The sequence below is a fragment of the Ylistrum balloti genome, unplaced genomic scaffold (assembly GCF_031769215.1).
Source record: "Ylistrum balloti isolate Yb309-2 unplaced genomic scaffold, AGI_CSIRO_Ybal_v1 Utg369564, whole genome shotgun sequence".
Classification (NCBI taxonomy): domain Eukaryota; kingdom Metazoa; phylum Mollusca; class Bivalvia; order Pectinida; family Pectinidae; genus Ylistrum; species Ylistrum balloti.
This window is the reverse complement of record NW_026781863.1, coordinates 114,642-186,730: the sequence shown is the minus strand read 5'-3', so window position 1 is coordinate 186,730 and position 72,089 is coordinate 114,642. Positions and strand designations below refer to the sequence as shown.

The window sequence follows — 72,089 nt, the reverse complement described above, 5'->3', positions numbered from 1 at the left end:
AGTTTAAAACCTGTAGCGTGCACCAATTACTGTAGTTCAAGTTGCATTCACGAGCAATTTACTTTCGGGAACTCTTTAATTGAAACAAATTCGCGAATATTAATCGTCGTAAACTTTGTGATATTAGAAATCACGAAAGTAAGTAAGCAAAAAAGAAACCGAGGTACCTACCGTGAATGCCTTTTCATGTAACAATTATAAAACTTTTCAGGGGCTCGGGATAAATTTGACATTCATGACAGGTTTCAAAAAGTGCACGTGAACTCGAAACGAATTTAAGATTCTATTTATCATATAATTTCGATACTTTAGCACACATTCTTGAAAACAGCATTTTATTAGACAGATTAAAAACCCAAAATATATATCTCTTTTATTGCGTCACAAGGTATATGACGGCATGAAAGTATGACATCAAAGCTTGTACAATAGTACCCTTCAGCCAATCAAAACATCGTTAAGTCATGTTAGGCGTGTTACAAAAAGTTACTGTTGTTATATCACTAATATAGCGAATACATGGTCAGTATCGTACAATACAAGGTTTATTTTTGACGAGGGTTAGAAAAGACTGAGATAGGCTCGCCATCTCAGTCTTTTCGTTCCGAGTCAAAAATAAACCTTGTATTGTACGATACTGACCATGTATTCTGTTTATCCTGCAACCATTTTTCAACAATGTTTACATAAAACGAATACAGCGCAATATTGTTTACCTTTGCTTGTACTGAAGCGGCGCCCTCACTTCGTCGCGTAAGAAGATTTCCATTCATAAAAAGCGCATTTACCCCTTTTGAAAATATCAATGCGCAATGAAATATAGTTCTGTTCGTTGTTATGACCTCAAATCATATTAAAACCCATTTGTGTATGAAAACATCACACAAATACAATTCATTTTCTGTAATTAACCGTTTAATACCATAACAGATATAATGAATCAATCAATAAAAAAGTTCAAATTTTTCAAAAATTACACACGTATGTAACAGTAACATGTCACCGAAGACATGTGTAACTTGACAGCCGTAGGAAATGTTAGATTCACGGGAACTGGATAATCGTCACAGATTCTGAGATGTTTATTCACATTGGATTACTGTTGTTTGTGTAAATGTTCAATTGGTTTATGTGGAGAGTTGCACCGTAAAAGATGGAATTCAATTGCGAGTTTTCTTGTGTAACAAAGTTCAGGTCAACTTGAAAATAGTCCGGTGAAAATTGGAACAACTTCACGTGAATCGTAATGACGGATAAAGCACTTTGTACTGACGGATAAAGGTACTGGTTTATCTGGCAGTAGTTATCGGCTGATACACGAAGCGGTTGCAGGATAAAACAAGGTACATACGTGAATAGTTTGATGTACATGATACAAGTAGTAATATCTGCTGTACTCGAGTTAGTCTGTCGTGGCCCTCGGACAAGTTTGTTTTAATGTGAACTGCCCTAGTTTCATCGAATTTTAATTTCAATTAAGATTCTGTTGACAAGACGGCTTTGTGTTTTTTTCATTTTTCATAAAATGGTACCAACATAGACATGACACGCGTAAGCGCCTTTTCTATTGAAAGACTCTATTCACAGGACTTTCTCGTTTGTTCATATATATATATATCCTAGTTTTTCATAATCTAAGTTTGTTGATATGTAGTTCTTTCCTTTGTTTAGCTCGGTTGCTGTGGAGCCACGGGTTACATGGACTTGAACACCATGGACCAATGGAACAGAACAGTAGTTATAGGATCACATCACAACATCACCCTACAGACCACTACACCATTGTTTTGCTGTAAAGGTCTTAAAAATTTTTCCTATCCGGAACCACCTAATGGCGACAACATCTGGCGCTGCGCGACAAATCCAGACGAGGAAAACTCAAACTCCCTCACGGTCTGTATATCTGTATCAGAAAGATAGGGTGGGGTTGAAGGGATGGGGTGGGGGGTGGGGGGGGATACCGAAATTTCATAAAAATCTTTAAAATGGAAAAAAAGTCAAAATGATCTGTAAAAATAAAAGAACAGAGAATTTATCCTATGTTCCGAAAAAAAATAATTGCCTTGTGTAAATACGTGTCATTCTTAGTAATATAACAACACAACCAACACGCTCCCTAATTCTTTCCTAAAGTTCAACACGTATTCGGTCGGTATCAATGGAGAGTCCTTGATAAGGAAATCATTGTGTGATGCAGCTTAATTAATTGTTTGGTTCTGTTGTATCTAACCCTGTCTTATTAACAGGTGCTATTTACCTGTGTGTTTTAGTACAATGTTTAATTAATTTGTTTGGTTCTGTTGTGTCTAACCCTGTCTTATTAACAGGTGCTATTTACCTGTGTGTTTTAGTACAATGTTTAATTAATTTGTTTGGTTCTGTTGTATCTAACCCTGTCTTATTAACAGGTGCTATTTAACTGTGTGTTTTAGTACAATGTTTAATTAATTTGTTTGTTTCTGTTGTGTCTAACCCTGTCTTATTAACAGGTGCTATTTACCTGTGTGTTTTAGTACAATGTTTGATTAATTGTTTGTTTCTGTTGTGTCTAACCCTGTCTTATTAACAGGTGCTATTTACCTGTGTGTTTTAGTACAATGTTTAATTAATTAGTTGTCCTTATTTTGTCCCTGATTTAGATTAGTGTTTTATTCACCTATCTATGTTATGTACACTTCCTTCGTTCCTTAACATACAGTATGTTATATAGATAGATATGCAAGATTAATCAGGAGTCATTTTACCGTTAATCTGACTTCTCAAAACTTCTTCATTTCACGTGTTTTTTATCTTGTATTTGTAAACAACTATTGCATAGTAACACCCCGCAAAATACATTTCATGAAAATATCATAAAACGATAAGAATAGTTATTTGATTTCACAAATACTTTATCAAATCAAATTGATGAGACAAATAAAATACACGATTCCTCTCCCTACGATTATATATTTTTTTCTTTCTTTCAGGGATGTGCAACAGAGCTCAGTCAAAAAATAAAAGATTTTTCAGCGACGCTTTTTGTCCTGGGAGGCATCTACACACTAGTAATGGTAATAGGTTTTTTGTATTACGTTTGATGTAATTACTTTCCGTAATGGCCTCTTTCTGGTTTATTGCCAAAATAAAACTAATTGTCGATGTACCGAATGGTGATACAAAAAGAAAAGTAGACTTTTTTATCCGATTTTTTTTTCATTTATGTGCAATGCACTTACACTCCGACTGTCATATCAGAAGTTTGTCGTCGTCTTGGTAACTGTATATTTGTACATATCTCGTGATCAGATTACACTTGTCCTTTCAACATTATGTTGCAGTTGTGTTGTGCCGTTTCATCTATACTCCTGTTCATAGTTATGGGCCGAAACACGCGCGAGGATATAGACCCGGGTGGCTGTACAGAAACGTAGAACTTCCGAACATCTCGGTAAACTCCGGAGGTAGTGGAAATCAGTGCGAAGATTGCCGATTATTCCCGAGAGAATATGCAAATGATGATATGAAATGTTATTATTCTGTTGTTAAAATACTCTATTTGTGATTTAATTTCTGTGTGATTTTATATGTCTTTATGCCGTTTAAGGTATTGTATACATTCTTAGATTAACAATGTTTTACAGCAACAATTTTTCTGACACGTAGGGTAACATTCAATGACCACATACAAACACGTACGGTTTTTGTGTTAGAAAGCCCGTTTAACGGGGTGTCAGTTTTGTACCGCAAATACGTATACATGTATACTGCTACATGTAATTGTAATAGTATTTTTTTATTTTTCTTTTCTGTAAAACTCATAAATAGCAATAACGTGTGTTCTTGTCCTCTCTGATTCTAAATATCAAAAGTACGAATAGTCTTATTATACGTCGTCTCTCACGATATGCCCTGGATACTAATTGCCAAAACCTATTGCTTTCCAACATAAGATTGAGTTACTGTTACCAGTATCCAGTATCCCCATGTCTTTAGAGACTGGAGCACAGTGTACCCCTAACAATATAGTTATATAGCATGTACAAGTCTTGAATTTTACCAACTTGGAATATTTTGTACATTCATTCGGGTCATTGGGGATGACTATCATTACTGCATTTGATCTCATCTGATTTAAACAAAATTCATTGAAACTAGGTTAATGACTTTTTAACGTTATTAACTATATTCCAAACTGGCCAATGTCCTATTACGCCCGAGACACGTGTACTTGTTTATGTCCATTAGTAATTGAAAACATCGCACTCTGATACATGACTTATCTGCAGGTAATTTCTTAATAACTTTTGTGTAACAGTGGAAATATTAATAAGTCTTTAAAAGTCTTATTCTAATATACTGTATTTGTCAGGTTTATATAAGTAAATATACTTTATCTAATTCAATAGAACTGATAGGAGAGGACAGCTATAATGATTGCTGATGTTTTTATGCTGTTTGGTTTTAATCAAATGTAGAAGAAGGATTGTTATTGCTATGAAATATGATCTTTGTCATGACCTGGACGGAGAGAAAAAAAATATATTTGAAGACAATAGAAAAATAATCTGGAATTTTTCTGGAATATTTGTTTTTAGTGACCTTATAACTTGATATGCAGTCAATAATTGTGATAAAAAGCTGATGATATAGCCATATTGTGATATCATTGTTGTCTTAGCATTTCACTTATGACGTCATCAATGTTATATATATATATTATTCCACATGTTCTGACATCACAAGGGAAAATTTGGCAAACTTTGAACAAAAGTAATAGACACCAAGTATTTACAAAGTGAATGTCATGGTGTTTTTTTTTAGTTCGCTAAACTTAAATTATTACATTTTGATTCTACGATGAATGTTTTCAAATTAATGAAGTGAGAAAATCATGATTGTCTACAACCGTCGATATGGAAAACTTACATATTATATTGTGCATTAATTATTCCCATCTCTGGTACATTTATATGACACACGTCAATCATAACAGTTTAGTTACGGAAACTTTTTAAATCTTCATTGTAATGAAGAACAGTTTAATGTGATATTTAATGTGTATGTGAAGAAAGCATTTGATAACGAATCTCTGGGCGAACTATGTACAAGAAAGACTATTAACAAGGGAGATAACAACAGACACGCTTGGTCGCTCATTGTTTCTGTTTACTGTTGACTTCGGCCTAAACAATGTTATATACAAGTGAATGTTATAAATACAGAATATATTGTTTATGTACTTCTCTCTTTATGCAAAATAAAAGCTCAACTATCGATATAAATCCTATTGTATTCCCTGCTTTTGCTCTAGTACATGCAGACGGCCAGAAGAGTGAATTAAATTCTTAATATCATCAATTATAATATATCGTGCCGCTGATTTCAAAATGCTTGCATGCTGTGTAAGTTGTAACGTCTTGTCTATTCAATATTCAATGTTTGTTTTTCGTTGTGTTATTCAGAGCTACGCCATTTGAAAATCATTCATAGCATTTATAAAGTTTTCTATTAAGATATGAGAAAAATAACCAAAGTCGATTGCCACTAAACCCTGAATAAGTAACATATAAGGCGAGAAAATAGTATAGCAATTTCCTACTTGAAGCGTTTACCCTTCATTTGTGTGAAAGAGTGTATGTGTGACCCGGATGTCGTATGCGTTGTCAACACAACAGATGTCTATATTTCAAACAGTTTTCTTGTAGGTAATATTCAGAAACGTGCTCTTTTTAAATAAACTGTGATTTTATCATGTTTTTTTTACAAGTTGTACAATATTGACAGACAATATGTCACGGCGTTGTGACGTCATAATCAAAAGACAGTTCAAAATTACTACGTCACAACATCGAATGAAATTGCATAAATCAATTTGATCTCGTTTAAAATGATAATAAGCTTTACAGTGCAGATAGTTACATTGTCGATACAATATCATCTCTTGAGAATCAGTCGAGCGTTTTTTCACCATCTTTGTGAATGTATATGGTAGATATAGCCGGTGAACTATTGTCCCCGAGGTTACAAGTCACTTTTTAATCTATTTAATAGTGGCACAGTTAGTATATTTTGTTAGAAATCTGAAAATAAACGTTAGGTTCTTAGATGCATTATGTATCCACCAGATATTGATTAAGCAGACTTACGACGTTTTAAATCTGATATATGATATACATATAACTTGTATCGATAAACAATGCTAACACTGCTGACATGTTAACAGAGTCTTATTTCAAAAACAAAGTCGACAAAACTAGGGCAACATAGGAACACAAAAGTCGAAAATATTCTCCATCGCATTAATAGCTCTAGATAATTTACGATTGTTTCGAGTTTAGTTTTGTATCAAGCTTGTGGCGACAGTTTGAATATTTTAACCAATCACTTTTAAGATCTAATGATGACTTAGACAACTGGAGAAAAGGAGAGCGAATTCAAATATTTAGTCTGTATTGTAGTATTACTATTGTTGAAATGGCGTTTGTCTGAACAGAGAGGAGTTGAAAAAAATATTGAAATCTATGTTTTCTACGTTATTATATCAGCTGTCTTGACTTTGCTCAATAATCTTTATGAGAAAAAAATCTGCAATTAAAAATACACTCGCATATTTTCAGTGTAACTGGATTTTTGTCATCTGTGTGAATATTGTCTCATATTTTGTTGCAGTATCCAATGCATATACGATATATACCTATACTAAGCACGTGCTTCCTACGGTCTTCATCGAGTACCTTGTCTGAACTCTTGCCTGTTTGATTCATGTGGAGGTGCGAATAGTGTATAGTATATCAAATCAGCGATTTCAATGTCAAACAAATGTTGACATCGGCTTCTATTATCATAATGTTATCAGATGGTTTGCATATTTCATTGTGATGAATTAAAACAAGTGTTATAGATTTATGGATTGGTTATGTCGTTTAAACGTGACCATGTTACAGTTTATATACCGTAATGTTTGTTATTTTCGGTAGTTTCAATTTGTCACTTGTCAAGGATAGAACTAGATAGCGAAAGATAGAAATATTGATAATTATACTGTGAACTGACTAATTTTCGTGTGGGGTTTATTTTCATAGATTCAACGGGTACTCTCGATCCATGAATGAATTTGTTCACAAGCTATGAAAATAAGTATATATAACTTTATTTGACTGTACACGAAATCAAGTACCCACGAAACAGTGATTTTTGGAAAAACCACGAAAATTGAATCCTACGAAAATATATTATCCTTCCATATTCCATAACTTCCGTGAAAAAGAAATCATCCTTCGTGCTTCAAGCTTTTGGTACAAGTGTGAAAATGTGCTTCAGAAATAGCAGCTTCCGTGTACAGTTTTTCCTTCAGTCGTGAAAGTTGAAAAAATAAATATACTATTTACAATCGATGTAAATGTACTGAGATGTTTTAACATTGCATTAAAACTGGTCTAACTTTTTCAAACAGCCTAAATTATCATATGACCTCTCTATTTTGTGTACTTGATTCATAATTCTAGTAACAAGCCAAATTTCATTTTGCTATGTACAAGTTCATTCCAAAACAGCATGTTTATTTCTTATCGTCAAATGGGTGTATCTTTATACACAGAAATATATTTGTATGTATACAGAGAAACCTTGAACTGTAACAGGTTGGTGAACTTGGAAAGGTGCTTCGTGGGTTTGTTTTGATTTGTTATGTAGATGTTTTTATAATAATATTGATTGATGCTTTGTACTTAATTTTTTATTGTCGAGTCAATTTTCTCTAATGTTGATTTATTCTGCAATTCCATAAAATTATTAAAACAAGAGCAAATACAGTTCTCACTAATTGAAAACGCTCGTGATCTCTAAAGGTGTCACCGATTTGATTTAAACACGTGTTATAAGCAAATCGATTTAAACACGTGTTATAACCAAATCGATTTAAACACGTGTTATAACCAAATCGATTTAAACACGTGTTATAACCAAATCGATTTAAACACGTGTTATAACCAAATCGATTTAAACACGTGTTATAACAAAATCGATTTAAACACGTGTTGTAACCAAATCGATTTAAACACGTGTTATAACCAAATCGATTTAAACACGTGTTATAACAAAATCGATTTAAACACGTGTTGTAACCAAATCGATTTAAACACGTGTTATAACCAAATCGATTTAAACACGTGTTATAACCAAATCGATTTAAACACGTGTTATAACAAAATATTTTCATGTACTAAGTCACGACAGATCCAGGAAATATTTATCGAGTGATTTATATTTGGTATAATTTGATTTAATAAATTCGACGAATTGCAGAATAAACAGACCTGACTGTTATTGTACATAGATACTGCGAGAAGGTGTGTGTCAGAATAGACTGGACGATCCGTCTAATTGTAAACTCTCTCTACTAAGCCATATTCTTTTGAAGCGAAGCTTATCAAGAAGTTGAGAATTATTACGGACAATCCAGTCTATATGGACAGCATCACCTGGTATACTATTCCTGTTATTATTATTGTATTTAAGGGCACGAACTTTGTATCCTTAACAGATATGATCTTTCCTACTTACACTTTTTCATACTACTTTTTCTGAATAAAGAAAACAATACAATACAACATGCTATTGTTTTACACTCCCCCCCCCATTGTATTGTGAGACGTGTCGTTTGAGGTGGAAGGCTTTGTGAATTTCCTGATTTGATTATCAATCACACACCTTTGAGAACACGTGACATTACTTATTTGGGGTGACCAAGATTTTCATGGCTTATGTCGTCGAAGAAGCAGAAGTCGCTGACTCTTTCGGAATACATGGTCTGAATAATCTTTTTATCGAATCTGAGTTTGAATGAAGGTTGTGCTGACATTTATATGTTCCGTGTTGTTATTTCAATAACACCACAATGGTATAACCTCTCTATGATACAGGATACTGAATATTTGTATTCATCGGGTTTCCTTAAGAGTTGATCTAGTGATGTTTGTTATATTTTTATCAAGTCACAAAATCTGTGGTACAGTACTGTTGTAGTTTCTTATGAACAATGAATAATGATATGTTGACAGAAGCTTCTGTTCTGGAGATTTACTGGCAAGGAGATCAGTGTAAGGGAGACAACCCTGCAAAGGCGTTGTGGTATGTTACACTTCAAAAACAAAATACAGAGAATTATGCAATCTAAATTCCATTGTATATTTATATTTTCTTAATAATTGTATAATAAAATGAAAGAAAGTTAAAAACAGGTTCAAACAATAACAATGGATTGGCTCGCCAAAGTTAGGGTTTATAAGGGTATGTATATACTTCAATGAAATTTACAGCTTGTCCACAATCTCTACAGTGATAATGTCTACTTCTTGAATAAGTAACAATCCTATATAAATTAAGGCTTCTCAGAATTAAGTATAATGGATTAGGCATCCGATAGATTGACCTGCTGTGTAAGCGATAGGATTTCACACACAATTAGATACGCTTAGATATAAAAAAACTACTGAATGACACAAGCATGAAATAAGTCATACGAGCACTTTCAAACTGACGACAAGGGTTTCGAGGGTTGCGGGTTGATGAAAGTTACGGATAAGTTTTACGGTCGCCATGGTGATCAAATTAAGAAATATTCTATTTATTTTTGCGGTACGAAGCTAGACATGTTTGATGCTCAACAATTTGCTTTTTGGCTCCGTTTTTGTATATCTTGTTCACATTTGAGAACGCAACATTACCTACTTGGATTGACCAAGGTTTACATAGCGTGTGTCGTCCGTGAAGCAGAAGACGCTCTCTTTTCCAGAGCGTATGATCTTATTCTCATTGTACTTGTTCGGGAGTCTCCGTGTAAATATTTCTTTTGTTCATATTTTGCCCTAGTTTTATCGAATTTGAATCTGGGAAATGATTCTGTCGATATGTTTGTATTTTCTATGTTGTTTTCAATACGTAACCACAGGAACCAATCTTTCAAATTCTTTTAACCACCCGACCTGAGACAGTGTCATGGTGACACATAAAACCGTGACGAGATGTTATCACTCGGACCCGAATATGTGTTAGAGTTCTAAACGAAGTCTGGTCGGATTATACGAAGTGTGATATGATATTCGTTCCAATAAACAGTCGGTAATACTACATCTAGGTCCATATTCACCAGAACGTGATCAAATCTAGGGTCACTGAAACAGCTATTATTTATATTTCCGATTGATGTATCATTTGATGTAGTAAATGGATATTATCATTAAAAGATAGTGTAGTGACAAGTTTGAGAATTCCCGCCACGTAATCCTTTATATAGTAACGGTAATATCCAAATCGTAAACGGCAAAGTACGCGCACTTAGTAGAACTGTTAATTTGAATGTGGTTCAGAAGTGTGATGTTTCACTGTTTTTTGTTTTGTTTTGTTTATTTCAAGTTTTTCAGGTTTGCACTTCGTTGTTTTAATCGTAAAAATCGCAGGGAATATAATAATGGACTTAGGTCAAAGTTCGAGTTTAAACAAACATTGATATTTTTAATGTGACGAGGTTTGTAACTTAAAATATAAGAAGAAAACTTTGTTGAACTACATGTATAAATTCGCGGTGCACGTGCTTCTTCGTAAATTTGTAGGAGGCATATCGACTTCTGCTGATTTCAACACAAATTCCTAGTAAAGCCTTGGCAGTGTTGTATCAACACATCTACAACTTTGTGTATCAACATATGAAAAATATCAATTACAGAAATACGGTCCTGACTTAATATACACAAGAAATGTCGCGCTGAAAAAAGAGTTACTCCCCTTGTTAGTAGTTCTTCTGATATGGCCGACTTCAGAAAGTTTTCGTCTTCTCATAGAGTTTAGAACACCGCTGAAGACACGAAGTCGTGCGTTTATACAGGTAATACAATTAACGATTTGTTTTAGTTGACATGTTTTATACTAACTGGGACATTGACACGGACATATGATTGCTCACCACAGCTAGAGAGTGGTGTCTGGGCTGCTGCTAGGGACGCTGTTGCTCATGATCGGCTGTCACAGTTCATTGTAGGGTAAAACTGTGTCCCATTCATAACACAACCAGACCAATTATATAGCGGCATTGTCGTGCAAATGTAAGTAACACGAAAAGAGACTAAAAGAGTAAAGCGTTGTAATTACTGAAATGTACAGTACACGTTATAATTGCTGTATAAATGTATATTGTACCTACATGTCGACATAGTTACAGTATGTATCTCTACTTATTGAAATTTCCTATGTGAATCAGGGACATGAAGTGTATTCATGATATCATTTGTCATACGTGCCCTACTGAATAATGTTAATAAAATGTAGGGGGAGGGGTGGACATAAACCTGTTAAATAAATAAATAAATAAATAAATAAATAAATAAATAAATAAATAAATAAATAAATAAATAGATAATAAGTCTGTCAGAGTGTCCAAAATAGTGAGTAATTTTAGAAACGTCTCCTGTGCCTAATAGTGCCTTATTCAGTCAGTGACATAGAATGTGTTCACAGTGTAGTACAAGTTGACTCTGGTCTGTCTGGTAGGAGGGGACATGGGGTGGAATGGAGCCTGCATAATTTGGGTAGAATATCACATAATTTTGATGGTCACCGAATGCCCTTATAAAAGATGCATGGCTATGAATTCACTCCTGTTGACTGAACATTTGCCCAATGATCTAATTCATGATGAAATATTGTGATGTGGTGAAAATATGCCTAATCCTACAGTGTTATTTTTAGATTCTTACAGCCACTTGTACACTGTATAATGTTTCAATGATTTTAATTATTAATGACCAAATGTGCTATATCTTTAGCTGATGTTGGGTTTTCCATTTTATTTGTTTTAAAATTTTCTGTTCTAATAAATATACATGGAGGCGTAGGATTCAGAAAAAATCTTAAATTTTAATCTCATCTAGCTGAGTGGTCGGATGGCACAGTGGTAATGCACTCGCCTTTCACCTAGCTGTCCAGGGTTAGATTCCCGGAATGGATGTGAAAAGGTAAGGGTCACCTGCCCGACCACGTGGGTTTTCCCTGGGTACTCCGGTTTCCTCCTACACTAAGACCACTCACGCGCTTCCATTTATATAAGTTAGAAAAACTTGCTTTGCAATTGTTGTAAAATAACTAAAGTTTATTATCATTATTCTCATCTAGCTGTAAATTTGGTTCTGTTATATTGACTATAAAATCATCTGGGGTTGTTGTGTTTGAGTTTTAGCCGACATATTTAATGCACTTATCTTGGTCTACTACGATGCAAGGTAAATATGCAAACGTAGGAATTCTGGTCATAGTGCTTGAGTTCAAGCCCAATATTTTAATATCAATTTTTCTCTTCTTGGTTTTATTTCATCAGTTTCTACATATAGACTTATGGTAGTTTTTTCTATTGTGGTTTTTGCTACAGTTTTGTGTTATGTTTTATCTGAAGTGTTTGTAATGTTTGTATTCGACGATTACACGGTCACCTTCATAAGACAAATGACCAGTTTTTTTAATGTATTAGCGCTGACGTACATAACGTACGAGATGGTCAGGAATTTACCAACTGTTTTGGCTGTACTATAACCCTATGTACCCCAAGATCAAAGTAGTGTGATGAGATGGTAAACATATTATAGACCTAAAAAAATACACAAGATGGTAACAGTGTATTGTAGTCAATTTGTCTACGCTTTGTTTAACACTTGGTCATAGGTGTGTTTAACACATGGTCATAGTTGTGTTTAACACATGGTCATAGGTGTGTTTAACACATGGTCATAGGTGTGCGAGGCAGAGTTATAAATTGATATCTGTGTTTAGTTTTTTATCAAATTAATGCAATGTATATCTTTTAAGGCTTCATTTTAAAAGTGCCTGTATCTGTTTCCTAAATCATCCGTCATTGTACATTATGTATTTAGAACACACTTGCTTTGGTGTTATTTATAGGAGGTACCCAAGATGATTTTTAGTAAAGCATAACTTATATTTTTTGTCTTTGTGGCAAATTTGATTTTTTGGTTACCTGTATAGAGCTTTAGTATTTTGGTTCTTGAAAATGACATATTAAGCCACTGTTTTGTCTTTTTAAATTTTGAGAGTCCCATTTAGCTGTCTATTCCTGTAAAATATCTAACGTTCTCCGATAATTCTTCCATTTCTTGTGATAACATCACTTGTGTGCAGATTACATGTAAATGCTGGTGTCCTTGGCAAATTTTCATGATTTCCTCACTTGTGTTGTCACTCAGGAAGTTTTTATATAAAGCTTATACAACATTGCTTTTCTGGTACCAGATTATTTGCATTGTCAAACAATTCAAACAATCTAATTATAAATTGACATAAAGTTTGATGCACAAATAAATGTTGTTGTAACTTGTTGTAATCATACCGTTAGCACCATAGCAAAGTTTGTGATACATATACACAAACAGGAAGGGAGGCAACCCTGTTTAAGGTACAATTTTCCAGTCATTAAAGAGCCTGGGGCACCCCAGATCTGCACTCTTATTACTTTGATATATTTTATACAAGACACCCACATGAGAGATTTTGTACCCCAGCTTCTAGATACTGGGTTATTATGCAAAGGGAGACAACCCTTACATTGATATCACTCGTTTGGTGTATATGGCTCTGTATACAACGTTTGAATTAGCAAGAAAAATAAGAATACAATTATGTACAACTAATAATTAAATTGTTTGATATTTCTACACAACATTCCTATTCAGTGTAAATTTTTACTGCTTTGTCTCTACTTTGGGCTTGATAATGCATCCCCATCTGCTTTCTGACATTTTTGACCTATTGGAATTTTCCACAATCGCCTCCAAGGCAAACTTAGCCTTACTGATGAGTTCTAGAAGGAACTGTATGATACAATTCAATTATCATTTGGCTCCTCTTTGTCTTGTTCTTAATTTGTATTGAATGGTGCTATTCATATTTGTGTCTTTTGTACAATCTTTCCAAATCATAGTAAATGAATATTGGCCTTGTGTGTAGGAGACTTATAATGAAAAAGACATTTTCCATATACACACTTTTTTCAACCCATAAAATAATTGAGCTTTTTATAAAACGTCTCCGTTCCAATAAATTGCTGTTCTGCGGCAAGTTTTTCATTGATATAGACAGATTTAGTTACGTTTGTATAATTCTTAACAGATTAACATGTCAAAGGACCAGAGGATTCTGTATGTCATCCTTATCTTCAGTAAATCCAATTTTTAGGGATATTTCAAAATAAAGACAAGATTTCTTCCAAATGATTTCACTAATGATATTACATTTCCCTGAATACTGTAAAGGAATACATTTAGAACTAAAACTGAACAGATTCTAAAGAATGTTTGTCTAAACCCATTTATATATTAACTCCATCATGTAATGGAACGGGGACAAACTTACATAAACTAAGGCAAAAATGCATTTTCATCTTCACACACTATTTCAATTATCTCTAGTTTGATAAGTGTTGAATTCTGTATAAGAAATGTGATTTTTTTGACGCAATGCTGATTATAACACCATCTGATGAAATAACAATGGAATATTTCCATAATTAGTTTTCAATAATCATTAATTACGTTCTCCAGATTTTCAATACTTCTATTTTGGGCAGACAATACTTTTGCCACCAGATCAACACATTATTGATTACTATGTGACTGAGAGATATTTGCTGCACACTCTCTGTTTAATCAATGTTGCATGTGTACACACCACTATTTAATGAGAAAACACAATCATATTACATCTATACACAAGGGAAAAGATTTCTTTGGTGAAGGTAAGGATTTCTTAGTAAATTTATCTTTAGAATTGTCATATCTTAGGAAAACCAATTAAGAACCGTTTAATCAGTTGATATGTGAGTTTTTCCTCCTTCAAAATTTTCCCAATTTTGATTTATTAACAATACTTCATTATTACAGATGTTAACTTGTTCAACGGTCATATTTCCTTCTGTTTGACTTTTCAGTGTGTATAGTGCTGTTAGCCTTGTAAGTCTTAAAAGTCAACTATTTTCTTCTTCTTTGTTTTACATGCAGAAAACAAAGACATTTAGAATTGTGAAATCTAATGATAAGTATGTAGTTAAACCAGTTAGTTTATCTGAAAGTGATCACTAAAGGAGAATTACTGTTTAGATTTTATAGCCGATGTTATCTTCATTTAGAGTCCTCTTGATATATTGAAGTTTCTTTGAATTGTACTGAAGCTATTAGACTCACTGTCCTCTTTAAGAAACAAGAGGCCTAAATGACCTGCATTGCTCACCTGCTGGCTAATTCTACTATTCACAAAAAATTTGAAAAATGACAAATGATTTGTAAAATAGTTTTCATATTGAGTTCTGACCTTGTAGTCAAACAGAAGTCAGATCCACTATTCAGAAAAATTCTTTAGACCAAACATGAACAATATCTTTATACAGAAGAAGGATTTTTAAGAAGTTGTACATTGTATTTCCCCTATTGGGCCCCATCCCTCCCACCCCAGGTGATTCAAAGGATACACCTTTGTATGCAGAACTGATTCCCCTTTCACCCAAGAATACTTCAGACTTGGCACTATCCATTCATTCCTGCAGGAGAAGTAGGATTTTCAAAAAAATGATCTGTTGCCCCTATTGGGCCCCACCCCTCCCGCCCAAGGGGGCCAAAGCCAACCTTTTATACAAATTGATTCTTCTTCACCAAAGAATGATCCAGACCTAATTAAGGTGATACCTGTTATTCCTTCAGGAATATAAGGATATGAATTTGCTCTATTTCTCATAGTTGGTCCCCTTTCCGACTTCACCTTTTCCTGCTAGTGAGAGAAGGTTTTGTTTGATTAACCATCCAGCAATGCAGAAAAACCATACATATACTGTACATAATACACCATACATGTACTGTACATAATACACCATACATGTACTGTACATAATACACCATACATGTACATAATACACCATGTACATAATACACCATACATGTACTGTACATAATACACCATACATGTACTGTACATAATACACCATACTGTACATAATACACCATACATATACTGTACATAATACACCATACATGTACTGTACATAATACACCATACATGTACTGTACATAATACACCATACATGTACTGTACATACACCATACTGTACATAATACACCATACATAATACACCATACATATACTGTACATAATACACCATACATATACTGTACATAATACACCATACTGTACATAATACACCATACATGTACTGTACATAATACACCATACATATACTGTACATAATACACCATACTGTACATAATACACCATACTGTACATAATACACCATACATACACCATACATATACTGTACATAATACACCATACATATACTGTACATAATACACCATACATATACTGTACATAATACACCATACATATACTGTACACAATACACCATACTGTACATAATACACCATACATATACTGTACATAATACACCATACTGTACATAATACACCATACTGTACATAATATACCATACATATACTGCACATAATACACCATACATATACTGTACATAATACACCATACTGTACATAATACACCATACATATACTGTACATAATACACCATACATATACATACATATACTGTACATAATACACCATACACCATACATACTGTACATAATACACCATACTGTACATACACCATACATATACTGTACATAATACACCATACATATACTGTACATAATACACCACCATACACATAATACACCATACATATACTGTACATACATATACTGTACATAATACACCATACTGTACATAATACACCATACATATACTGTACATAATACACCATACATATACTGTACATAATACACCATACATGTACTGTACATAATACACCATACATGTACTGTACATAATACACCATACATGTACTGTACATAATACACCATACTGTACATAATACACCATACATATACTGTACATAATACACCATACATATACTGTACATAATACACCATACATATACTGTACATAATACACCATACTGTACATAATACTGTACATAATACACCATACTGTACATAATACACCATACATATACTGTACATAATACACCATACATATACTTTACATAATACACCATACATATACTGTACACAATACACCATACTGTACATAATACACCATACTGTACATAATACACCATACTGTACATAATACACCATACATATACTGTACATAATACACCATACATATACTGTACACAATACACCATACTGTACATACTACACCATACATATACTGTACACAATACACCATACTGTACATAATACACCATACATATACTGTACACAATACACCATACTGTACATACTACACCATACATATACTGTACACAATACACCATACTGTACATAATACACCATACATATAAATCATTCGTTGAAAGAATCTATTTTTCTTACATCTGCCTTTCTGTAGACATTAACACGACATAACCTTCCTATACCCTGTGATATATTGTCATTAATTATTTATGTCTTCTATAGTGTCTGCCCAGATTTTTACTGTTGCTTTAGAGGACTTCCATCCTCTGTTGTTTGCGATGCTGTATATTGTGAAACAAACAGGACAAGAACTTGTTTTGTTTTTGATGACTAATATTAAGAGTAAAAACCTTTGGAATGGACTTTCCCATAACTTATTCATGTACTTTATTTTGAGACCACCAAGGTCAAATTAGTAGGGATGTTTTTACATATTCGAGATCTGTAGTATGATATATAATGTTGTAGGTCGTTCCAGAAATTAGTCTATGTTAACTTGAATTTAGTAACTTTGTTGTTGATGGAAATCCATGCAAGGTAAGTATGCGATTTCTCTTTACAGTGCAAACATTTGGAGAAAATCTTTTTTGTTACGGATTCTTGGGAATGTCAGATTCTACAGAATTTGTTTTCATGGAAATGTACAGAGGATTTTAATTAACACAACACATATATTTTATATGGTTGTCACACCAGAGTCCTTGTTATTACACCTTATTATTACACCTTGTTATTACACCTTATTATTACACCTTGTTATTAGACCTATTATTACACATTGTTATTACACCTTGTTATTAGACCTATTATTACACATTGTTATTATACCTTGTTATTACACCTTGCTATTATACCTATTATTACACACTGTTATTACACCTTGTTATTACACACTGTTATTACACCTTATTATTACACCTTGTTATTACACCTTGTTATTACACCTTGTTATTACACCTTATTACACCTTGTTATTACACCTTATTATTACACCTTTTTATTACACCTTGTTATTACACCTTGTTATTACACCTTGTTATTACACCTATTATTACACCTTGTTATTACACCTTGGTATTACACCTTGTTATTACACCTTGCTATTACACCTTGTTATTACACCTATCTTTACACCTATCTTTACACCTATCTTTACACCTTGCTATTACACCTTGTTATTACACCTTGTATCTCCCATCTCTGTCATAAATGCTTCTTTGTTTCAGGGGCCATGTCTGAAGATATTATGTCCCAGATTCAGTTCATGTCAGGTTGCCTAAAATGGAAGTATTTTTCCAACTCTTCCACCTGTGTTAGACTTTTTTTCTCATTCTCTGTCTGAATTGAAGGACAAAATGAGTTGTATGTCCATGGTAATCTCATTATCAATGTTGAACAGCTTACTTTTCTTAACCTGTGTTTTTTTAAGTTACACTATATCTCTGCTAAATCTGTTTGTTTTTATTTATTGTTTTTCACTTAATGTATGTTAATATTTTCACTTTAAAGTTGACCAAGCAAACATGGGATCTGGGGGAAGTAAGAAAAAGGCACCATCCAACACAAACCAAAGTGCTGGAGGAAACAGGGGGCAGGGAGCTTTATTAGCAGTACAAGGGGAAAACTCCAACTCGAGTGATGAAATGACGGGGAATACCGGTGCAGAATTCTCGTTTAGTACAGAAGTTCCTTCCATTCATCAGCAAGTATCTGTTCCTCCTGCTTCACCTCCAGCCAATACAGCTGGGAAGCAACCACTGCCACCAATAAAACAGGAAAAAAAGGCGCCACAACCTGAGAGCAAGGGAGCTAACTCATCAAGGGGAGGTAAGTATAGTTATTGTATATTAATGGTTCAGTCGCAAGCCATGTCTGTTAAAGAAAATGAATGAATACAGATTTATCAGTGTGATCTATAATCCATCCTATTGTCAAAGGCTGGATATTGTCTTCTTTACTAGAATGGATATACAGGGATCTGGTTGTCCATCAGTACAGGGAATCAGGTGTGGACAATTTGAACTGATTTTTGTGAATTTGCTGACACTTTGCCAATGTAGATAGATACGATAACATTATCAGTCCTTTCATTTGTCTGTCTCTGTTTGATGATACTCTCACCGATATTCACTGGCACTGCTGCAAGTCATGTGGATCAGTAAAATGCAATCTGTTTCAGTGTTATCTAAATATATACTGATGTGAATTTCAAAACACAGTGATTTTATTCTAAAATATTGTTATGAAAATGGAAATCTTTGCTTTGTTGCTTGCTGGAGGTTGAACAGAATAGATTTCAGAAATTATTGAAATAATTATGATAAATACAAAATAAAAACCTGTCAGTTTATCTTTTGCTTAAATTTACACCATAGAAATCTAAGATAAAATGATTTACCTGCCAAAATTTGAATTTAATTTCTCAACTGTCTTGTCACAAGTGTCAAAAATACACTTCAATGTTAACGAAATTTTCAATGAACTTATTATATAAGGCTGAGAAAAGTTTAATGTATACCTAGGTTAGTTAGGTTGAGAAAAGTTAAATGTATATGTATATCTAGGTTAGGTAGGTAGAGAAAAGTTAAATGTATATGTATATCTAGGTTAGTGAGAAAAGTTAAATGTATATGTATATCTAGGTTAGGTAGGTAGAGAAAAGTTAATTGTATATGTATATCTAGGTTAGTGAGAAAAGTTAAATGTATATGTATATCTAGGTTAGTGAGAAAAGTTAAATGTATATGTATATCTAGGTTAGTAAGACTGAGAAAAGTTAAATGTATATGTATATCTAGGTTAGTTAGACTGAGAAAAGTTAAATGTATATGTATATCTAGGTTAGTGAGAAAAGTTAAATGTATATGTATATCTAGGTTAGTTAAGTAGAGAAAAGTTAAATGTATATGTATATCTAGGTTAGTTAAGTAGAGAAAAGTTAAATGTTTATGTATATCTAGGTTAGTGAGAAAAGTTAAATGTATATGTATATCTAGGTTAGTGAGAAAAGTTAAATGTATATGTATATCTAGGTTAGTTAGACTGAGAAAAGTTAAATGTATATGTATATCTAGGTTAGTTAGACTGAGAAAAGTTAAATGTATATGTATATCTAGGTTAGTTAAGTAGAGAAAAGTTAAATGTATATGTATATCTAGGTTAGTTAAGTAGAGAAAAGTTAAATGTATATGTATATCTAGGTTAGTTAAGTAGAGAAAAGTTAAATGTTTATGTATATCTAGGTTAGTGAGAAAAGTTAAATGTATATGTATATCTAGGTTAGGTAGGTAGAGAAAAGTTAATTGTATATGTATATCTAGGTTAGTGAGAAAAGTTAAATGTATATGTATATCTAGGTTAGTGAGAAAAGTTAAATGTATATGTATATCTAGGTTAGTAAGACTGAGAAAGTTAAATGTATATGTATATCTAGGTTAGTGAGGTTGAGAAAAGTTAAATGTATATGTATATCTAGGTTAGTTAGGTAGAGAAAAGTTAAATGTATATGTATATCTAGGTTAGTGAGAAAAGTTAAATGTATATGTATATCTAGGTTAGTAAGACTGAGAAAAGTTAAATGTATATGTATATCTAGGTTAGTGAGGTTGAGAAAAGTTAAATGTATATGTATATCTAGGTTAGTTAGGTAGAAAAAAGTTAAATGTATATGTATATCTAGGTTAGTTAGGTAGAGAAAAGTTAAATGTATATGTATATCTAGGTTAGTGAGGTTGAGAAAAGTTAAATGTATATGTATATCTAGGTTAGTTAGACTGAGAAAAGTTAAATGTATATGTATATCTAGGTTAGTGAGGTTGAGAAAAGTTAAATGTATATGTATATCTAGGTTATTTAGGTAGAGAAAAGTTAAATGTATATGTATATCTAGGTTAGTTAGGTAGAGAAAAGTTAAATGTATATGTATATCTAGGTTAGTTAGGTAGAGAAAAGTTAAATGTATATGTATATCTAGGTTAGTTAGGTAGAGAAAAATTAAATGTATATGTATATCTAGGTTAGTGAGGTTGAGAAAAGTTAAATGTATATGTATATCTAGGTTAGTGAGGTTGAGAAAAGTTAAATGTATATGTATATCTAGGTTAGGTAGGTAGAGAAAAGTTAAATGTATATGTATATCTAGGTTAGTTAGACTGAGAAAAGTTAAATGTATATGTATATCTAGGTTAGTTAGAAAAGTTAAATGTATATGTATATCTAGGTTAGTTAGGTTGAGAAAAGTTAAATGTATATGTATATCTAGGTTAGTTAGGTTGAGAAAAGTTAAATGTATATGTATATCTAGGTTAGTTAGGTAGAGAAAAGTTAAATGTATATGTATATCTAGGTTAGTTAGGTAGAGAAAAGTTAAATGTATATGTATATCTAGGTTAGTTAGACTGAGAAAAGTTAAATGTATATGTATATCTAGGTTAGTTAGGCTGAGAAAAGTTAAATGTATATGTATATCTAGGTTAGTGAGAAAAGTTAAATGTATATGTATATCTAGGTTAGTTAGGTAGAGAAAAGTTAAATGTATATGTATATCTAGGTTAGTTAGGTTGAGAAAAGTTAAATGTATATGTATATCTAGGTTAGTTAGGTTGAGAAAAGTTAAATGTATATGTATATCTAGGTTAGTGAGAAAAGTTAAATGTATATGTATATCTAGGTTAGTTAGGTTGAGAAAGTTAAATGTATATGTATATCTAGGTTATTTAGGTAGAGAAAAGTTAAATGTATATGTATATCTAGGTTAGTGAGAAAAGTTAAATGTATATGTATATCTAGGTTAGTGAGAAAAGTTAAATGTATATGTATATCTAGGTTAGTTAGGTAGAGAAAAGTTAAATGTTTATGTATATCTAGGTTAGTTAGGCTGGGAAAAGTTAAATGTATATGTATATCTAGGTTAGTTAGGTAGAGAAAAGTTAAATGTATATGTATATCTAGGTTAGTGAGAAAAGTTAAATGTATATGTATATCTAGGTTAGTTAGGTTGAGAAAAGTTAAATGTATATGTATATCTAGGTTAGTTAGGTTGAGAAAAGTTAAATGTATATGTATATCTAGGTTAGTTAGGTAGAGAAAAGTTAAATGTATATGTATATCTAGGTTAGTTAGGTAGAGAAAAGTTAAATGTATATGTATATCTAGGTTAGTTAGGTTGAGAAAAGTTAAATGTATATGTATATCTAGGTTAGTTAGACTGAGAAAAGTTAAATGTATATGTATATCTAGGTTAGTTAGGCTGGGAAAAGTTAAATGTATATGTATATCTAGGTTAGTTAGGTAGAGAAAAGTTAAATGTATATGTATATCTAGGTTAGTGAGAAAAGTTAAATGTATATGTATATCTAGGTTAGTTAGGTTGAGAAAGTTAAATGTTTATGTATATCTAGGTTATTTAGGTAGAGAAAAGTTAAATGTATATGTATATCTAGGTTAGTGAGAAAAGTTAAATGTATATGTATATCTAGGTTAGTGAGAAAAGTTAAATGTATATGTATATCTAGGTTAGTTAGGTAGAGAAAAGTTAAATGTTTATGTATATCTAGGTTAGTTAGGCTGAGAAAGTTAAATGTATATGTATATCTAGCTTAGTTAGGTAGAGAAAAGTTAAATGTATATGTATATCTAGGTTAGTTAAGTAGAGAAAAGTTAAATGTATATGTATATCTAGGTTAGTTAGGTTGAGAAAGTTAAATGTATATGTATATCTAGGTTATTTAGGCAGAGAAAAGTTAAATGTATATGTATATCTAGGTTAGTTAAGCTATTTTTATCTTTTTATTTTTTTTGTATGTCTGTATACTTACAGGTCGTAAACCAGAGGTAGATAACTCAGGAACTGAGACCATGGAACAAAAAGTGTCAGAAAATTCAAATGAAACTGAAACTCCCACAGGTCAACAAGAAAGTGTCAAAATGCCGGAAATTGAGGACAGAGTTATCCCCCCTGAACCAGAAGATCAGGGAAAATTTGATGATGCTCTTAGTTCTGCATGCCTTCTCATTAAACCAGACAGTTTGTTAAAGAAACTCAATGTTCAGAATGTCACTAAATTACATCTGCAGAGAGCACTGCCGTCCAACTTCAAATTACACGAACTTCTCACCAAGTTAACTCACGTACAGGTCAGTAACGCCCCCTTTCGTATAGCATTAGATCTGTAAACATATCTAGTCAAAGGAAGTAGTAACAGAATAATCATTACCAATGGTGAAGATGCAGATTGTAAAAATATTCTGAAAATTAGGAACTTGTATTTTTCACTCTTCCTTAGAGAGGCCTTCAATTGAATCTTTTTTTCAATAGTAATATACATATCAACAAATCAGAGTTAAACAGGCATATAGTGTAGCTCTAAGTTATCTGAGCTTGTTCATACATTTTAACGTTTTTTTTTTTTGTGGCAGAGATGACTGAAAAAATTAAACCGTAACAATAATCATTATTTTGACGACAAACATATTCTATGTATCTAGTAACTGTTGATTAAATTTTTACAGAATTTATGTTAAAAATAAGGATGAGTCTGTGTAGACATGGATTCCTCAAAAATACATAAGATTTGTGTATATAGTTAGGTGAACTACTGTCAGTTTTTCTTTCTTTACACTTTATACATGACATCGACCTCAATAACAGGTCAGTAATATCACTTGGAATGTAACTATTTTATAACCAGTTTTTTGTTTCTGTTTTTTGCAGGAACTCGACCTGTCCTTCAACAATATGGGACCGCAGGCTTTCCGCAGTGTTTGTCTCGCCATGTGTAACAATTCATCTATTCTCTGCCTCAATCTGTCTGACAACAAGACAGACACTGACACATCCGTAAGTTTATCATAACACTGTGATTCTCTTATTTCTAACTTTTTATCATGATTTCTGTCCTTTGTCCGTTTATGAGAGAGAAGGAATACAGTGTTAATCATATCCCCCAGTCTTGTCATTACTCTTCCCATCCCATTGTATCCTGATCTAAATCATTGTCACGTCTTCAGAATCTCTACAAAGATTTGGTTCATGGTACCTCCAAAGTACCATATCATCAAGTTCTACATCTGATGTAGTGGCAGCAGTTTCCAAGTGGTTCATGCATCTGTCCACATTTATCACAAACTCACCTGTTCTGGGTCATGAGTTCGAGGCCTATATAGGGCAGTCACCAGGTACTGACTGCAGGTGTGTGGTTTTTCTCCACGAACTTCAGCTTTCTTTCACTACTGAGACCTGGTCAATCCTTAAATACCCTGGCTGTTAATAGGACATAAAGTAAAAATAAACAATCTACACCTGATAAAATTATTGTTTACGTAGGAGGCGGGGCCATTCAATAAACGCTCCCTAGTTTTTTTACAAAAATTCATTTTGATTTAGTAATTTATACCTGACACCATGTTTTTGAGATTTTTTGTTTTTCAAATTTGTTTAGAATATTTATTCAGATATATATAAGATATTGACAATAATGAATAATTATTTGTAAGTAAAACCTGATATTTAAGACCATAAATAGCTATGTCCTGTAAATATCAGCAAATACTCCCCTATTGTCCTGTAATAAACCCCACCCCCTAATTAGAGTTAGAAATTGTGTGTGGGACCCTGGGGGTTACAGCATGATGAATGATACATCTTTGATAAGACAAGATTTGCAGCTGGATAGAATAGAAATTCCTATAACACAACCAGTAGAAGATTAGAGTGTGATGTTTCCATGACTACACAGTCACCTTCATCTTATAACACTACCAGTAGAAGATTAGAGTGTGATGTTTCCATGACTACACGACAACCTTCATCTTATAACACATCCAGTAGAAGATTAGAGTGTGATGTTTCCATGACTACACGGTCACCTTCATCTTATACCACAACCAGTAGAAGATTAGAGTGTGATGTTTCCATGACTACACGGTCACCTTCATCTTATAACACATCCAGTAGAAGTGTGACGTTTCCATGACTACACGGTCACCTTCATCTTATAACACAACCAGTAGAAGATTAGAGTGTGACGTTTCCATGACTACACGGTCACCTTCATCTTATAACACATCCAGTAGAAGATTAGAGTGTGACGTTTCCATGACTACACGGTCACCTTCATCTTATAACACATCCAGTAGAAGATTAGAGTGTGATGTTTCCATGACTACACGACAACCTTCATCTTATAACACTACCAGTAGAAGATTAGAGTGTGATGTTTCCATGACTACACAGTCATCTTCATCTTATACCACAACCAGTAGAAGATTAGAGTGTGATGTTTCCATGACTACACGGTCACCTTCATCTTATACCACAACCAGTAGAAGATTAGAGTGTGATGTTTCCATGACTACACGGTCACCTTCATCTTATACCACAACCAGTAGAAGATTAGAGTGTGACGTTTCCATGACTACACGGTCATCTTCATCTTATAACACATCCAGTAGAAGATTAGAGTGTGATGTGACGTTTCCATGACAACACGGTCATCTTCATCTCATAACACAACCAGTAGAAGATTAGAGTGTGACGTTTCCATGACTACACGGTCACCTTCATCTTATAACACAACCAGTAGAAGATTAGAGTGTGACGTTTCCATGACTACACGGTCACCTTCATCCTATAACACAACCAGTAGAAGATTAGAGTGTGACGTTTCCATGACTACACGGTCACCTTCATCTTATAACACAACCAGTAGAAGATTAGAGTGTGACGTTTCCATGACTACACGGTCACCTTCATCTTATACCACAACCAGTAGAAGATTAGTGTGTGATGTTTCAGTGACTACACGTTCATCTTCATCAGACAACTGACCAGTGCGAAGCGTACTAGCACTGAAGTAGGTAGTGTAAGAGATGCTAAAAAATGTTTTTACTGTACTGTAGTCCCATGTAAACTTAGATAAAAAATATTGTGATGAGATGGTAAGCAGATTATAGACCAAAATACAGGAGATGGTAACAATGTACTATAGTTTCTTAGACTACGCTTTGTTTAACACTAGGTCATAGATGTGCGAAAGTCTGTTGCCCCCCTCATCCCTATTAAGTACTGGTCCACAACACTGTATCCAGATGGCTTGTATATTAATGTATAGTACATATGTTAAGCATGAACCAGACTATAATGATGTGATATATCTGTACTACAGGAATGTATAGGACGTATGTTAAGTATGAACCAGACTTTAGTTTACCTAGACGTCTCTAACAACAACCTCGGCATCGACTACTTCTCCAAATGTGTGGGTCCAACCCTGAAAACCAACAACACATTACAGACTCTTAGGTAAGTGATATCACCTGTCCCTCAGGTAAGAAATATCACCCGTCCCTCAGGTAAGAAATATCACCCGTCCCTCAGGTAAGAAGTATCACCCGTCCCTCACGTAAGAAATATCACCCGTCCCTCAGGTAAGAGATATCACCCGTCCCTCAGATAAGAAGTGTTGCCCTACCCTCAGACAAGAAGTGTTGCCCTACCCTCAGATTAGAGGCGTTGCCCTACCCTCAGATAAGAGGCGTTGCCCTACCCTCAGATAAGAAGCGTTGCCCTACCCTCAGACAAGAAGCGTTGCCCTACCCTCAGACAAGAAGTGTTGCCCTACCCTCAGACAAGAAGTGTTGCCCTACCCTCAGACAAGAAGTGTTGCCCTACCCTCAGACAAGAAGTGTTGCCCTACCCTCAGATGAGAAGTGTTGCCCTTCCCTCAGATAAGAAGTGTTTCCCTACCCTCAGACAAGAAGTGTTGCCCTACCCTCAGATGAGAAGTGTTGCCCTACCCTCAGACAAGAAGTGTTGCCCTACCCTCAGACAAGAAGTGTTGCCCTACCCTCAGATGAGAAGTGTTTCCCTACCCTCAGACAAGAAGTGTTGCCCTACCCTCAGACAAGAAGTGTTGCCCTACCCTCAGACAAGAAGTGTTGCCCTAACCTCAGATAAAAAGTGTTGCCCTACCTTCAGGTAAGATATGTTGCCCTACCCACAGGTGACCAGTTAAGTTATGTTGCTCCACTCTGCGGTAAGTGGTTTCTCCACTTTCTCCTAAGTAGTATTACATCATCATACAGAAAATTGACCTTGGCTGTTCATAGGAGATCTAGTTATCTGTGTTTGTATAGAAGTTTCATGTATATTTAAAGTAAAGTGTCATATTTCACTGCAAAACTATTTAAGGTGTGTTGAAAACTTCCAAGTAAATCTTTGTTACAATTTCCTTCAAATATTGGCTTTGAGATTGATATAAAAAAATCTGTGATAAGATGAAGTAGAATTATATTGTTATCTTTTTAGGGCCAAGAGTATAGGGATGAGGGACTTACGCGTGTTGATGGAGGGAGTGAAGGAAAACACAAGTCTAACAGAGATAGACTTCAGTACTAACTCTTTCTCTGATTCAGTTGGTGTCGCTACAGGCTTTGCACACATACTCAAGGTAGGTCCGTTAGGAATATCTGTTATTACCTCCCCTTGACATCAATGATTTAAAATGTTTTGATAAATATTTTGTTTTGTACATTTACTTCTGATGTGTTTTAATGCCTTTCTTACAATAAATTTTCAAACAGGCATATTCTCTTCCTTAAAAAATTAAATCTAAGAAATTAAAATACATAGCATGTGTAGATATGTGATTGCTTATGAAGTATGTGTTGTAGCGTGCTGACTGTGGACTTCGAACTCTGGCCTTGGGGAACTGTGAACTAAAGGAGTCGAGTATAGAAATTATCAGGGAAGGTTTAGAGAGTAATACATCTATGGCTGAACTCAACCTCAATGGAAACATGGTAGGTGTTTGTTTTTCTTGTGGATCACAAAAACAAAAGTCACATGATTAGTTTATTGTGGATTTGGAAGATGTCATCTTCAGATAGATTTTTGACAAAGAACTTAACCTATAATCTGAAATTTTCGGTTTTCCCAAATGGAGGATTTTTTCCTGGTCTGATTCTGAGAGTGGTTTTAATCAAATTTGGTCTTGAACATAAAATAACAATGGTTACAGTTTTTAGAGAAAACTATTAATGATCTGGACATTGATTCACTGCTGTATTGTATCTTAGTGGTGATCAAAACAACAAAAAACAATAAACAACAAAAAACAACAATAAACAACAATAAACATATATAAAGAATGATTATGTATATATATGATATAGGACTTCCTGATTAGTTTAAGATATTTTTCAATATAAAAATCATCTGATTTAAGACATATGTATTATAGTTTGGGAGCATGATGACCTTACTGAAGGTCGTAGTGACTGCCGCGACCCATCCTAGTATAACTAACCTCAGTCTAGACAACATCCAGATCCAGGATACAGCCTGTACTATAGAGGGTGAGTATACATACTTCACATTGTCACAGGGAGTCTAGCAAGGGGTATCAGTCACAGAGAGGGAAAGACTAGTTTTCTTTGAATGTATCAATTGCAGTTCAGAACTTTAGATAAAATGTCTAGAAATCAAGTTATGTCTAGAAAGTAAATACATACAGCTGAGTGTTTGTCTTATCTGTTGTCTTCTTACAGCTGTTAAATCTTGTGTCCGCCCGGAAGTGAAGCCAAACCTTCAATTTCTCAGCCTCAACAGCTCGAAAATCACGGATAACTTTTTATCTTCCATTGCTACTCTTCTCAAGGGCAGACAACTGCCACTTATTGACCTTGACATTGGTGCAAATGATGAACTGACACCAAAATGTCTGATGACAGTGGCTGAAATGACCTCAGGTAATAGAAAATCTCTTCCGTTTTAAAATCTAATAAAGTTTAAACCTAAGATAATTGATTGAGATATTGACATACTAGTGATGCACTGTTGTTGGGTATTAATTCTCTACTTACTAGCTGATGGAATCCCCAGTGTATTGCGAAAGTTGAAGTACAGTCTAATGAGGAACACAACTGGCCTTACAGAACAGTTGACCAGTGGTCAGTTTCCAAATCTTCACTACCTTAACGTGAGGAAGTCCAAATTGACCGATGTCCAACTGTTACCTAACCTCTATAAGGGTCAAGGAGGCAGCCTGACAACTCTGATTCTGGATGGTCAGAAGATTGCTAACACTGATATCCTACAGAAACTGCTGGGTAAGTGATTCATGAAAAGGATTATCTCCCTTTTACCAGGTAACAAATAGGTTTATCTCCCATCTACCAGGTAACAAATAGGTTTATCTCCCATCTACCAGGTAACAAATAGGTTTATCTCCCATCTACCAGATAACAAATAGGTTTATCTCCCATCTACCAGGTAACAAATAGGTTTATCTCCCATCTACCAGGTAACAAATAGGTTTATCTCCCATCTACCGGGTAATAAATAGGTTTATCTCCCATCTACCAGGTAACAAATGTGGAAGAAAGGATAGGGATATGGGGATAGGCAGATGTGAGAACATGGTGAGGATTTATCATTTGTAATTATAGAAAGTGATGTGTTGTTTGGTCTGATTAGTGAGTGAAATGGTCCACCAGTTTGCAATAGTATATGGACAGAAGTAGGATCATTTATACTTAAGATTACAAGTAATATTTTGTTATAATAGACCATATGTGTCCAAGTGGAATATTGATGATTGTTTCTAGCTGTCTTTCAATGATTCAACATTGCCCTCACTGTTGTATTGTAACTGTAGTTTGTATGAGAAATAGAATCTTTAAGCACAAACCACACCCATAGCAATGGTTTTCATACACTGTCCTCATGAGAAATAGAATATGTTAAGTCTTTTTTCTCACTTTTCTCTAACAGGGACAACCAAATAGTAGATTTGGGTCAATATTAATTTCGAATTTTTCTTCCTTAAAGAGGACTATAATCACTCTTTTACAACAGAGAGTTCTCCTGGCGGATCCCTGACGACCCTGAGTGTTGGAGCATGCTCCTTATCTGTCACAGATATTGCTCCTTTGTGTCAGGCCATTCAGAAGGGCCTCAAGCTACACATGCTAAAAGTCTCATCCAATCGGTTGGAGAACAAAGGCGTGACTGACTTGGTGGAGGCAGTACTTAGTAACAAGACACACCCCCTGGCAGTGCTGGACGTGTCTGACAATACAGTGAGTGCTGGGGCCCTTATGTGTCTCTCCTAGTGTACATATAGGTATACAGCTCCAAAGTCCTTCAAACATCAAAACTTCAGTTTTACCTTATTTCGTCCAAAGAACTAATATTCTACATAACAGTTCAGTACCTGATCAATAAGAATTTCTTCACCACAATTAGTCCACAACATAGGAATACATTTTAACCCAGTTTTTCATTATCAGTACATTTTCCTTCTGATCTTCAAACATTTTTGTTAAGGTTTTCCATGCTGTAGTTATTGTTAATTTTAAAGGGTCCTATTTTCGGGCTACTATTCCTCCCTACATACATTTTAATTTTTTTTTCTTGTTATTGATCTCATTCGCCTCCTCAGCTTCAAAATTTAGGCCCTGTACATCACAGAAGAAAGGACGAAACTGGTATATAATGCTGTTTGATTTTTTTTAATTGGTTCTACTATTCTAATACCAAGTTTGTATTTAAAGGTGTTGCTCACATGTGTGTCTTTTTTATAATAATTATCATCATTGGAGATGAAAAAAGGCGTGAAAATTAGACCCGTTGAAAAAAAAATATATAAATAACAGTGAAGTGTAAATAATTATTTCTTTGACAACTGCATTCTATTTGGCATTTGGTAAACCACAAAAATCTTAACCATTTGAAAAAAATTCCCAAAATTTTCAGTATTAACTGTTTTTCAGTCTTGTGTTAGTTTAATTCACTGAGTTATCTAGGAATTGTTGAAGTATTTTTTCCCTGAAGTGTATTTTAGATAGCCTTAAATAAATCAGTGTTTTTATACAGATGACAGATGAAGGAGCAGTGTCACTAGCCAAGCTGTTCAATACAAAAAGCCATACATCTCAACTACATAGCCTCAATGTCAGCTCCAATGACCTCGGTAAGAACTGACTTTGATAGAAACTTAACCTTTGAACTTTACACTTTGAATCTTGATTGCATGTTAACCTTTGAACTTTGCACTTTAAACCTATAGTGATCAATATAGTACTCTGTAAATAATTTCCTTATCTTGAAAATAACCATGGCAGGTTAAACTTCAGTGTTTAATGGCTTCATCACCTTCGTATTGTGAAGTTATCTAGATAAGGAACCACTAAGTGAAGGAAATTAGAAAGTTATTTTGATGAGTCAAGTCAGGTGAAATAAATTAAATTTGGTGAAGTCAAGTTCAGTTAGGAAATGTCAAGAACAGAAGGTCAATAAAGAGGACAGATAAAGTTACCTTGTATACGTCATGTTATACACTGTAAAGACAGAATAATAAGTAAGTCAATCAGGTAAGTCACATGTACAGTGTAAATCATGTTAAGTGTTGAAAGTTTGGAAAAGTCGGTTAAAGTTGGTTGTGGTTGGAAAAGTCAGTTAAATTTGGGTGTGGTTGGAAAAGCCAGGTAAAGTTGGTTGTAGTTGGAAAAGTCAGGTAAAGTTGGGTGTGGTTGGAAAAGCCAGGTAAAGTTGGTTGTAGTTGGAAAAGTCAGGTAAAGTTGGTTGTGGTTGGAAAAGTCAGTTAAATTTGGGTGTGGTTGGAAAAGCCGGGTAAAGTTGGTTGCAGTTGGAAAAGTCAGGTAAAGTTGGTTGTAGTTGGAAAAGCCAGGTAAAATTGGTTGTGGTTGGAAAAGTCAGGTAAAGTTGGGTGTGGTTGGAAAAGCCAGGTAAAGTTGGGTGTGGTTGAAAAAGCCAGGTAATGTTGGGTGTGGTTGGAAAAGCCAGGTAAAGTTGGTTGTAGTTGGAAAAGTCAGGTAAAGTTGGGTGTGGTTGGAAAAGCCAGGTAAAGTTGGTTGTAGTTGGAAAAGTCAGGTAAAGTTGGTTGTGGTTGGAAAAGTCAGTTAAATTTGGGTGTGGTTGGAAAAGCCGGGTAAAGTTGGTTGCAGTTGGAAAAGTCAGGTAAAGTTGGTTGTAGTTGGAAAAGCCAGGTAAAATTGGTTGTGGTTGGAAAAGTCAGGTAAAGTTGGGTGTGGTTGGAAAAGCCAGGTAAAGTTGGGTGTGGTTGGAAAAGCCAGGTAAAGTTGGGTGTGGTTGGAAAAGCCAGGTAAAGTTGGTTGTAGTTGGAAAAGTCAGGTAAAGTTGGGTGTGGTTGGAAAAGCCAGGTAAAGTTGGTTGTGGTTGGAAAAGCCAGGTAAAGTTGGGTGTGGTTGGAAAAGCCAGGTAAAGTTGGGTGTGGTTGGAAAAGCCAGGTAAAGTTGGTTGTGGTTGGAAAAGCCAGGTAAAGTTGGGTGTGGTTGGAAAAGCCAGGTAAAGTTGGTTGTGGTTGGAAAAGCCAGGTAAAGTTGGGTGTGGTTGGAAAAGCCAGGTAAAATTGGAAATTCAGGAAAATTTAGGTAATTACATTATTTGTAAATCAGGTTCAAGATTCTGCAGTAATTTTGTGATGTCAAAATAATCAGTCAAAGTAAATTTAATCACTGGTACAGTTGTACGTTAATTCAAGGTAGGAAAACCTAATGCCTGTTTATTATGTACAGTTGTACGTTAATTCAAGGTAGGAAAACCTAATGCCTGTTTATTATGTACAGTTGTACGTTAATTCAAGGTAGGAAAACCTAATGCCTGTTTATTATGTACAGTTGTACGTTAATTCAAGGTAGGAAAACCTAATGCCTGTTTATTATGTACAGTTGGGGTGATACCAGTAAAATTAACCAATATGTTTGTGTTTTAGGGAAAGCAGGTTTAGTGAGTCTGGCCTCTGTGATGGGAGGCAAGTCTCCACTACGAACTCTTTATCTACAAAATCAGAGTCGTGGGATGGACGAAGGAGATATGGATGAGGTCTTCAAAACACTTGCCAAGTCATTAGGTAAATATGTGGAGAAATTCAGTCATAACTTCATCTTTGTTTGTTGTTATTTTCACATTAGGGTTTTGTTTTTGGTAGTAATTTTCATTTGAGATGAAAGTTTCTATTGAAAATATTCTCTTAAACAAAGACTATTAAACTTATTTTCTTTGAACCTGGGGATACAATATGATTGCTAAATCTATGATAGATTTAATACAGAAATTGTTTTATATTATCTTGTAGAACCTTACTTATTTTACAACTATTTCTGAAGGATGTCAATATTTGCTTCAAACCCTTAATAAATCATGCGATTACATCATGTTCGTTGTGTTGGTGTAATGCTACTCCTAGCTAAGAAATCACATTTATTTAGTAAATAATAATCACTTATGTCCCTTTTCATCTCAAATTTCTTGTTCTAGGTTTTAAAGTGGAAATGAAGGACGGTGAAGTTGTCCAAAGCTGTTCTGATCGACCTAATTTACCTGAAGGACTTGTTGTTAAATTGTCTCCCCTTGGTGGGAACCCCGGTAGGTTCAAACTATTTCTGTGATCAGTCAGTGAATCAGTCAACTAGGTTTAGGACAGTATTTAAAAGCAGGTCTAATGACTATTATTTACAAGAATACTTGTTATAACCAAACATGCATTTCCAACTGGAATTTCAAGTCAAAGGCTATTGCAGACCTTCCAGATTTGTCAACAAGGTAATAAACATGTTGTATTGGATTTCTGATGCCTAAATCACAAGGGAGGTAACTTAATCAAGATGAAGACCTTACAACTTGAAAACTTTGACATAATTACTGTCTACCTGACATTCTAAGTTAATATCACATGTCTACCCGACATTCTAAGTTAATATCACATGTCTACCCGACATTCTAAGTTAATATCACTGTCTACCTGACATTCTAAGTTAATATCACTGTCTACCTGACATTCTAAGTTAATATCACTGTCTACCCGACATTCTAAGTTAATATCACATGTCTACCCGACATTCTAAGTTAATATCACTGTCTACCCGGGAGGGTAGGTGGGGGGTTGATTTAGTAAGTAAAGTTTATTTGTATTATAATAAAATGTTTACAAATATGATTTACATACCTTTGACATCAAACAGAACAAAAATACAAACCGGTCAAAATGTTAAGCTCATTAGAAAATATTTGTAATGTATATTTAATGACTTAAGTGTTTTGTGTCTGTGGATAGGTAAACTCGGATCTAGTCTGGACAGTCCACGGATACAGACAGATTATGCCAAGGAAAAACTGCCCAATCTCTCATTTGCTGACAGTCAGATCATCTCTGCTTTCCTGAAGGGAATAGGTAGGTTAAAACTGACACCAATAATGATAGACTGATTGATGGTGATTTTACATCACAAAGTCTAATGAAAGCATAGACAACAGTGTCTCCAGATAAAGTCAGTATTCAAGTACAACCATAATAACGTGACTCTGTTAGCAGTGAGCGTCTGTTAAGTAAAAGAAATTCAGTAAAAATGACAGAGAAATAACTTTTATCTTTTCCAACAACACATAAGTAAATATAAATACAGGTACCTTGTTTCTGGACTTCCTGTTTGGTGTTTTCTCTCAAAGCACATGTTTCAAGTTACATTCAGAAGCACGATAAACACACTTCTTATAAATACACTAATAGGTCTTAATGCTCAATATTACGCTTGAAGTAAGTGTTAAGTATTGTGTGACTGGATGGAATGTGTCTGTTGTCATATTGTGTGACAAGAGGGAATGTTATGTAACTTTGTCTGTTGTCATATTGTGTGACAAGAGGGAATGTTGTGTTAATGTAGTCTGTTGTCATATTGTGTGACTGGAGGGAATGTTGTGTTACTGTAGTCTGTTGTCAGTATTGTGTGACTGGAGGGAATGTTGTGTTACTGTATTCTGTTGTCAGTATTGTGTGACAAGAGGGAATGTTGTGTTACTGTAGTCTGTTGTCTGTATTGTGTGACAAGAGGGAATGTTGTGTTACTGTAGTCTGTTGTCAGTATTGTGTGACTGGAGGGAATGTGTTACTGTAGTCTGTTGTCAGTATTGTGTGACTGGAGGGAGTGTTGTGTTACTGTAGTCTGTTGTCAGTATTGTGTGACAAGAGGGAATGTTGTGTTACTGTAGTCTGTTGTCAGTATTGTGTGACTGGAGGGAGTGTTGTGTTACTGTAGTCTGTTGTCAGTATTGTGAGACTGGAGGGAATGTTGTGTAACTTTGTCTGTTGTCATATTGTGTGACTGGAGGGAATGTTGTGTTACTGTAGTCTGTTGTCAGTATTGTGTGACTGGAGGGAATCTTGTGTTACTGTAGTCTGTTGTCAGTATTGTGTGACTGGATGGAATGTGTTACTGTAGTCTTTTGTCAGTATTGTGTGACTGAAGGGAATGTGTTACTGTAGTCTGTTGTCAGTATTGTGTGACTGGATGGAATGTGTTACTGTAGTCTGTTGTCAGTATTGTGTGACTGGATGGAATGTGTTACTGTAGTCTGTTGTCAGTATTGTGTGACTGGAGGGAATGTTGTGTTACTGTAGTCTGTTGTCATATTGTGTGACTGGATGGAATGTGTTACTGTAGTCTGTTGTCAGTATTGTGTGACTGGAGGGAATCTTGTGTTACTGTAGTCTGTTGTCATATTGTGTGACTGGATGGAATGTGTTACTGTAGTCTGTTGTCAGTATTGTGTGACTGGAGGGAATCTTGTGTTACTGTAGTCTGTTGTCAGTATTGTGTGACTGGAGGGAATCTTGTGTTACTGTAGTCTGTTGTCAGTATTGTGTGACTGGATGGAATGTGTTACTGTAGTCTGTTGTCAGTATTGTGTGACTGGATGGAATGTGTTACTGTAGTCTGTTGTCAGTATTGTGTGACTGGATGGAATGTGTTACTGTAGTCTGTTGTCAGTATTGTGTGACTGGAGGGAATGTTGTGTTACTGTAGTCTGTTGTCAGTATTGTGTGACTGGAGGGAATGTTGTGTTACTGTAGTCAGGATTGTATGACTGGAGGGAATGTTGTGTTACTGTAGTCTGTTGTCAGTATTGTGTGACTGGAGGGAATGTTGTGTTACTGTAGTCTGTTGTCAGTATTGTGTGACTGGAGGGAATGTTGTGTTACTGTAGTCTGTTGTCAGTATTGTGTGACAAGAGGGAATGTTGTGTTACTGTAGTCTGTTGTCAGTATTGTGTGACAAGAGGGAATGTTGTGTTACTGTAGTCTGTTGTCATATTGTGTGACTGGATGGAATGTGTTACTGTAGTCTGTTGTCAGTATTGTGTGACTGGAGGGAATCTTGTGTTACTGTAGTCTGTTGTCATATTGTGTGACTGGATGGAATGTGTTACTGTAGTCTGTTGTCAGTATTGTGTGACTGGAGGGAATCTTGTGTTACTGTAGTCTGTTGTCAGTATTGTGTGACTGGATGGAATGTGTTACTGTAGTCTGTTGTCAGTATTGTGTGACTGGAGGCAATCTTGTGTTACTGTAGTCTGTTGTCAGTATTGTGTGACTGGATGGAATGTGTTACTGTAGTCTGTTGTCAGTATTGTGTGACTGGATGGAATGTGTTACTGTAGTCTGTTGTCATATTGTGTGACTGGAGGGAATGTTGTGTTACTGTAGTCTGTTGTCAGTATTGTGTGACAAGAGGGAATCTTGTGTTACTGTAGTCTGTTGTCATATTGTGTGACTGGATGGAATGTGTTACTGTAGTCTGTTGTCAGTATTGTGTGACAAGAGGGAATCTTGTGTTACTGTAGTCTGTTGTCATATTGTGTGACTGGATGGAATGTGTTACTGTAGTCTGTTGTCAGTATTGTGTGACAAGAGGGAATGTTGTGTTACTGTAGTCTGTTGTCATATTGTGTGACTGGATGGAATGTGTTACTGTAGTCTGTTGTCAGTATTGTGTGACTGGAGGGAATGTTGTGTTACTGTAGTCTGTTGTCATATTGTGTGACTGGATGGAATGTGTTACTGTAGTCTGTTGTCAGTATTGTGTGACTGGAGGGAATCTTGTGTTACTGTAGTCTGTTGTCAGTATTGTGTGACTGGATGGAATGTGTTACTGTAGTCTGTTGTCAGTATTGTGTGACTGGAGGGAATCTTGTGTTACTGTAGTCTGTTGTCAGTATTGTGTGACTGGATGGAATGTGTTACTGTAGTCTGTTGTCAGTATTGTGTGACTGGATGGAATGTGTTACTGTAGTCTGTTGTCAGTATTGTGTGACTGGATGGAATGTGTTCCTGTAGTCTGTTGTCATATTGTGTGACTGGAGGGAATGTTGTGTTACTGTAGTCTGTTGTCAGTATTGTGTGACTGGAGGGAATGTTGTGTTACTGTAGTCTGTTGTCAGTATTGTGTGACTGGATGGAATGTGTTACTGTAGTCTGTTGTCAGTATTGTGTGACTGGAGGGAATGTTGTGTTACTGTAGTCTGTTGTCAGTATTGTGTGACTGGAGGGAATGTTGTGTTACTGTAGTCTGTTGTCAGTATTGTGTGACAAGAGGGAATGTTGTGTTACTGTAGTCTGTTGTCAGTATTGTGTGACTGGAGGGAATGTTGTGTTACTGTAGTCTGTTGTCAGTATTGTGTGACAAGAGGGAATCTTGTGTTACTGTAGTCTGTTGTCAGTATTGTGTGACTGGAGGGAATGTGTTACTGTAGTCTGTTGTCAGTATTGTATGACTGGAGGGAATGTGTTACTGTAGTCTGTTGTCAGTATTGTGTGACAAGAGGGAATGTTGTGTTACTGTAGTCTGTTGTCAGTATTGTGTGACTGGAGGGAATGTTGTGTTACTGTAGTCAGGATTGTGTGAATGGAGATATTGTTACATTTCTGTTCTAGATTTGATGATAGGATGATGACATGATACATTGTCCCTAAGTGGTAATATTTTCTGTTGTCATTTTGTACAATAATTAAAAGCAAAGATGATAATGATGTAATATTGTTGTAGACAGTGATGTATGTGTCTGGTCCGGAGAGGAATGGAAGATGATTACCGGCTCAAACAAACCTACAACAGATGCCCCATCATGGCTACAGGTACACAACAAAATTTGTAACAGGGTAGTTATGTAATAGGTGTTATTACACTGATAACAGGGTAGTTATGTAATAGGTGTTATTACACTGATAACAGGGTAGTTATGTAATGGGTGTTATTACACTGATAACAGGGTAGTTATATCATGGGTGTTAATACACTGATAACGGGGTAGTATGTAATAGGTGTTATTACACTGATAACAGGGTAGTTATGAAATGGGTGTTGTAACACTGATAACAGGGTAGGTTTGTAATCGGTATTATTACACTGATAACAGGGTAGTTATGAAATGGGTGTTATAACACTGATAACAGGGTAGATAAATGATGGGTGTTGTTACACTGATAACAGGGTAGTTATGTAATGGGTGTTATTACACTGATAATAGTGTAGTTATGTTATGGGTGTTATAACACTGATAACAGGGTAGTTATGTTATGGGTGTTATTACACTGATAACAGGGTAGTTATGTAATGGGTGTTCTTACACTGATAACACTGTAGTTATATAATGGGTGTTATAACACTGATAACAGGGTAGTTATGTTATGGATGGTATTACAATGATAACAGGGTAGTTATGTAATGGGTGTTCTTACACTGATAACACTGTAGTTATGAAATGGGTGTTATAACACTGATAACAGGGTAGATAAATGATGGGTGTTGTTACACTGATAACAGGGTAGTTATGTAATGGGTGTTATTACACTGATAACAGGGTAGTTATGTTATGGATGTTATTACACTGATAACAGGGAAGTTATGTTATGGGTGTTATTACACTGATAACAGGGTAGCTATGTAATGGGTGTTATTACACTGATAACACTGTAGTTATATAATGGGTGTTATAACTCTGATAACAGGGTAGTTATGTTATGGATGTTATTACGCTGATAACAGGGTAGTAATGTAATGGGTGTTAATACACTGATAACGGGGTAGTAATGTAATGGGTGTTATTACACTGATAACAGAGTAGTTATGTAGTGGGTGTTATTACACTGATAACAGGGTAGTTATGTAATAAGGACTGTGATATATGGTGATATTTTTCCTTACAACATCAATAGAAAACATTCCTGACCGATTGTCCAGTTTCAATTTGTCTAAATGGAATTAAGATGGTTTGATTTCTATATTTTTCTGACATTTATCCCTGTAGGTGGCAAACAGCAGAGATTTGGTCACTTATCTCTGTAACTTACCAGGTAACACAACGAGACAGAAGGTCGAAGCACTACTTGAGATGGAGGCTGACTGTAACCTTGAGGAGGTCTGCCTCATGAAGGTCAGTTTAAGGTTGTAACAAATGGAAACTTTTAAGTCAGTGACTACTTAGCAAAAGGACATAATTAATGATTACTGTTATAACTTAATACTTATGTCTGTGAATACCTACAAAGGGACATAACCAATGATTATAACTTTCATTTCATTTCTTTTTTCCATTCATTTTCATAGTTAGTGATTGCAAATTATTCTTTTTTGTGTTGTGATGTTGATTATGTTTTGTTGATTAAAATAGTACACTGTTAACATGATTGTTATTTCAGGATCCTGTGACCAGAAGCATTAATGGAGTTGGTTGGGCTCTCCTTGGAGACAAGGAATCTGTCGCCAAGGCTCTCAAGTTCTTTGACTCTGGCATGGTAACTATACGCCAGTCAGCTGACACAACAACATTAGGTCACATATAACATCAGACATGGTAACTATACGCCAGTCAGCTGACACAACAACATTAGGTCACATATAACATCAGACATGGTAACTATACACCAGTTAGCTGACACAACAACATTAGGTCACATATAACATCAGACATGGTAACTATACACCAGTCAGCTGACACAACAACATTAGGTCACATATAACATCAGACATGGTAACTATACACCAGTCAGCTGACACAACAACATTAGGTCACATATAACATCAGACATGGTAACTATACACCAGTCAGCTGACCAAACAACATTAGGTCACATATAACATCAGACATGGTAACTATACACCAGTCAGCTGACACAACAACATTAGGTCACATATAACATCAGACATGGTAACTATACACCAGTCAGCTGTCACAACAACATTAGGTCACATATAACATCAGACATGGTAACTATACACCAGTCAGCTGTCACAACAACATTAGGTCACATATAACATCAGACATGGTAACTATACACCAGTCAGCTGACACAACAACATTAGGTCACATATGAAGCTCTTCTAGAAATTTCATGTTATATTAATTTACTATAATAGGGTCATATCTAATGTAAATTACACTTTCTATTAGTTTGTTTTGAATAGATACTTTAGTACTTTTTGTTAAATCAATACATGACCTCTATAAAATGAGTGAGATTTATTTTGTAGTCAGATTCTTTTCATGATACTTAAAAATCTTCAGAATATGGATTGTTTTTACGATGTCAATCTTCCTTTTTCAGGCCACCATATTTGGTCAGGCATTCTTGATATCTCCGGTGAAGGTGAACGTCGATGATGAAGCAAACACAGAATCGCAAGCTAAGGCTAGGTTAGTAAACACATGTTATAATAACTTTGATGCTTCTGTATAAGTCATGGTCAGTAGTTTGAAGAATGAATGGAACCCTGTATCATTAATTGAAAGTTTGTATCTGTTTGTGGTGTCATAAACCATTGTCTGTCTAACCTGTCTGGGCATGTTACATTAAATATCCAGGCAATATCATCTCCCAAACAATTTTGATCAAATGTCTACTTTGACAAAACATTGGATGATTTTCATATATTTACAAATTAATGAATACATTGTGTATTTATTTACCAATTGTTAAATATATATTTACATTTATTGTATAACTATAGAACATTGAACATAAAATTAAATATCAAGCACTGATATATAATGCTCAAACTTTCGTGTTCCATTGTAAGTTTTTAAAACTCATTCTTTGCAACTTTACATTTTGACATTCTACTTTAATTTAATTATATAATTGATTTCATTTCTCTGAAGTTCTATGAACTGAAAATTTAGAAGTTGGTCCCAAAAACAGCTTTTGGTTAATCCAAATCTCTGTTGACAGTGTCTGGTGTCATAAATTAAGTTAAAATTAACTTGTCTTACTTTTTCAGGGAGGACCTGGAAAATCGGCGCAAACTGCAGCAACAGGAAGACAAAGATCACAGACGACTTATTCAGCGAACGACAGACGAGTCATGGAAACGTCACGCTTACCGACTCGCACACCCTGCTTATGCTGACGGACGTATTTGGTAGTTTCCATGATATATACTTTACAGCATGTCTGATGCTGGAACTGCCATACTGAAATTTGGCTTAGGTCTTTGATAAAATGATACAAAGAGGTGTTGTGATAATGGTCAACATGGAATGTTGTCTTAAAATGATTAACTCCCAGCTCCTTCAATATAAAAAAATTTCTGTCAGTGAAGATCAACATTCTCATAGCAAGTAATCCCTAACCTGTTTATATTCAACAAAGTGAAGTAATTAAATCTAAGTGTAACAATAAGCTTTAACTCCAAAATAATGTATATAACTATATGTGTCCTTGGATACAGGTATTTCTGATACATGTCTGATACACCTGTCCTTGGATACAGGTATTTCTGATACATGTCTGATACACCTGTCCTTGGATACAGGTATTTCTGATACATGTCTGATACACCTGTCCTTGCATACATGTATTTATGATACTTGTCTGATACACCTGTCCTTGGATACAGGTATTTCTGATACATGTCCTTGGATACAGGTATTTCTGATACATGTCTGATACACCTGTCCTTGGATACAGGTATTTCTGATACATGTCTGATACACCTGTCCTTGGATACAGGTATTTCTGATACATGTCTGATACACCTGTCCTTGGATACAGGTATTTCTGATACATGTCTGATACACCTGTCCTTGGATACAGGTATTTCTGATACATGTCTGATACACCTGTCCTTGGATACAGGTATTTCTGATACATGTCTGATACACCTGTCCTTGCATACATGTATTTATGATACTTGTCTGATACACCTGTCCTTGGATACAGGTATTTCTGATACATGTCCTTGGATACAGGTATTTCTGATACATGTCTGATACACCTGTCCTTGGATACAGGTATTTCTGATACATGTCTGATACACCTGTCCTTGGATACAGGTATTTCTGATACATGTCTGATACACCTGTCCTTGCATACATGTATTTATGATACTTGTCTGATACACCTGTCCTTGGATACAGGTATTTCTGATACATGTCCTTGGATACAGGTATTTCTGATACATGTCTGATACACCTGTCCTTGGATACAGGTATTTCTGATACATGTCTGATACACCTGTCCTTGGATACAGATATTTCTGATACATGTCTGATACACCTGTCCTTGGATACAGGTATTTCTGATACATGTCTGATACACCTGTCCTTGGATACAGGTATTTCTGATACATGTCTGATACACCTGTCCTTGCATACATGTATTTATGATACTTGTCTGATACACCTGTCCTTGGATACAGGTATTTCTGATACATGTCCTTGGATACAGGTATTTCTGATACATGTCTGATACACCTGTCCTTGGATACAGGTATTTCTGATACATGTCTGATACACCTGTCCTTGGATACAGATATTTCTGATACATGTCTGATACACCTGTCCTTGGATACAGGTATTTCTGATACATGTCTGATGGTACAGATATTTCTGATACATGTCTGATACACCTGTCCTTGGATACAGGTATTTCTGATACATGTCTGATGGTACAGATATTTCTGATACATGTCTGATACACCTGTCCTTGGATACAGGTATTTCTGATACATGTCTGATACACCTGTCAGTGAGTACAGATATTTCTGATACATGTCTTTGGATACAAATATTTCTGATACATGTCTTATACACCTGTCCTTGGTACAAGTATTTCTGATACATGTCCTTGGATACATGTATTTCTGATACATGTCTGATACACCTGTCCTTGGATACATGTATTTCTGATACCTGTCCAATACACCTGTCCTTGGATACAGGCTTGTCTGATACACCTGTCCTTGGATACAGGCTTGTCTGATACATGTCTGATACACCTGTCCTTGGATACAGGTATTTCTGATACATGTCTGATACACCTGTCAGTGAGTACAGATATTTCTGATACATGTCTGATACACCTGTCCTTGGATACAGGTATTTCTGATACATGTCTGATGGTACAGATATTTCTGATACATGTCTGATACACCTGTCCTTGGATACAGGTATTTCTGATACATGTCTGATGGTACAGATATTTCTGATACATGTCTGATACACCTGTCCTTGGATACAGGTATTTCTGATACATGTCTGATACACCTGTCAGTGAGTACAGATATTTCTGATACATGTCTTTGGATACAAATATTTCTTATACATGTCTTATACACCTGTCCTTGGTACAAGTATTTCTGATACATGTCCTTGGATACAGGTATTTCTGATACATGTCCGATACACCTGTCCTTGGATACATGTATTTCTGATACTTGTCTGATACACCTGTCCTTGGATACATGTATTTCTGATACATGTCTGATACACCTGTCCTTGGATACAGGTATTTCTGATACCTGTCCTTGGATACAGGTATTTCTGATACATGTCTGATACACCTGCCTTGGATACAGGTATTTCTGATACATGTCCGATACACCTGTCCTTGGATACAGGTATTTCTGATACATGTCTTATACACCTGTCCTTGGATACAGGTATTTCTGATACATGTCTGATACACCTGTCAGTGAGTACAGATATTTCTGATACATGTCCAATACACCTGTCCTTTGATATAGGTATTTCTGATACATGTCTGGTACACCTGTCCTTGGATACAGGTATTTCTGATACATGTCTTTGGATACAAATATTTCTAATACATGTCTTATACACCTGTCCTTGGTACAAGTATTTCTGATACATGTCCTTGGATACATGTATTTCTGATACATGTCTGATACACCTGTCCTTGGATACAGGTATTTCTGATACATGTCTGATACACCTGTCCTTGGATACAGATATTTCTGATACATGTCTGATACACCTGTCCTTGGATACAGGTATTTCTGATACATGTCTGATGGTACAGATATTTCTGATACATGTCTGATACACCTGTCCTTGGATACAGGTATTTCTGATACATGTCTGATACACCTGTCCTTGGATACAAGTATTTCTGATACATGTCTGATACACCTGTCAGTGAGTACAGATATTTCTGATACATGTCTTTGGATACAAATATTTCTTATACATGTCTTATACACCTGTCCTTGGTACAAGTATTTCTGATACATGTCCTTGGATACAGGTATTTCTGATACATGTCCGATACACCTGTCCTTGGATACATGTATTTCTGATACTTGTCTGATACACCTGTCCTTGGATACATGTATTTCTGATACATGTCTGATACACCTGTCCTTGGATACAGGTATTTCTGATACCTGTCCTTGGATACAGGTATTTCTGATACTTGTCTTATACACCTGTCCTTGGATACAGGTATTTCTGATACATGTCTGATACACCTGCCTTGGATACAGGTATTTCTGATACATGTCTGATACACCTGTCCTTGGATACAGGTATTTCTGATACATGTCACACCTGCAGTAAGTTAGATTTTTATTTACTTATGTAATGCTAAATTCAACTGTTTTGGTATTGGAATTCCTGTGTGAAGGAACCAAAATTCTAAAATACTTATGACATTATAACAAAATCAGAAAACTGAAGATCAGAATTTTTTATTTTATTGTTTACATAGAGAAAAGGAAGAAAAGTCATTGATGATCTGGTTCATTTAGTATCTACTTTAAGTAAGTTTACTACATTGTATATTGTGTGAAAATGATAAATACCTATAAGATTAGTAAACATTACACTTTGTGATATATATTATAATGAATCATTGCACCTCGCTATAAAGTGGAAGTAATATATCTTAAGTATCATCAGTATAAATGACATACAGGCCTGTAATAACACAGCTACTCCTATATCACAGATCACTGTTAGTCAGGTATATGTTGTTATGTTTGACAGGGTAGACATACAAATGTACTTACATTAATTTATAAAATATGATACTATCCGTCCTAATAATGTGTTATTTTTGTTATAATAGCAGGTTTTATCTGCAATATTTGATGTCGTGTTTTCCCCATAAATTATTGTGTTGAACAATCAGTCTAGAAAATTCATGCGATCAAAATATCATTCTATATGTCTAGGGTTGCCAAGGTAACCTATAGCATTATGCGTTTGTATTTATTTAATACCTGGAATAATTTTGTTTGACGCATATTTCCTTGTTTATAAACAAAAAGATTGGACACAAGATGTATCAGCTCATTTAATCGTCTCTTAAGGAGTCTTCTTCTATAGAATATTAATCCCTTTATGTGGTGTATAAATGTCAGCACAACATTTTCCTGCGAGATATTTCCTACTTAAAGATTTTCATTCTGGCAAAGAATAAATCATAGCAAATAAAACCTTCCTATGTACAAAGGAGACAGGTACATATACAAGTAAATAAAGACAGTACAAAGGAGATAGGTACATATACAAGTAAATAAAGACAGTACAGAGGAGATAGGTACATATACAAGTAAACAAAGACAGTACAAAGGAGACAGGTACATATACAAGTAAATAAAGACAGTACAAAGGAGACAGGTACATATACAAGTAAACAAAGACAGTACAAAGGAGACAGGTACATATACAAGTAAATAAAGACAGCACAAAGGAGACCGGTACATATACAAGTAAATAAAGACAGTACAAAGGAGACAGGTACATATACAAGTAAAGAAAGTACAAAGGAGACAGGTACATATACAAGTAAATAAAGACAGTACAAAGGAGACAGGTACATATACAAGTAAATAAAGACAGTACAAAGGAGACAGGTACATATACAAGTAAATAAAGACAGTACAAAGGAGACAGGTACATATACAAGTAAATAAAGACAGTACAAAGGAGACAGGTACATATACAAGTAAAGAAAGTACAAAGGAGACAGGTACATATACAAGTAAAGACAGTACAAAGGAGACAGGTACATATACAAGTAAATAAAGACAGTACAAAGGAGACAGGTACATATACAAGTAAATAAAGACAGTACAAAGGAGACAGGTACATATACAAATAAAGACATTACAAAGGAGACAGGTACATATACAAGTAAATAAAGACAACACAAAGGAGACAGGTACATATACAAGTAAATAAAGACAGCACAACGGAGACAGGTACATATACAAGTAAATAAAGACAGTACAAAGGAGACAGGTACATATACAAGTAAATAAAGACAGTACAAAGGAGACAGGTACATATACAAGTAAATAAAGACAGTACCAAGGGGACAGGTACATATACAAGTAAATAAAGACAGTACAGAGGAGATAGGTACATATACAAGTAAATAAAGACAGTACAAAGGAGACAGGTACATATACAAGTAAATAAAGACAGTACAAAGGAGACCGGTACATATACAAGTAAATAAAGACAGTACAAAGGAGACCGGTACATATACAAGTAAATAAAGACAGTACAAAGGAGACAGGTACACATACAAGTAAAGACAGTACAAAGGAGACAGGTACATATACAAGTAAATAAAAACAGTACAAAGGAGACAGGTACATATACAAGTGAATGAAAGACAGCTGTTTTTGTTTACAACACCGCTATGATTACCTGATATATATAAATCAGTAATATTTCAGCGAGTTATAACAAGCCCAGTCCTTGATTTTGAGACAGATTGCATGATAATATTATCTGGACAAAAATTATTTGTCATGTCCACCAGTTCAGGTCCATTTTTTACTCTTGTCTACATTCATCAGTTAATATTCAACATGTGTTATCCCGCAAAATTAATTGATGATATTGATGAACTTCAAGTGATTGTATTTTGAATTAACTACTCATTACTGTAAACTAGCTACTTTAATTGATTTTGTTGTTACCGTTAATCAACAATGTGTATGTCCAAAAAATGTTAAAATCAGAGAGTTGATTAATTAATGCATTTATTTATTTAGCTATATTAATCCACAAAACCCAATTTTCAGGAAATAGTGATTTTTTGAAAAACCACAAAAATTGAGTCCTGTGAAAATATGAATTCACAGTATACAGTGTAGTGAAGTATGGAACAGCTATTTTGTTGGTGTACCTTTGTCATTTTGATCCTACAATGATGTCCTAATGTTCATGAGTTGAGCGTCACCTTTTATCCTTCATATTACACTTCTTTCTGGAATGTTTATATAACAGCATTAATGTGCAAATATAAATATTGTAAGAAGAACAAACGTCGACATTTCTGTCCATAGTGAAGTAAGTGTTGTGAAATCTGTGATATTATTTTTTTGTTGATAAAATAATTGTTTAATGTTTCTTTATAAAGTATTTTTGTAATCTGTTATTCTCAGCATTAAATCTGTTTTGTTCCCGAGTTGTTTGGTTTGTGCAGTTTTACATAGAGTTATTCCAATGATTAAAGTACCAATAATCATTACCGTATTTTACCGCAAATAAGCCCCCACCCAGTTCAAAAAAGACAAAAGAGGGGAGGGGCTTATTTGCGGGCAATCCACCTGTTCACGAAATATATGTGTGTCCGTCATCTTGGATTTTTCGTCATAAGGAACAATGACTTGGCCTATCTGTCATTAAAAATAACCCAAAGATGAAAATAGGATCAATAATTTTATTAACAATACAACAAAATATATTTTACTGAGGTCATTGTAACACATGTGCATATCTTTCTACCAATGTCACAGCGATACAGTTCTTTGTGACTTGCATGAGAGCACTAAACACATTATAATGTCTATTACAAGAACTAATACAGCACATTATATTGAAACACAGTAGGCCTACTCACAATCACTGAAACACTTTACATACCAGTCACTTTATAGTCTGGTCACCCTATGATAAACCCCAAACTAATTGCAACAGAAATAATTTCTATGCTAAACGTTACATCAACTAACCATAAACAACATATCAAAAATCGACAAAGGGGAAAAAGATGAAATCTTCATAATTACTAAGCAGCTGAACGTCGGAAATCGCGATGATCTTTCCAGCACGTATGGGCCACCGTATTAAAAAAGAGTTCCACAAGGTTGATAATCCCAATGCAGACGACGCATTGTATACTAGTGAATTTAGCTGTGATATGTATTACCGTATTTTACCGCAAATAAGCCCCCCCCCCACCTAGTTAAAAAAGACTGTCAAAAGAGGGGAGGGGGCTTATTTGCGGGCAACCCCCGTTCACGAGATGCACGTGTCTGCCATCTTGGATTTGTCGTCATAAGGAACGATGACGTGGACTATTTGTCATTAAAAATAACCCAAAGACGAAAATAGGATCAATAATCTTATTAACAATATAACAAAATATACTAAATAGCGTCCGTCCACCAGCATAGGCAACGTAAGAGTGAAGCCTATACTGGTAGCGTCACTTAGGTGGCGGGAAAGGGTGAAAGGGTAACATGCGTCCAATCACACGCTCACAGTACATATATCCCTATGTGCACTGGTGACCCTACGACCCGAATATATTTAACCCAGGTTACATACTCCCCCGCAGAAATAATTGTCTCAGGCATTTACCACGCTTAAATATATTCGCACTTACTACTGGAATAGGTAAGACAGCGGAACAACATAAGGTATGATTTGCCAAATCACCAATATTGTGCTAGCAACAATATTGTTGTTGCACAGGGTTAACAGATTCCTGATACTTATAGGGAAGATACTGCTAAACAAATCCCTGTTCATACTATCTAAGAGAACAGAACAGAAACTATACAAAGGTGACCCTCAGCAAAGCTCTTTTGAGCTAATTAAGGAGAAGTTGACGCAACCACCTGTATTAGCTTATGCTGATTACTCTAAACCTTTCATTCTCCATACAGATGCCTGTAGCACAGGTCTTGGGGCAGTACTTTACCAGATTCAGGATGGTAAAGAAAAGGTTATAGCATATGCTAGTAGAGGGCTGAGGCCGAGCGAGCGGAACTATCCGGCTCACAAGCTTGAATTTCTAGCACTCAAATGGGCGGTGACAGATAAACTTCACGACTATCTCTATGGTAATACGTTTGAGGTTGTGACTGATAATAACCCCCTAACCTATGTGCTGGGAAAAGCTAAGTTGGATGCTACCGGTCATCGGTGGGTTGCCGCTTTAGCTAATTATAACTTCACTTTGAAGTACAGAGCTGGGAGAAACAACGCTGATGCAGATGGTCTTTCTCGAATATCCTTTGCAAGCTCTGAAGTCATTAAGGCAGTTTGCCAGTCTATGTCTGTTGATATTCCACTTGTGGACAGTGTTGCCTCTTCCTGTGCACATCATGTGGCCAGTGAGCGTGCACAGACTGAGGGCAATTTTGTATCGATGGACTGGCCAACCAAACAGAGAGAGGACTTGGATATAGCAAGAGTTTGTGACCTCCTTGAAAGCGGTTTTCATCCCAGGGGGAAACCACTCCAACAGGAAACCCCGTATGTTCAGAAATGCTTAAGGGCTTGGAAGATGTTTCGTTTACATAACGGTGTCTTATATAGAACCACTTTTCTGGATGGTCAAGAGCTGAACCAGCTCGTCCTTCCAAAGAAGTACCATTCCCTCGCCTTAAAAGGGCTGCATGATGATTTCGGTCATCAGGGGAAAGAAAAGACGCTTTGGTTGGCGAGACAGCGTTTTTACTGGCCACATATGGAAAGGGATGTGAACGAAAGAGTTGAGACATGCGGTCGCTGCATCAGAAGAAAAGCCCCAATCAAACCAGTTGCTGAACTAGTGCCCATCAAGTCAACTCGTCCCATGGAGTTGGTTTGTGTCGATTTCCTGGGTCTCGAGCCTTCCAAGGGTGGTGTTGAAAACATTCTGGTTATCACCGACCATTTTACTCGGTACGCCCACACGGTCCCCTGTCGTAATCAAACAGCAAAGGCCACTGCAAAAGCTCTTTACGAACATTTCATAGTGTTCTATAGCTTTCCCGAGAGGCTTCACAGTGACCAGGGGCGTAATTTCGAAAGTAAGGTGATAAGGGAGCTGTGCAAGATAGCCCAAGTCCAGAAGACCAGAACCACCCCATATCATCCTATGGGGAATGGGTCAGCAGAAAGGTTTAACAGAACCTTGTTGGGGATGCTCGCCACTCTGGAGGCTGAGCAAAAGAAGGATTGGAAATCTTTTGTTGCGCCGCTAGTCCAATCTTACAATGCCACCGGTTTTTCCCCACATTTCCTTATGTTTGGGTGGCATCCACGTTTGTCTGTTGATGCATTCCTTAGAGGTTCCCATTGAGAGTGCTCACCGCAAGGTGAAACCATCTCAGCCTAAGTCTGTGAACATGAGGTCAGAGAGCGAGTCGGAGACAACAGACTCGGATAGTAGTGAGGGTATTACACCAGTTCCCCCACCTCGTCCAAGGAAGCATCAGAGGAAAAACAAGCTGGGTCCGGTTGTCACCCATCGGAACTCGCCCTCTGAGCTTAAAGTTATCAACCTGTCATCTTACGAACCTGTGACAATAGAGGGGCAATCAGAGTCCGATATTGGGATTGAGCCCCAGGAGGTGATGGAACCGGAACCGGAAGCAGTAGATCCGTGGGCGGAGGTGTCCACTAACCTTGGGTTACGACGTTCCACACGTAATCGTCGTCCTCCAAACAGGTTGGGTGAGTGGGCATATGCCCAGCAGACAAATCAGACCATCTATCGGGAAACTGTAGTGTAGTCTAAGTCCGTTATTCCCTGGCTGTCCAATTTGTTAGATATTTTTATATTGTGTGAATGTTTTTATCTGTTATAATTACCTACATTTTTATGGTTGTGAACTGTATGATCACCACTAGTAGGTCGGGACCTCCCCAACCACTAGTCATATACAGTAGTTGTTGAAATATTATTTTTAGTAAACCAGTTGTTTTACCTTTAATTTCGGGGCAGATGTCGATGAGTGGTTTAAGGTAGGGACCTCCCCAACCACCGTATCTTATCGATGTCTGACCTGGAAGCCTGTGCAACTTTATAGTGATGAAATGTCAAGTCATAAGCGGTATGTCTACTTGCAAACTGCAAAGATTGCAAGGTCAAATGATTGTGATTGTTTTACCTGGATTAAGATCTCATTTCTTCATTACTAAGGAGAATGGCACCCTGAAGGGAGTCCTGTGTATATGTCTCTCTGATAAGAGGTTCTCCAGAGCAAACTCAAGCTTAGCTGTAGAGTCAAACTTTGTATAGTTTCTGTTCTGTTCTCTTAGATAGTATGAACAGGGATTTGTTTAGCAGTATCTTCCCTATAAGTATCAGGAATCTGTTAACCCTGTGCAACAACAATATTGTTGCTAGCACAATATTGGTGATTTGGCAAATCATACCTTATGTTGTTCCGCTGTCTTACCTATTCCAGTAGTAAGTGCGAATATATTTAAGCGTGGTAAATGCCTGAGACATTTATTTCTGCGGGGGAGTATGTAACCTGGGTTAAATATATTCGGGTCGTAGGGTCACCAGTGCACATAGGGATGTATGTACTGTGAGCGTGTGATTGGACGCATGTTACCCTTTCACCCTTTCCCGCCACCTAAGTGATGCTACCAGTATAGGCTTCACTCTTACGTTGCCTATGCTGGTGGAAGGACGCGATCTGATATTTCTGGACCCCCAGCACAGACCCTGGTAAGTACACAGCAGAATTCTTACCTCGATTTTATCTGATCAGTGGTGCGAGATCTTGTGTGCAAGAACGAGTATGAACTGTATGGAAGTGATCGTAAGAAGTCTTTTATTTATATTATAGGTCTTTCTCCTCGGACCAATAAATTTCTAAACATACACCAAGAGTCTTTCATCTGTTGACCGGTGTTACACTGAGTTTTAGTTTTGTATCAAATTTTACGTTTATATTTCTTAGTTCATCTGATTTCTTACTTATTTCTGTAAACTTGAACTTATGTTCTAATCACCTCCCCAGAGGCGATACACTTAATTATTTCTGGTGCGAGTTGTTAAAAGATAATTAGCTTAATTAGTGATTAGCAACACAAAACGATGATAATGGTGTAAATATACAATTTATATAATATATTTCGCGCGTGATTTGGTATAGTTATGTTGTCTTATTCAAAGATTTAATTAGAATTATCGGCTTATTTTCGAGATGCAAAGACATCGAATTTTGAAATAATCGCTTATCAAACTAATCATCTTCTGAACAACTGCACCATCACTATAAACCTTTATTTTTCTACACATTAATGGCAAAAATCAATTTTTGGCTTTTTGGCAACAGGTTTAGGTAAAATGTGTTTTTCGTTGCAGCTTTTGATGGAAGCCTGTGTGATTTGCAAAAAACAAATTGATGAGAATGAGTCAAAGGCACAGCTTCGTCTGAAAGGATGTGAGGGTATAAACCTTGCTAGTCAGTTAAGAGGTGACAATATTACGGCTGTACCAGGTCAAAAGGTCCATCAAAGTTGTCGACGAGATTAGAAGCCTTAGATTGTCTACACCTGATTTCAACCTACGGGAACACTGCCTTTTCTGTAGTAGATAGCCAAACTGAACGAAAAAAGCGCGGCCATGATGTCTTCCCGGTCAGGAAGATACAGTTTAGGAGCAACTTCGAGAAAGCATGCATGTCAAGGAAAGATGAATGGTCGCAAGCAGTTCAGAGTAGGCTTCAAATGGCTCCTGCAAACCTTCATGCTGCCGATGCAGTATACCATCAACGCTGCGGTGTAAATTTCAGAACTGGAAAAATGATATCTTTATGTCAGGTCTCTGAAAATGATGAACACAAAAAAATGTACACCCGGACAACCCAAGAATTAATCCACAGTAAACGCCTTTCAGAAAGTGATCAAACTGATTGAGGAGGGAGATGAAGAGCAAATAACTATAAGCGACCTTGTTAAAGAAATGGAACGGATTTGTGGAAACGAGGCATACAGTTCCGTATATATGAAGAAGATAATTGACCACTTTGGGAAATCAGTTGTACGGAAAACCGAATGTTGTTACCATGGCACATAACGTCAGTACGATTCTACAAGAGTTCTATGATCGACCAAAGATTGCAAATGAAGAAGAAAAAAGCATGTGATTCTTATCGCAGCAAAATTAATAAAGGCGGATATCAAATCAATGGGTTTTAGCTTCAAAGTCAATTACCCATCCTCAGAGTTCTTGTCATCTCAACAGCAAAACTTGGATTTCGTGCCTGAAAGAGATTATTAGCCAGGTGGACGCCACTGTGAAATTATCGGCTGTTGGGCAAGCGTCAATTCAGGCGTGTAGACTGAAGTCACCCATAGCTCCCCTTTCAGAAGAAAGACTTCTGTCTATAAAAACAAACGAAGCTGCTGCACCCAAGCAACTACTGCGAATTATTCGATGTCAGTGCAAAACCAATTGTGAAACTAAGAGATGCAATTGCAAAAAACATGATATGGAATGTTCCGCAGCATGCAGTCAGGCAATAGTTGTTCTAATTCTCCCAAGCCGGAAATTGATGATGTGAATGACTAAATATGTTGAAGTGTTGTGGTTTCTTAAAAGAAAACATTACACAGTCCATTCTAAAGCAAATGAATTGTGTTAAATAAGAACACTGCTAAAAATGTCGACATTTACAAACATTGTAACATAATGCTGAATTTATTTGCCAGAAAATTCCATCAATTATTAATTAGTTATTGCTGACATCATCGATATCTCAACTGTTTTTGAATTCTGTAAAAATCTCAATAATGTTTTAGCCCTAGTAATAGTTCCTGTTAAGGAGACATTTTGTCTTCTTTATACTCATTTATTGTAGACTAGTGGTTGTATTAATGTTAATAGTGTTCAGTTAAAATCGCTATGATAGACATTAATATTGAGTACCCATGCATCCTTTCTGATGAAACTGTGTTAGTGTCACATGAACTGAGCCTGCTGTCCGAGGAGAAAGTGAAGCATCGTCAGAGGAAAGTGTATGCAAATATGCAAAGAAAATTATTTAGTGCATGGGACAATTACCTGGAGGGCGAAATCAGTTTGAGGAAACTTCACCGGATATGTGCCAACTTGGCTTGTCCAGTCCAGTAGTTTGTAGCAAAGCCAAAAGTGAAAAAGGCATCATGTTGGACATTAAGACAATCTAATTTATTAATATTGAACACTCCTGATGATAGATATAAATAACTGGTATTCATTGTTGTTCATAAATACATTCCATTAGATGAATTATACCTACAGGAAATACAGCAATAAAAAAATCAAACTCAACAAGACAAACCGCTATAATTACGGATATACGGTTTTGGTACATGTAGTTCAGCGTTCGTATGGTTTAATGTATAGCAAATTTAGTGCTTATTTATGTTATGTCCTTTGCTATCTCATTGTTTATTAGGTTGTATTTAGTGCTTTGTGTATTAATTTCATGGTTAATGTACATATTTGTCGCGGTATATAGTGCTTATATTTGCAAGTTTTAAATATAGTTCAAGAAAAAATATGACGTGTTGTTATTTTCTCGTTTGTCTACAAAATACAAAGATCTCATCAGTGATGAAGAAAGTAACGTAAATTTGAGGAAAGCGAACAAAATACACTAAATCTCATGCTTTGTTAGAAGATGTCAGAACATATGACACTTTCGACAGTTTCGACTGCCTCTGAACCAACGAAAAAGTCAAAAAGAAATAAAGCAGGAAGAGCTAAAGGAACACGAGGGTCCAAACCTAACTCCAGACGAGAATCACCCGTCGCTTCACCATTTTCAACGCCTTGGGGTAGTGATGTTGAAAATGAAGATGAAGCATGGAAGTGTGAAAGCTGCAAAATCGTATTTGACGACCCAGCAGCTATGATGCTAGAATGTCAACGATGCAAGCTTCATTATTGCATGAAATGCCTCAACAAAACTGAAGACGAGTGTAAATTTCTCCAAAGCACTGACGCAATGTGGTTCTGCGTGAAATGTAGGGGAGCTGTTGAAAAAAATATTGTCACTGACATTAAAATAGAGGAGAGATGCCAGGCCATCATGAGAGAATATGAAAGTAGACTGAGTACGCTGGAGTAGAAAGTGGAAACAAGGTGTGATGAAGCCAAAGTAAGAGAAATCATTACGGAGGAAATCAAACAGCCAGAACCAGAGAAATACGGAAACAGACAAAAGTAAATAAACACAAGGAGAGGACCAGGCTTTTGACTCGGTCATAGAAGAACTAAATGAGAGAAGGTCGAGAGAGAACAACACTGTTATCTATGGTGTGAACTAAATACAATCGTCAAAGAATGGAGGAAAAACCATGATACAGACTTTGTGAAAAATGTATTCAAGGTATGCAACGTTCGAGAGGAGGGAGCAGTAACAAAGGTAATAAGACTTTGCCGATACAAAGAAAATGGAAACCAACAGCAGGAAGATGGGAAAAAGACCTCCGGACCAATCCTAGCAACACTGTGTAACCAAGACACTAAAACAGAATTCAAAGAAACTACAGAAGGAAGAAATATACAGTAAGATTAGAGTGGCAAATGACCCGACTCTATCTGAAAGAAAAAAGGAAAAGGACTTGAAAGAATTGGCCAAAACAAATCAATGTACTGGTATGCTAAGACCATTAAAAAATAAATTCTTTGTTATTAGCTTGCTATATACTGATTGTATATTGTATTCTATATATAGATTGGCTGTAAATGACTGCAAAAGAGTGCCAATTTTCTAAAACAAACATGATTATGTCACCATAACTTAAAATAAAAGATGCCTATTCTTTCGGAACACCTGGTCTTATTCTCCTTGTACTTTTTCAGGGAATCTTCGAGTAGATATTGTCTTTGTTTCAATTTTACACTTGTTTTGCTGGCTCTAAAATTCTGTTGACATGTTTATATATTCTTTGTTCTCTAAAACTTGTCGCAAGATATTTTATTCCTCTTGTATTATCATTTTTTAACATCCTAACAGTAACCTTGAACCTTGAAATTTGCAAGATGTGAATATCTTTTAGGTTGTGAAATTTGATAGAAAAATGAGGGTAATGCAAAGAACATCCCAATGCATCTAGCCGTTTTTTGACTGTGACCTTGATCTTTGACATCTGACCCTGAATTTCTAAAGAAACCGACTTCTCATAAGGGATACATGTTCCAAATTTGATTAAGGTATACTGTCTTAGTCTCAATGCGTTTACAAGGTAATCATATAGTACTTATGCAAGTACTGTGACCTCTACATTCAATCCTCAAAATCATTACTATATCCTCTCCACATTGCCCAGGGATAACTGAAACTGTAATCCAAATGATAACTAATACCCCCAACACCCACAGCCTTAGCTATCTCCCCATGGTGAACTTTTGCACATAAACATCCTCTGAAACACAGCGGCATGTGCACGTTCCCTAACATTCCTGCAAATTTTTGTTGAAATTGGTCCACAGGTTTAGAAGTTGACCATGCACATCTACACATTGTCCTGAATATTACTGAAAAGTTTCATTGGAGTTGTCCAGACAAGGTGTGTCTACAGACAGACAAACAGATGGATGGACTGATAGACAACCCGATTCCAGTTTACCCACCCTTTTGGTGGTATAAGAATGCACAAGAGTGCTTACAATTTCCATGTGAACAGACATTATGGAAAAATAATAATAATAATAAAAAAAAACATGATACAGATGCTTATATCTTGTTTTATTCAGTTTTTAGATACAGTATTCTTTCCATGCTTTGATCAGCAATGTAATCTTGTCATGTCAATATCCTAGTACAAGATTGCATACACAAAATTGTTGTAGGTAGACTTTTAAGATACATAAAAAAATACATGCCTAAGTTTAAATGAAGGTTTTAAACAGAAGTCGTATTATGTTCAGTATACAGTGATTTTTCTAGACAATCGTACACTATAAACTTGGTATACAGCGATCTTTTCTACACATTTGTAAACAACAAACTCAGTATGCGGTGATCTTTTCTACAAAAAGTTTTTTTTTATATATTGTATACACTAAACTCAGAAAAAAAATATATTAAGTAAACCTTTCTATGTACACCACAAACTCAGTATACAGTGATCACACACTTGGTATAACTAGTGAATCTTTCTACTCAAGTAAATTGAAGATTGTATACAAATTTACTACAAATGCAGTATACAATGATCTTTTCCACATTTTTTTTAGTTTCCGCGATTTGTTGATTCTTCTTTTGTGATGGTAAATATACTGCCGCCTTTAGAGAGTACTGTGACATTAAAAGGCAACATGGTTGTTAGCATCTCCTCAAGTGATTAATCATCTTCAACATCTAATTGGAAGCCGGAAAGAAGGACATTTTTCTCCACCATAAGGTCCTCAAATCCATTGTTGGTCACCATGGCCAATTCCAAGTTAGAAGAATCAATAGAGATACCTTCTACCATTCCAGATTTCAGGGACATCCAATTGCTGAAAGAGAGTAAGGGAAATAAATAACTATATTTCATTATTGCTATGATTATGTGCAAGAAATATACACTTCTGTATAAGCTTATAGCCTTCCCAATAGGAGTCTATATTAAATATACTGTAATTAATTACTTTGACGTTCATGACTGTCAAATTATTAGGCGATGGACAGATAGCAAAATGATAATATCTTGACCATGGTCATACAGAGATTGAATCATAAAATTAAATTTGTGTGATAAATCAGTGCAGTATGATAATTTATTTTGACCCTTGTATTTCAAAAATCATTTTGACTTGAAAAGTAATGTGTAATTTAATTAATTACATTGGACCGTCATGTAATGGTTATTTAATTATTTTGAAAATACCTGTAATGGCAATCCTGTAATGGCAATGCCATTTTCATAATGTAATTGTAATTTAATTAATTACATCATCATGTAATTGAACCCATGCCTGTTACAAACAGTAGCTGTCCTAACTGATCCTAAAATTAACTTTGGCTCGTCTATCACAAAATTAACTTTGGCTATGTCTATTACAAATGCCACATTTAGCTACAGTAGAGGTATTTCAAAAATGTACGTCATTGTAGCTGAAAGGACATAATTAATGGTTACTTAACCAGAACTACAGTTCTGAACAAACCACTACAAAGCCTGGTTAACTGTACTAAGAAAATGTCCTCTCAATTAATCAATTTCATTGATAATCGACATCTTATTGTTGTACTTCCGGTCACTTGAGTTTCTTAAAGTTTCAATTTGACTTTTAATAAGGCCCAAAGTGATAATACTGCAATGTCTTAATAAGCTCTCGAGGGGTATTGGTTAGACTATTTATCCCATTTCATTCCATTCACCATGGAAACAAAACTCTAAAACGCTTAAAAACAGTCGACAATTAATGACAAATATTGAGCCTATGGCTGTGTAAAATTGATGAATCAAGTGTTGAACTGAAAGTGGACGCAGTTGACATAATACTGAAATTTCTGAGATGAACAAATACAGTACATATATTAAAAGTTCAGGCATAATAAGAATTGTACCAATTACACTTTACACATTCACACTGGGACCTTACACTTTACACATTCACACTGGGACCTAACACTTTGCTAGGTTTATCCTAATCTTCATTAAAACACTTTACAGGATTCAGATGTTAATCGACATCTTCATATTGTAATCGTTCACATGCATCACTCTTCAACAGAATCGAGACATCATGTCAGAAAGACAAAAACAAAATTCAAGCTAAAACTATATATATTAACTTCATATGTAGCTGTAGAGTTCCCGTACGATTTCATACCCTGGACTTGGGGTACTTATAAATTATCTCTGATCAGAAATTTGAAAGAGCTAGATCTACAAAAGCACGGACAGTGACCGATATTTTAAAGTAAAATCGATATATTACACAGATAGATTCCTAGATCTATTCACGGTAGCGTAAGTAGTACAGTACAATATTACGGATAAGTTTTTTTCTCTTTAATTTCCGATCTGTTGGGCCACTGACAGAAGTGACTGCGATGAGACCATTATGAAACGATCATTCAAAAATAAATACATTTCAAAATACTGAAACACTTTACGGAAGCAACAAAAATGTGCTAGATGCTTACATAACATTTTTCAAATGCATACTGCTTCAAAGGAAAAGTCTTGAAAATATTTTGAAAAAAGTGCCATAGCGGAAGTGCCCAGCTTGCGCGTCGCCGTCGAGCCTAAATTCAATACATGCGATAGCTCATTTCTAATGAGTATTTTGCAAAAAATGCAATTGCTAGTTCAGTATAAGTATTGACTTTAAATTCAGCTTATATATAAATAGTGATACTTACCTACATCAAATACCCGCCATCTTCTTTCTGCCACCGTCTTCTTTCAGGGTCTAGCGGCAAAGAGCGCCCCGGCTGTTTCTGTCAAAATGTTATGCTACTCTAAATCATTCTTATTTTAGTTTCATTCTTATTTTCAACAACATATTTCAGTATTTTCAAAAGTTTTCAACCGTATTAAACGGGATGAAAATTTTCGAAAAAGAAAGAAAGATATATGACACCCACAATGCATCGCGCGGAAAAGAAAGTTAAGCGGCCATATTGGCATCGCCTCGCAAAATTTACCACCATAAAACGTGAGTCTTTGTCATTGTATTTACAAATTTCGATGTCTGATTATCATTAATACACAACACAAAACGTTCTCTTGATGTACAAGTAATGAAGAAAATGTCGATAAGGTTGTTTCATTTCATGACTAGCATCAGCAACTTGTAGGGGCGATAATCCAATGATTACGGTAATGTCCGGCAGATGGAGTAGGAGTAAACTTTCGATTTATGAACCAATGAAAATGAAGTACAGATACTCAGGGCCAGGGGCGACAGCAACATGCTGAAGACCATTGAAAGCATAAAAACCAAAACTCGTTGGGGGAAGCCCTCTTTCCAGTCAGGGGGCCTCCATGGGCCAGGAAAATTGTGACAATCCAACCCAGAAAGTAAATAACCAAAAGAAAAGAAAAAATGTAAATATGTTACAAAGTTCATCGAGTTCTTTTAGTTCTTTTGTTATGTTTGAAAAACTGAGTTTTTTATACACAAATCGTTGCCCTTGAATCAAAATGTTTTTTTTTTTTAAAAAAAAAGACTTATTGGTACCGTTGGATTCGGAATTTAATGTTCTATCTCCCTATATCATTCATGTTTAGCAACTGTCGTTGATTTTTAAAATATTTGCAATGCAATTTTGTTCTATATCCATCCAAGCACTTTTCTTTAGAGTAGAAACGTTCTAAATCCATCCACCAATCAGTATTGGCCATATGAGTCACGTATATGATGGTGCAATGGATGCAGAGAAAACTATGCTGAGGAGGTAGGTGCATTTGCATGCCAAATATCACTGGTTTGTTTCATTTAAGAATCCTATTTTTTGTTTTAAACATAGGGTAAATATTTGTTAATGATAATTGATATAATTTAGAAGGTAGTCACTGCTTTTACAGAGAAATAGTAACAGTTTTGTTTTATTTAGGAATTAGAACATTTTGGCTCTGGAATATTTTCTTTTTCCATGGCGTAAGAACCTATGTCTCAAAAGACCCCTTACTACTAAATGCTTCTGAACGGATTTAGAGCATTATTGTCCGATATTGATAGATACATACGCGTAAAGCCAATAATTAAGTCAAATATATCCGAAAGTATCTTAAAACGTGATTAACAAATATATTGTTTTATTTCAGTTCACCTGCATCATCAATACTGAAATTCTCAAATATTTAGACTTCCCTCATCTTTTGCAACTTTCATTGCCAGATACTGTTAGTAAGGGATTGTTTCACAGGCAGATCGAAAGCAAATACGAACATGGCAAATTAAAAATACACTAGTCAAAATGAGTCTTATGAATACCACACAAGCACTGTTGTTGCTAGATACCCTTTGTGAAGCCGATACGATTGGAAGTAGCACCGAAACAATGGTAGAACCCATCATTTCGTTTTCGCTTGATTCTATACAAACAACTTTGAATGAGACAAACGGCATATTGGAATCGAACATTGCCACGCATACTCTTTTCGAAAACGCGCTACATGGAATTACTGGAGATTCTGTACTATCTCAATCGATTCAAAGATCGTCAGACAAATCTTCGGTCCCGGAACATGGTACTTCTTCCAAGAATATAACCTGCAACAGGCTGTCTGAACAGAGGAATCAAGATGATGTCTTTATGGTCACAAATGAAGGTTCTATTGTCGATAATGATACATTGAATAATGTTTCAACGGAAGAAGAAATTCCTGTAACCACAAATAGCACAAACGATGCCACAACTACCCAAGATGAGACACAACAGAATGAAACAATTGAACATGTTCTTAGATCCAGTAGGAAAAGAAAAAAGGACCCGGAGAATTGGAAACGAAATATACGAAAGAGACGGTGTGAACATGGACAGGAATACATTAACAGCGAGGGAATTAAGAAACCAGAACGCAAAATTAAGACAACAAAAGACTGTGAAGGAAAATGTAAATTCAGATGTTCTATGAATATTACAGCAAATGAAAGACATGTGTATTTCAGGGTATTCTGGGATCTATCCTATGCAGAAAAAAACGTTTTCTATTCAAGGACAACAGAGAAAAACGCAAAGGAACGGACAAGATCAAAGACAAATACAACAAGAAGAAATTTCAGCTACAGGTATTATTTCTGGAAAGGAGATCAGAGAATCCGTGCCTGTAAAGAATTTTATTTGGCTACACTTGATGTGAGTCAAAGAAGAATAGAGTGGTTTTATAAAAAGTAGAAGAAAAAACATACAACGATAAACGAGGAACGCGTACAGAATCAAGAATACCAAAGGAAGATTTGACGTACGTAAAGGAACACATTAATTCATTTCCCAGAATTCCAGGTCACTACTGCCGTCAGTCATCACAGAAAGAGTATTTTGAAGCAGATCTCAACCTTTCGAAAATGTATCGCCTGTATCAAGCAAAATGTGAAAGTGAAGGCCGCGCTCCACAAAAAGAATACCTTTACCGACACATTTTCAATAATGACTTCAATATAGGTTTCTATATTCCTAAAAAGGATAGATGTGATATTTGCGAGGAGTTCAAAGCCCGAGGCAACAACAATCAAACAGATGACAACTTGCGTGCCAAATATGAAAATCATTTTGACGACAAAATGAACACAAAAAAGGAAAGAGACAACGATAGACTAGACAAACAAAAACTTATTTGTTTTGATATGCAAAATGTAATGACATGTCCAAGGTCAAATGTGTCTAACTTCTTCTACAAAAGAAAACTAAATGTTTTCAATTTGACAGCGCATTGTTCAATGAACAGAAAAAATTACAATGCGATGTGGCATGAAGGGATCGCAGGGAGAGGAGGCAATGAAATAGCCAGTGCTTTAGTTGCTATTCTGGATGTAATTTGTGTAGAGTATAGTAATGTCAACCATATAACACTTTGGTCAGATTCCTGTGTGCCCCAAAACCGCAATTCAATTATGTGTTTTGCATTGAAACGTTTCCTTTTTGATCATGCAAACATCGAAACAAATGTGTATTAATACAATTTGTAATACATGTGTAATTATATTTATATTTTTATTTACACAACAAAATGCAAATAGCATTTGTTTTTTATCGTTAAAATTACAGTTTGTATTATTTATTTAATAAAACTCTTTCCGAAAAATAAGCGTAATTAATTGTATTTTAGAAAACTGAGTGTTGTGTGGTATATATTGAATTAACTAAAACTACGACACTTAGGTGTGTGAAAGGAAAACAACTGTCCGTCATCTATAATAGAGAAATCGTTATAATCAATCAAACTTGACAAAATCATGTAAACATTGTCAAGTTTGAGACAGCACGGACACTCGAACAATTAAAGAATGACGATTGGTTGCCAGAAAAAAACAATCGTCCTGTTGTGGTCATGCATCCGCCGTGCAGTCTCAAAAACTCAACCACTTAACTCTTAACATTTATGTTCTATGTCCAAGCACATTTTGATTCTAAAATATTTTGAAAAAATAATCAGAACTAAAATGTTCTATCTCCAAATTGAAATGTCTATTTTACCACGTTTAAATTGTTTTCAGACATCCAAATGATACAATTAATCATTTTTTGATTAAAAATGAGCATATACGTAAAGGTAAAACAATGGCTCTAAAAACAATGCATGATCACATGTCCTGAATATTCAACTTTGATTTTCTCGAAACAGAGTTGTGGGTCTTTAGAACATTTTGATTCTAGGGCGACGAGTTGTCTGCTGTTTAAATAATTTTAAACTAGTAACAATTGTAATGGAATCAGTAATTTAAGCCCCCAAAACTGTTGTGATATTTTTGCCCACAATGGAATATAGAAGCCATTTAATTTCTTGTATTCAAATCTCCCTATACCGAATTGTAAAATGGATATAGCCTGCATAGTAAGTTTCATAGAAATCAGTCAATATTTTCTAAAGTTAATGTGTTCAAAAGGTTCTTTATCATGATATATTTCATTATACAACAAATGGCAATAAGGTATCGCAAAGTATACAAATTCTCTCTTGGCTGAAAAATAAAGTTGCTAGAGTGATGACAACAATTTTCTATAAATAGTAACTATGACCTTGACCTTGGCATGCTAAAACGCAAACCTGTTTGAGGTACATGTACTATGATACTTAAGCAACAAATACATGTAGATGAAAATCGGTTGAGAAATAAAGTTGTTAGTGAAATGACAAAGATTTTCTACAAATAGAAACATTGACCTTGACCCTGGCATTTAATAGAATTGGTCTAGTTTTCAAACTCAGCCAAGATCTTGTGACTATAAGCTAAACAAAGTTTTATCAAAATAATTCAATATTTACTATAATAGTTGTGTTCACAAGGAAAAGTTAACGCATGACGGACGACGACGGACAAAAGGCGATTGCAGTAGGTCACCTTGAGCCTTCAGTTGACCTACGTTGACCTATCATTACGTTAAATTCCATATTCCTTTACACTTATAATTAGTAACAGTCATCACAGGTACAGAAACGATTATTTCAATCCTCTTTAAAGTGAGTTACTTTGGTGTGACTAAGATTCCCACAGATGCCACATTTCAAAATTATCTCTGGTTTTCTCTTGTGATCCTCTAACAGAGTGATCCGGTTCTGCTTTTCAAGAACTTGCTTCATAGCTGAATTTCCACCAACTTTATGGTTGCTTCCTCTAAAATATTGTTTGGTGACATTGTCGTTCAATTTTTCAAGGCCTTGCTGATTAAATCGAGAAATATTACCATAGTTGCGGACAAGTTCATGTACATGATACCGCATGATGTGGATATAAGGGGTTACATCTCTTGACTGAAATGTGTCAACAAATCTGGAGCACCAAACTTTCACTTTCTCCTCAATAAGATCAGGGTCTGGATTTTCTGATCGAAACATTTTGTTAAGTTCCCTGAAGTTATCCCGAATGGATTGAATTGCATTTGCTCTTTCTTAATCATCCATCAAATCTACAGCTTTTAAATTGTTCATGAGGATATGCTTTTCTGGACCAGTCAAACCTCTGTATTGTAGCCTCTTTGTCTCCCGATCAACAGTTAATTCAAAGTTAATACCATGTTTGTTCAACGTCCCTTCCAGCTTAACTACATGCTTACATTTGTCTCTGTCAAGCACACCAGAGGTCACAGTTGATGCTATGTTATCAAGAGTTCGCAGTTCCATGACCAGGAGGTTGAACAACTTGTCACTTATTCTGAGAAACATGTGAAGTTGATCGATAACTACTTCATGTGGTTGTACTTTGAAAAGTGGTTCATGTGTGATGGAATAAAATTCAACATTTTTGTCTCTCTTTGATTTACGTTTTCTTGATCCTTCATCATAAAGATATTTCAATCTTGCTCCATGCTCAACAGAAGTCATAGACCAATCATTGTCCTGGTTGCCCTTGTCAGATTTGCTGCATTTACAGTACACAGAAAAACTTAGCCATAATTCCTGGTGTTCCGACAGACACCAACAGAAACTTGTAGTCCCCTCCTAACACAATCTTTATCTCAAATTCTCTGCCATCGACATCAAGTTTGCTGCCCTGTAAATCTCTTACTTCTCTTCTAATATCAGCTAATCCCTTTAACAGTCCTTCATAATTCTCTTTGCAGCGCAGAAAACACAGAAGATAATTTCCTTGAGCAGAGATGCATTTTTTCTCATTAATTACTGTAAAAGTCACATTAACAAAATGTAACCTTTTGCCAACATTAGTACCATCATCATATACTTTAACAGTGATTACATCACCATTATTCACTGTCGTCATAGATCTCAGAACGTTGATCCGCTGATCTTTAAAGGATAAGCCATCAGGTGTATCAGTAATTTTGAAATTTGAATTTAAGTTTGAAATATATTTCTGTACTATATGTCGTCTAGGTATAGTTTGGTATAACATGCTTAGGTTTCCGTACAATTCCCTAAACACATTGGAAACATCTAGAATATACACCAACATATTCAGTTCATCAATCTCTACTTGACCAAGATTTTCGACTTCAGGCAAGGAATCACTTTCATCTTTCTCATAAATTTTTATTATTTCTTGTTTTTCTCCACGCTTGACTATGACGGAGACCGGTTTAATTCCAAAGGAATTTTCTAAGGAGCTCAATGCAAAAGTCTCTCTCTACCTTTCGACGTTTTGACTGCGATGAATTTGCTAAATCATTAAATGATTTTCTTTTCACTGGTGTTGATATTTCTTTGCACAAAAAATTGCGAAATTTTTCTTCAACTTCTTTCTTTTCATTTTCTTTATCTTTTATTACAGATACAAAATGATTCTTTTGTTCCTGTAATTTAAAATCACATACCTTTTCACATTCAGCCTTTTGTCTTTGGAGTTGTTTTTCTGTTTCATGAGGAGACAAGCCAACTTGCCATGTATAGTATGACTGAGAAAGTCTACTCAAGAATTTTGAAAACTGTATACCGCCTTTCTTTCTGCATTCTTTTGCTGAATTTCTTAACCTGTACAGATATGCTTTGAATATTTTTAATGCAGAACTGTCTGCTTCAATGCCCGTAAAGGAAATATTTTCTAAAACACATTTGATTTCTAGAACAATATCATCTGTAAGTGGCACATCTTTAAATTGAGTGTCTAGTATTTCAAATAATTTTGATCTGAGAATTTTCATGCTGTTTTGGAAAAATCAAATGCAGATAAATCCTTTAGTATATCAATGTCCACACTGACCTGAACTGTCAAAGGTTACAAGTTTGAACAAACTTGTAATCTCAGATCAACAGAAATTAAATACAATGAAAGCAGTCAAAATGCCGTTATGTAGAAGGACTTGATAATGTATATTTATAATTAAGACACATGACCTACTATTAGCCTACATATTGTTAAAATTATCACAATCTGACTAAACTTTTGGCATTCCATGATTCCTGACCACTGAAACAGTGTCAAACTATAACATATCAGCATTTAACAGTTTTTTGAAAACTGTTTTGTTGCCGGAGACCTTTACAAAGTTGAACACAAGCTGATATCCTCTGCTCAGGTAGTTCTCGTGCACATGATCTGGAAATACCAAGAAATCTACCAAATCTGTTCTCTTGTTTAACCAAAACCGTATTGTTTCTGTGCTAATGAAGAAATTATCTCCTTGTGTATTAAAAACACGGTAGTCCCAGCCAACTCCCAGTAACCGTTCAGGATCTTGCCTCATTCTAACTTTGTACACAGTTTTTGACCTTGTGATGCGATGTTGAAATCCAACATCTTTAAGGGATTCAAAGTCTTTTACATCAACTGGAATCCGGATGTTTATCTTTGAGTCAGTTGAACCTGGTTTCAAAGCTTCTTTGATTAATGTTTTCAGCATATGAAGCCATGGCTCAAGTGGCTCCACAATAGATTTAATGGCATCCTTCTTGATTCTTTCGTCATATTTTCTAGGCCAGCCTGGTAAGTATAAAACAAAAATCAGTTCCAGTTTCATAACTGATCACTGAATACACAACAGCAATTAACTATCAATTATAATTGGTTTCATGTATTAATTGCGATATAGTGAATGTTATGTAAGATCAAGAATTTTAAAGCTCTGAATTTGTATTTCTTTGTATGAACTATCAATAATATAAGCTTTCATTGGCTGCTACTAGTAAATATCATTAAAAATAAAATTAAATAAAGAATCACATTTGATTGATGCATTTCTGGAGTAAGAAAAGGCTATGTTAAGCCCTTCCTGAATATTTTCGGTTAATCAGTTTTGCAATGTTATCATCCGTAAATTGGTTTCTTTCTTAAAATAATTATTTTCAATTATCAGGCCTACACTAATTCCTATTGCATTTCATATATTTTTGTTGGGTTAGATCAGTAACATTCACTCACACACACACACACACACACACATAAATAACAACAAAAAACCTTGATGTATGTCTAAAGCCTTGACAATATATAATGCACCTTCCAATATCCATCCTCATCAGAATCAGTCAGAATTTCTATCGAGTAAAGCCCTGATTTCCAGGTTTTGTATGTTCTATGTGACAATCTTGGGTCAGCTGGGACACTTTTGCTACTGGGACGGATTAGTTCACGGCAAAATATTAAAAAATAATCATTCAACTGTACAAAATTTGCCAACTAAATGCAATATGTAAAACAATCACAAGCCGTTATTGACAGACTGTATCTTTGACCTTTGATCCCTAAAAATCTAATCATACATAGAATATTAAAACAGATTTGACATGTGGTGGTTTTCTAAAATCAATTAAGAAATCATGATACTTTCATAGATTTGTTAGTTATTTATCATTTTGAGACGAGTTGACAGCTCCGTAAAATATCGTCTGCTCCTCGGGGTGTATAGTAAATTGAGTAGCAGTTCATTATTTCACATCGTCCTGTACTTTTACAATTATTAATTAAATTTCTAATCTGTAAAATTCACAACAGGTTTGGCAGTTTTTAAAAAATCTTTTCAAGTTTGTAATGTTGAAAAAAATGAGTTGGGTTTCAGTTTAAATCAAAATCAAATAAATTAGCCCCTTCAACACCTGGTGCAGAGCCTGCAAATCAGTCTGTTGTAAATAAAAATCAACAGTACGATAGTACTAAACAAAAAAGATCTTTCCAAGCACACTGGAAAAAAACTTGGCCATGGGTTAATGCCTCAGAAGATGGTAGCTCTATGTTCTGCACATGGTGCAGAAAATGTCCAGCTGTTGCAGACAAAAGTAGTGCTCTTTTTGTGGGAACTTCAAATTTTAGGACTGATTCCTTGAATTCTCACGAATCTTCCACTTCACATAAGTCATGTGCCATGCGTCACTTGGCAGCACTTAAAGGTACAGAAAGTGGCAAGACACTAGCTACACTGAACAAATCTTCAGAATCTGTGAAATCTTGTGTTTCCATAGTGTCTGCCTTAAATAAACTATCCACAGAGCAAATGTCCAGGATGAAGTGTCTCTTCAACACAGCATTTGCTATAGCAAAGGCTGGTAAACCTGCAAGTGATTTTGAACTTGTTTGTTCTATCCAGTTGAAAAATGGTTTGGACCTTGGCCAAAATTATTTGAATCGTGCAGGATATGCGGAGTTTATTAATGCAATATCAAGCACTGTGTTGAAGGACATCATAAAGCGAATCATGGCTTCTGCGTTTGTTAGCATTATGTCAGATGGTAGCACTGACAAGTCCGTTGTGGAGCAGCAAATAGTTTATCTCCGTTACTGTTGTCCAAAACCCGTGACAAGAATGCTAAAGATTGTTCCCCTGGTTTCTGGCAGTGCTGAAAGTGTGTTTGATGCCATCTCCACTGCACTTGATGCAGTAGGGTTGTCTTTTGAAAAGCTAACGTAATTGTCGCCAGACGGCCCAAGCTTAGCAAGTGTCAATTTTGATGGTGCTTCGGTTAATTTTGGTTGCAAAAATGGAGTAGCCACACGAATAAAAGCAGTGTTGCCAAACACATTAGCCATTCACTGTGTGGCCCACAACCTTGAGTTGGCAATACTTGATGCCAACAAGACAGTGAAAAGTATGGCACAATTTGAAGCTACAATCAAAGGTGTTTATAGTTTTTACCACTTTAGCCCAAAGCGACGCCGCGAGTTGGCAGATATAGCTGCACTGCTTGATTCATCACTGTCTCACATGAGTAGTGTCAAACAAGTACGCTGGCTGTCCAGCAAGTCCGGGGCTATTGAAGCTGTTCAAAAGAATCTTTGCTCAATTGCGTCACACTTGGAGCACGATGCTGCTGCTGGCAATAGAACTGACGACAGCAACAAAGCAAAGGGGTATCTGAAACAGATAACTTCATACACATTCTTGAGAATGCTGTACTTTCTTCTGGACTACTTGCCAATAGTCTCCGAACTCTCAAAGGCCTTCCAGAAAGAAGATATTCTTATCATTGTGTAACGTTATCCGTAAATTATGACACAGTTATCATTAATAGTAAAAGTTTGTGCACGGATAGTTGTGACATCATCAATCTCTGTTGTATGCTCGTGTTATGGAATACAGTGATGGCTGCTTCTGAGTTGTGTGTCGGAGTTGTCTATGTAAACAAGTTAGGACAGGGAACGATACATGGTGTCAGAAGTGGTAAGACTAAGACTGTGTTAAACTTATCGAACCACATTACCAGATATAATGGCTGAAGATACTGCGGCCGCAGTGCCACAAGTGCAAACGCAAGTAAACAACATACCGTTCCCGCCAAAACTCGATATAAAAGCAAACCTAGCTCAGTCCTTGAAGAGATTTAACAGAAAGGTCATAAAAGAGGGAGAAGGACTTGTGAATCAAGTAAGTGACAGGAAAACACCTGCTACAAAGTCTGACATTATTGAGAGCTACCCTGAAGTTTTCAACGGAGAAGGAAAACTACCTGGGAAATTACACTTGGAAATTGATGAGAGTGTACAGCCTACAAAGATACCGACAAGGAAAGTACCAGTTGCTCTTAAAGATAAAGTAAGAATAGAGCTTGATAGGCTAGAGAAAAAGAACATTATAACAAAAGTCAACAGTCCAATTGACTGGATATCAGCAATGGTCGTGGTGTCAAAACCCTCTGGGAAGATACGCCTCTGTATAGACCCACAGCCACTCAACAAGGCCCTCAGACGTAATCATTATCCAACACCAACTATTGACGACATGCTACATGACCTACAGCAGGCACGCTTGTTTACAGTCCTTGATGCAAAAAATGGATTCTGGCAAATTGAATTGGATGAACAGAGGAGTCTGCTTACTACCTTCAGTACACCCTGGGGTCGCTATCGATGGAACAGGATGCCATTTGGCATAAGTCCTGCCCCTGAAGAGTTTCAGAGGAGACTTGACCAAGCTCTAGAAGGGCTAGCTGGAGTCAAGGCAATACATGATGACATCCTGGTGTATGGGTGTGACAGTGATGACTCACAAGCTCTCCAGGATCATGACCGTAAACTAGGACAGCTTCTCCAACGCTGTAAGGAGAAAGGAATTTGCATAAACAGAGACAAGATGAAACTTAGAATGACCGAGGTGACGTACATGGGTCATATAATTTCAAAGGAAGATCTCCATGTAGATCCGTCTCTCACCCAATCAGCGACTGTTTGGCCGTCGTACAAAATCACTTCTACCAATGTCGACGTCACTTCTCACACCAACCACAACCCGAGTCACGAAGGCTCTAAATCAACGGAAGGAGAAGAAAGCCAGATACTATAACCGAAACGCAAAAAACTTGCCTCCTTTGAGCAAACAAGACACTGTTAGAATCAAGCCCACTAAGTTCAACAATGACTGGCAACGAGGAAAAGTAGTTGAATCTTTAAGGAAGAGGTCATACAGAGTAGAAACAGAACCTGGGACAATCCTGCGAAGGAACCGAAAGTACCTGCGAAGGACAAACGAATCATTTACACCAGCAATCGGTAACTCTGTCCAGACTGCTCCAAAACAGGAAGTCCCAAAACCGGAAGTTCAGAAACTGGAAGTCCCGAGACCGGAAGTGGTATACCAGCGACCACAAACATGTGCTCCTGTTGAAAGACCCAGTTCAAGTCCAACCATTAGGGTGTCCACCAGGCAGAAGAGACAACCAAAATATCTGGAAGACTTTGTATCCTACGTGTCCACGTTGTGGTAGTGACTGTACATATGTTGCGAACAGACAGTGTTCTAATCTAGTCTTCAGTTGAAAATTTGTACAATACGTTGACTGACGTGTTAGTTATTGGTTCAGTTTAGTTAAGGAGCAGTACTGAGACTGGTTTACAAAATTCAAAGCATAAAAGCAAATTTGGAACATGAACTTTAATTTTAGGAATACATAATTGTAAATCAATCATTGACATTGATGCAGACATTCATAAGTGTGTTATGAACAGCATACTATCAATCAAACAGTGTCTATAATGCTCAAGAGAAAAAAAAAACAAAAAACAAAAAAACAAAAAAAAAAATGGATGTAACGTTATCCGTAAATTATGACACAGTTATCCTTAATAGTAAAAGTTTGTGCACGGATAGTTGTGACATCATCAATCTCTGTTGTATGCTCTTGTTATGGAATACAGTGATGAGCTGTGTG

At 35.6% G+C, this 72,089-nt stretch overlaps 2 protein-coding genes across 2 annotated transcripts in view; both read left to right on the top strand.

Annotated features, from left to right (window-relative positions):
- The window catches only part of LOC132550737 (uncharacterized), an 8,361-nt gene extending 4,948 nt beyond the window's left edge, over positions 1–3,413 (top strand). The window contains exons 3-5 of the mRNA XM_060214862.1: positions 1,672–1,893; positions 2,970–3,053; positions 3,321–3,413. Coding sequence (XP_060070845.1) covers positions 1,672–1,893; positions 2,970–3,053; positions 3,321–3,413 — 399 coding nt within the window. The remainder of the gene's footprint in view (positions 1–1,671; positions 1,894–2,969; positions 3,054–3,320) is intronic.
- A 15,430-nt stretch (positions 3,414–18,843) lies between these two features.
- LOC132552338 (uncharacterized) lies at positions 18,844–41,600 on the top strand. The gene is made up of 19 exons (XM_060216535.1): positions 18,844–19,147; positions 23,139–23,455; positions 24,033–24,158; positions 26,485–26,621; positions 27,627–27,768; positions 27,992–28,120; positions 28,561–28,675; positions 28,868–29,068; positions 29,186–29,428; positions 30,177–30,400; positions 31,197–31,293; positions 33,076–33,213; positions 33,621–33,728; positions 34,417–34,537; positions 38,187–38,271; positions 39,444–39,569; positions 39,835–39,930; positions 40,741–40,829; positions 41,414–41,600. The coding sequence occupies exons 1-19, from the start codon at positions 18,844–18,846 to the stop codon at positions 41,556–41,558; spliced, it is 2,943 nt and encodes a 980-aa protein (XP_060072518.1). The 3' UTR covers positions 41,559–41,600.
- Positions 41,601–72,089: the final 30,489 nt, after the last annotated feature.

Excerpts from the sequence above, each read along its gene's own strand:
- LOC132552338 (XM_060216535.1), top strand. The coding sequence starts at position 18,844 with ATGGGATCTGGGGGAAGTAAGAAAAAGGCACCATCCAACACAAACCAA. Across the intron at positions 28,121-28,560 it reads TCAACCTCAATGGAAACATG|TTTGGGAGCATGATGACCTT; the intron begins GTAGGTGTTTGT and ends TATGTATTATAG. Across the intron at positions 33,214-33,620 it reads AACACTTGCCAAGTCATTAG|GTTTTAAAGTGGAAATGAAG; the intron begins GTAAATATGTGG and ends TTCTTGTTCTAG.